The following is a 55,117-nucleotide window of genomic DNA, read 5'->3' as shown; positions in this document are numbered from 1 at the left end:
TTTTTTGTCTCGGTTGCATGCTTTGTAATGCAGATTTTTTTTTCTTTTTCTGTCTCTGAAAATGTGAGTTGAACATTACTTCTGGAAAGCTTTTGCCAGAGTTTTCAGAATTCTTAAATGCTGAGCTTTGAACTGTCCTATTAGTTTTGATTTTTACAAAATGTTAAAGTCCCAGTTTAACTTCTAAGCTGCCACTTCTGAATGCCTGAGCAGTTGGATGGGTATATCTACTTAACCACATAACTTGACACCTGATACATTGTGATTGTGTGAATAAATGAGAAACAAAACCAGAATCTTTGTAGTCTTGGCTGTTGAGATATCTTGTGTGTGAAGTGTGTGTTTATTTGTATGAATGATTTGCATGCAGGAGTTGTTAAAACATTTTCCACTTGTTGCCAGTGCATTAGGGGATGTTTATTGTCCCTTGAAGCTGCTGGTAATGTAACTGTGGTCTGATCTTTTAGGAAAACTTTTTTTGGGGACTGTAGTAATATTTACGTGGTCCCAACCCTGAATCTGGTATAATATTTATCTCCTGGTGCTTGATATTAATTTCATCTGCCTTTTTTCTTTTTTTTCTTTTACCATTGTAGGTAATTTTCAGGTGGTGGAAAATCTCCCTTAGGAATGAATTTCATAATTTAAAACCTAGAGAAATTATAGCATCCCAGGAGGATAATAATAATTACAAATGTTGGGTGGCAATATTGATCTGCAATAAATTTCATGAAATATGGGATTGCTTTGGCTAACATACTTCTTCCTCTGAATTAATTAATATAAATTAATGTATGAATAATGAAAAAACCAAAAAAGATGTGACAATAAACCTAAATATATGAAAAAGCCCAGCAGCATTCATAGTTTCATTGTAAGACAATGACAGAGATTTTAGCCACAAATATAGGCCAGAAAGCAATGTTCTTATGGCTGATAACTCATAATGCTCTGTGCCAGCACATTTGTTTCTATGGCCATGTTGTGAGCCATCCAGATTTGAATTCCCAGTCTAATTTGACACAACTGCTAATGCAACAGGTGACTGGGTCTATACAAGTGCAAAATTACTCCAGGAGCAGACAGCCAGGAAAAGAAGGGCAGTGGGGACACCACTAAATTAACCTCAGAGACAGGCTGGCCACTGATGCATTTTCCCAAAGTTCCATGGAACTGTGTCCCAGGTAGTTATTGCTCTGCATCTGATAATTTTGGTCCCCAGTAATGGATTAACTTAAGAGGTGGTCATGTTACAAGATGCAGTTGATCATGGTTCACAGAGAAAACAGTCTTCTGAAAATACTGATCCAGAGACATCTTTATTCAGTAACTGCTGGGGATGGCTGAGGTGAGCTATGCCTAGTCTGGAAATGGAGAATTTCTTAACTGCACCTGCAGTCTCTTTTGTAGCCCAAGACCTAATAGCACAAACCACCTCAGATTGGTGAGATCTTGACTTTTTTAAAAATAAACTGCTTTTGTATTCTCACTCTGTACAGGCATTAAAAAAATATTTACAATGTGACTTCATAATTATCCCATTTTTATTATGACCTTGAAAAGTGTCATTTTGAAATAAAGTTTTGTTTTTCTCATCAACAGCTTTGGTTGACATAATCTTATTGAATCACTATCTTATGTAATCATCATCTTATTTGAGTAAGTTCTCCAGGGAGGTGCTGGAGTCACTTTCTCTGGAAGTGTTCAAGAGGTGTCTGGATGTGACACTTGGAGAATGATTTAGGGGTGATTATGGTGGTGCTGGGCTGATGGTTGGACTGGATGATCTTTAAGGTCTTATCCAGCCTGGGTGATTCTGTGATTATTTGCACAGAGGTGGAGGAGATCTGCTTTCCCAAGAAGGATATGAATCTTGGGAAAGAGGTATGGGGGTAGGGGGAGGGTGCAACCATTTATCTCTTGTCAAGAATAAAATGGAGTGTATCCTCACTCAGAGTCTCAGATAAGACCAACACATTCTCTATGCTTTGCTTATTAAAATCTAACACATCCTACAGCACAACTGGGAGATTTTTAGCCCTGCTGAGTTCATATGGCCTGCACTTCTATGTTTAGGTTTGTGTTTGTTACATTTGTGTTTCTGATTTGCTGTTATAACTTTTGCAACTGGTCAGTTTCAAGTGAACGTGATAGAAATAATAACACCACCTTAGGCTGCTGGGTAGGGCTGTGAGCCCTGTTAGTGTTCCATGGATGGAAAGGCTTCACATTCTCAGCTCAAGGGACTGGATATATATACACAAGGCATGGAAAAAGTTTCAATCAGCACTCACAGTCCATGACAAAACCAATCTTTAATTCCAGTTATTACTGCTTGTTTTGACTAGGAGGGGAATGAATATGGCCTGAACCAACAGAAAATGGACTGCCTGTTGAACTTGGCTCAGGCTCAGACAGACTTTAAATATGCTGGAGTTTTGCAGATGTTCCTAATTGCTCCATTAGTTGAAGCAAAAAGTTGTACTGCATTTTAATTCATAGCAAAATTAAAATTTTATAAATTTGAGCTTTCAAAGAAATAGTCTTCTATACTCTTTTTGTTGACCTCTTTTTTTTAATTTACCTTATAAAAGTAGATTTGAGATGTGAATATATGCTGGTGAGAAGGCTTCTAGCTTTTTGGTTTTTACTCATTGCTTGTAGTGTAAGGTTTTTCTGCAGCATTTGATATTAATATGATGTCACAATGAAACATCTGTTTTATGTTACGTGGGTGCAATGATTTAGGTAATTAAATTATTGTTAGCAAGCAGCTTTCCACTGTTATTCTGTGGTTTTAGTAGGTTACAAATAATTCAGTAGGTTATAAATAAGATCTGCCTGCTTTTTCTTGAAAAGTCTTACTGGTGGTTCAGAGGTTTCCTTCCCTATAGGAAGTATTGAAAGCCACATTTGCCATTCTTTTCTAAGATGTAGTAATTTCTTTCTCCTGCTAAAATTATCTCTAAAACTGGAGGGTTCCCCTCTACTTTTTATTGAAATTATAATATAAAATAAGGATGTTTTCTTTTTAGAAAAATGCTAACACAAATAGAAGTATTACAAGTATAAATTACTATGTTTGTGAGTTGTATTGTCATACTGATATTATTTCTGTCCATAGTTCTTGCTGTTCCACACAATGAGATGTTTTTACACCTCCTCACCTCCTGTTAAGAGCTTTGCTGCTCCTAAATATTCACACACTATTATTTTTCTATTAATTCTCCACAAATATATAATATACATATATATTGACTGGAAAAAGAGATAGATAGATAGATAGATAGATAGATAGATAGATAGATAGATAGATACATACATACATACATACATACATACATACATACATATTCTGGAATAATATTCTAGTTATCCATACTGATTTATTTGCTGACTGAGAGTTCAAATAAATACTTCTCACCAGATCTGTGGTTTGCTGCTAAATATTTGGTACCCTCCTGCCACTAAAATGTTTTCCTGTTAAGTGTTGGTATTTCCTGTCATTATCTCCTGGTTTTCATTCCTGAGATTTTATCTCTCTTCATGTGATTGGGATTTTTAGAGAACTTTTTTTTCTTTTATAAAGTGCCTGAACTACTAACATTACCATTTTAATAAATTTATAAAAACAACCATACAGCTGTAAACATTCATGTTTGTTTTGAGATGTTTTCTGTTCTTTTTGGGCAGTGAAATAACATATCATTATGTTTCTTTTCATTATTTCATGAAGCCAAGAGGATAGAGCAAGATTTTGGATTTGGTTTTGCAATGATGGAAAATTAATTGATGATAGTGTTGAGCAACTTATATTTCTGGATGGGTGAACAATTAGTACAAGTCATCAAATATTCTCCAGCACTTTCAGAATGAAAATGTCATAGAAAACTTAAAATTCAATGGATTTTCACAGTTAATTCATTGTTAGCTTCACATACATTATTAAAAAAAAATTAAATACTAAATATATATTAGAATAGCTATATCAGATCACACTATTATTTCTAGAAATAAATAATTTCTAATAAAGAAAAAGTCAAATATGTGTGTGGTAGCCTGCTTGATCATTCAACATTAAATAGATGTGCAGTGAAAATATTTATCCCCATCATTCCCAGGATGAGAATATTTGAAGCATTCTTTCATATCAGCTTGAATTAGATCAGCCCGACCATTTTTAGTTGACTGTGTAGATCATTTTGTACTTGCATAAGAAATTTTAGGGAAATTACCAACTGTATAGAACTGAGATGCTTGCAATGCAAAAAAGCAAAGGAGAACTGACAGCGAACTGATTGTGCAGTGAGATACAGCATGGAAAAGAGAGCTGCAGAATATTGGGTCACCTAGCCGAATGCATGAAGGAAGATAAGGTGATAGCTTCCTCCCATCCTCCCCTGTGGTTGCCTCAGGAATATTGGGGGGCGGAAGAAGAAAAAAATCGTAACATCTTAAAATCGTGTCATTTTCAAAGCTCTTCGAAAGGTATCCACACAATGCTGAGTTTTTTAATTAATCTGACAAAATACTTAGGAAGGAAAACTGCAGCATAAAAATAGGCCTATAGACATTATAGTTTCAACTTCCATGAAAAATAAGTGGAAAAAATCCTGTACAAATCTGGATGGCTGCATTCATTTTGTTAGGAAACAACATGCAGCTTCAGAATGTACCACTGATTATTCATTAAAAGTGTAGCAAATTGAATTCAGGATTTCTATTGTAGTGAACCAGTAATTCTATTACAGGAATTTGATAAACTAGATACGTGATCTGAAGAAAACAGTGGTAAAGTCAACAGGCCAAGTTCCAAGTCGGGCACAGAAGCAGAAATAATCAGGTGACTGCGGGATGGGCAGTTCCTCCCTAGGTAGGAGACTTACAGAAGGACAGCTTGGTTTGGTACTGGATCACACAGGAATAAGTCAAAAAATGCCACATCCCCGTAGAAGGGAACTGCCTTCAATTTCATGTTGGTTTCACTGTACCTGTGTAAGATAAGCAGAACTACAGGGACTCATGATGTCAGAGCCATCATTATTTTCCCCAAAACATATGACTGAAGTATCTTTTTCAGTTGTTTTACCAACTTCCCTCTGAGTAAATAGCACATTCTTTACATAAAAATCTGTATGTACATGGGAAAGTTGATCCAAAAATGAATCTTAATATTCATGTTAGATAATATTTTCTCTAGAAAAACATAGGGGAAAAACATCTGACTTTTTGTTGGGCTGGTTTTGGTATTGTTTGTTTGGGTTTTTTTTAAGATGTACCTGCATAACCTGGAAAGAAATTTCAGGCTTTTACAAATCTGTTGTCTCTTGTATTTGGTTTCATTTTTTTCCCACTTCAGATTGCTGTAGTGTTTGGTGCCAGAGTTCTGGAACGTCCTCAATTTGTGCTGAGGTAACTATGACTTCCTGAAACAGCTTCCTGTCCCATTGCTCCTGTACATCATTTCCTTTCTGAGCTTGAAGATATTGCCAGACTTTCTCAAGTTTCACACAGATTTGAGACAGTAAAAATTTAAAACCCAAAACATTCAAATTGAAATAGTTATCTTTGCTGAGCAGACTGTTGGCTTTGATTCATGGTTTAACATAATCATCAATCTGTCTGCTTTCCTTAAGACAACAAGTAAATAAGGATTGTCATTTTTTTTGAGACAATAAATGAATCAAACTGAATGGCTGCAGTAAAAAACAGATCTTACAAAGGGTGTGTTTATCCTGCAAGCTTTTGTTTTATAATAAACTCAGTGATCCAGGTAATTCCATTGCAACCCATGGCTGGCTGTTGCACGCTACTTCCAGGATTAAGTATTGGAAATGTGAAACCTTTGCTTTGTTTTATGATTTGTATTATTTAGTGTCTAGAAACTTCACCCACAGACTGAGATTTCCTTATTCTGAACTCATCACCAAACAAAAATTCTTTATGTCTTTGACAAAAGACATGAGCACAAGGAAAGAGATTTTTTTAGATTTTGCAGCAAGAACTGTTAGAAACACAGGAGGAGAAAGAGGTGACTTTTGCTTGCTTGCTAGGAAGCTCTTCCCAGCCCTCAGGAAATGATGGGAAATAGTATGTACATGTTGAATTGAAACTTTAAAGAGTGAATAACAATAAGTTGCCATTATTGGAAAACTGGAGCTAAGGGTATCCTCTCCATGCTGAATGACAGGTAAGGGATTGGAAGGATAACCTGGAAGCTGCAGGAGAATGGGGAGCAATCTGTTGGTGCAAAAGAGAGAAAATGTATTGGAAAGGCCTTTGGGAGGGCAACTGTTCCAGCTTCCTGGTCAGTGCAGGGTCAGGAAATTGGGATGGAAAGCTAAAAAATGCAGAGCTATCATGTAAGAAGCTTATTTTTGTGGGTCTGAATACCTCAAAATTTTCTATCCCTGTCAGAGCCTGAAAAAAGGCTGCTGCAGTAATTCAGGTAGGAGAGAGAAATATTTTAGCTCATGGAAAATAGGAGGAGAAATGTTTTAAAGAGTAAAATAACTTTATTCTTATACCTAAGAGTGCTGTAGAGGCCTAGAATGAAGCCCATCAGTTTCTGGGTGGAGAAGTTAATGAGAACATAAGCACCAGTGAGACCTTATGAGGAATTGTAAAATGGGTTTAGTTCTCTTGATTCTGCTGTGACAACTAGATATGCTCTGAAAGACTTCAGAGAGGCAGATTAAACTTGTAGTATGGAGAGTGGGACATGTCTGGTGCAGAGCACATCCCAATCACAATGAGATTGCTCACAGGATTTCTATTATTTTGACACTATGTGGGACAAGATTTCAAGAAAAGTTCTGTGTCAGACTGGCAGTTCCAGAGGATGTGGATGTGCTGCTATTCCTGTTTTGTGGCTACCAAAGCATTACAGATGCTTTAGTGAGAGCGAGTTCAAGTGAGCACAAGAAAAAGGGAACAGGGCAAAGAAAGCACAGGAGGAAATGGCAAGACAGGAAAATAGAGCGTGTCATTAATTTAAATATGAAGGCCAGATGGGAGCAGATAAGCTTGCTAAAGTTCTGGGCTGTATTTCAGTTTGAAGATAAATCAGTTGATATTGTGACTGGGGAACAACTGAATGGAGAATAAGGGAGTAAAATAACTAAAGGAAGAGAATGGATTGAAGAGAGACCAAGAAATTATTTGTCAGTATATTTGGAATTCATCTGTCATTTGAAGAGTGTGAGTCAAGTAGGATAAGGTACTATGGAGGGCAGTAAACTTTTCATTAGTTTAACACAAAGCCTTGGATATTTTGGAATTTAAAGAAATCCTAGAAAGCATTAAGTTGCATACCAATAAAAATATGATTTTGGCTTAATGCAGTAAACTATGAGAACAAGTAAAGCCATGCTCCCTTTCTCTCATTTCAGCAGTATACCTAGGGAATTAAAAATTTGCCCAAATAATATGTTTTTATTTCCAGAGTAATTTATGTATACACTGGAATGCTGCTCTCTGTGGGATTATCGAGTAGCATATTTGGATTTCTGAACAGAGGAAATAGAACAGTCTCTCCACTCAGGACTGGAAAGTGGAGTGTGGGAGCTCTGTGTGTCCATGCCATGCAGTGCATCCTTGCAGGCTGAACTCAGCAGATATCTGCATTGTTACCCCAAGCATGGCATTTCTCTGACTGGAGTTCTGAGCATAAATCCTGCTCTCCAGGAGATCCAGATGCTTTCAATGTGTTTTAGACTGTTCACTAGGTGCTATTCTTACGTCCTGTAACACAGGTCCTGACGTGGACTCACCGTGTGAGCAGTGTGTGTGTTTTCCCGACGCTTTGGCAGCGAGCTGCTGTTGTGTGCAGCGTCCCGGCCCCAGTCCCGTCCGCGAGCGATCCCAGCCCGGAGTTCCGGACGAGCCCTCCTCAAACTCCGGGCGCTGCGGGGCGCGGCGGCCGCCAGAGGGCGCCCCGGGGCAGGGCCGCTGTCAGCGCGCATGGGGACAGCCCGGGAATGGCTGGGATAACCCAGGGCCAGGGGATGGCTGGGATAACCCAGGGCCAGGGAATGGCTGGGATAACCCAGAGCCAGGGAATGGCTGGGACAATCCACAGCCAGGGAATGGCCGGGATAACCCAGAGCCAGGAAATGGCTGGGATAACCCAGAGCCAGGGAATGGCTGGGATAACCCAGGGCCAGGGAATGGCTGGGATAACCCAGGGCCAGGGAATGGCCAGGATAACACAGAGCCAGGGAAAGGCCGGGATAACCCAGGGCCAGGGAATGGCTGGGATAACCCAGGGCCAGGGAATGGCTGGGACAATCCACAGCCAGGGAATGACCAGGATTATCCAGAGCCAGGGAAAGGCCGGGATAATCAGCTTTGCTTTTCTTCCTGTATTTTTTTATAGAGCACTGTGTTTGGAAATATAAATATGCAATAGGAAAAACTAATATATATTGTTTTTAACTTCATTAAAAACTTCGCCATTCATGGTATCCTTATTTCATGGGCAAACAAGATTGGCAAGAGCAGAGAATAAGCAGAAATGTAAAGAGAACTTTTAAGAGGCTCGCACATTTTCATTTCAGCACTTATACCCTTTTTTCCCCAATAATCTCTCCTTTTGCTCAGCTAGAATGTGCTAGGATGTTGTGTATGCCTGCATAAGAACAACCAGGACCACACGTACTCTGAGACAGCTTTGCTGTAGGCAGAGGGAAGCAGTTCCAGCTACATCTGCAGTGTGTAACACAAGGTACACGAGGATTTCTGCTTTTCTATTTCTGTTACCACTTGCATTGGAGTCATTGAGTAGAACTGCACTTAGGCTCCTGCAACTGCACCTGGAAAGAAAAGTGGAACATTTGTGGGAAAAATTAATGTTTCTGTGTTCTTGTATAATTTACGGGTAGATAATATATCACACAGGGTATCTTCCTAATTTTTTTTGTGATGGTTCTGTCATCTAACAGATTACATCTTTTTTTTTTTTTTCTTCCTTATATTGTTTCCACCTGATTCTGTTTATGGAGTCATTCTGAAAGCAGGCAGCATCTCCTGAGAAACAGGCTTAATCCTTACAGTACATCTCAAAGTTTTCTAAAATCGCATTTCTGTTCAAACCCCAAGGACTCTTTTACTTACCTTGAAAACAGATTTTATTTCTGAGGTGATTTTTACATCCTGACAAGGTTTTTGGCATCAGTTTACACTGCTTGGTTGATTTCAGAGCAGCTGTATGAATTACACACGAGGAAAATACGTGGCATTACAGCTGCTGCTGCTTTTTTTTTTTTTTTTTTTTTTTTTCCAGTGGTAGAAAGGCCTTGGATATTATACCAAAAATAGCTTCTCATATATTTCACAGAAAAACATGTGATATCTTGCACTGGCAACCCTGGACAAAACTTCTGATGTTCTGTGAGTTTAACTATCACTGCGTCTTTCAAAATGCGTGGGCAGCTTGCACTGCAAGTGACCTTCATACAAGGCCTCTGTGCTGTCTAAACACATTTTGTGGAGTAGAATAAGCAGCAATGAGTAAGCCAAATGATGATTTAAGCCTCTACTTTCTCTTACAAGCAGCTACGTGACAGTAATGTGCCCTGGGAAGCTCTTGCAGAGAGGCTGCGTGACACAGCCCCCCCTGAAATGGAAGAGCCCCCCAGGAATTGGGCTGGGAACCTTCACACACACAAATGTCAGCCACAGCTCCAGAGGGGGCAGGAGCAATGTACCAAGAACAAAACCTAACAGAATAAAGGTGTGTGTTCCATTGAAGTAATTGTTATAAGGCATGGCTGTTTATTGGGTCAGACACATGGACTTTTCTTCTTTACTACAGAAAACAGACTTTTTAAGGATTGAAAGAAGAAAAATAAAATATGTTTTACCAGGAGCAACATGTAAATATTACAATGTTTAATAGGTTGGGTATCGTGAAATTGTGTTTTATCAGCCTCATAGTAGTTACTGCAATAGAACAGGTTGTGGCTACTTTGTATTTCTCCATTCTGATTTCTCTGTTTTGTATCTATGCCACAGGTACTCCACGGCTTATAGGAGATGCTGTGGCATTGTCATTTATAGAGGGTAATTAATATATCATTTACAATTGACTAGATCTAGGACCCAAGTATTAAACCAGTGATTTCAGTATTTGGATATAATAGTTTCATATTTGAAGAGTGTAAGGAGTTTACAACTTTTTAACATGTCAAGTACTAAACTTGAATTTTAGAAATTGATTAAAAACTATGAATACAGGGTTCTTGTATAATTCTGTTTCTTTATAAACCAGTACTTTAATACTTAAATATTTGTTGATTTAGATTAAGGATTTTTTTCTTCTAGAACTATATACCAATATGCTGGAAACATTCAGTGACTGTTCACCTTTAGGTATAAGAAGCACTTCCATATATATTCTTTCATCTTTGTGATTACTTTGTTTTAGGATAATGAGAAATAAAAATTCCATTATGTGGCTAAAATACCATACTAACTTAATAAATGAACAGAAAGTGTGTTTTTGGGTAATGTAAGTTTATTCCCAACACGTGGCCCTGTAAGAACCTCTATTAAAAGATCTATTGCAGATACCACAAGTGAAGAACATATTTTTCATTACTGTATTATGCAAATACCATTGCTTTTGACAAAAGACAAAGTGAAGATCTATGTATGAAGGATACATATCTTTCAAAAACAAAAAAAGCTCAGATCAAATGAGCCATCAGCAGCATTCCCACCAAGAAGATATTTAACCTGTAACAAAGAACTGATGTGAAATTTTACGTGCACATTCTCTCCAATAACAAAAGCTGATTTTCAGAAGTTACTGACTGTGTGTTCACTCCATGTGTTGCAGTTCAGTGCCACCTCAGTTGTCTTATGTGAATTTTAAAGGCCATACATAACTACCCTACATGATTGTACTGATGTAAATCTTAAAATAATTCAGGGTTTCTTAAGGTTTTATTTTTAACTTGGCTCACTTCAGTGATCTTTAAGGAATACTTTAAAGTATGTCCCTGACAAGAGTTGTAGAAGTGCAACACTAAGAAGCTGGTGAATTGCAATATGGAACAATACACATTCAGAACTTTTTTTAACCAACCTTGCAGCTATAAAGAAGATAAGGATATTGATATTGTTGTGTACTGAGCTGTTTCCCAATAGTTCTTCAATATAATTGAACAGTTTCAATTGCTTTTTAAGGAATTCCAGCAACACGTAGAAATATTAACCTAAGAACCTGATTCGTCATGCAAAGAACTTTCATAAAGCTAAGAGGATGAAAACTTACAGTGGTTCTTATTTGATAGGAAAATTAGCATCAGACTCACTTCTCAAAGCTGAAAAAAATAAACCCTCAACCACCATACATCACCTTCTGCACTGGTTACCAGACCCTTAATGTTAAGAAAATTTATTTTAATATTTTAAATGCTCTTTAGCTATTCCATGCTCTGCAGTATCTCATTTTCTAGAGAATAAATTTCCCAAACATGATGAATCTTAGTCAGTTCATGGTACATTACAAGCAGCAACACGACTGCTCATATGTAACAAAGTTGGTGAACAATTAAATTAAATTATAACAAAATTTAGTGTGCAGTAGTAGTGTTCATTCCCATGGAAAGAGTCAGTGGCAATTTTATTAAATTCTAAAATAACTCCAATTAGGTAAAGGGGCCAAAGAACTCAAACTGTTTCTGGAAACATTTTCAATATGTTTCCTGTTTCTTCATTTATGGGTTTTTTACTTCAGGTGCATTAAATGTCACAGTGTTTAAACTGCAGCCTAGTTATTGAGGATAGCTACTTCAAATGCAGTTGATACTTTGAAAAAACAAAATTAAAAATCACTGAAGTAGAATCACAGAATATACTGGGTTGGGAGGGACCTATTGAGTCCAACTGAATAATTTCAGAAATATATGAGAACTTTTCTTCAGATTTGCATCACAGAAATAGTAATTTTAGTAAGCTGAATTAGTGGAATTGTTATAGTAGCATTTCAACAGTACTTAGGTAGCCAGGCAAGAGATACAATCATTATCTAATACCCAGTAACTAATCTTTCATCAGATTGAATACATAGTAGAAAGGACTTTTATAAATCATTCATGTCCTGACCAAATTCTCTCACAGGACTAGTGTAAATCAGAGTAACTGCACTGCAGTCAGTGGATTTTCACCAATGGTTAATGGTGAAATATCAAAAGAGAAGCAAGGGTAAGTATTCTTAGCATTGTTCTAATATTGACATACTAGCAGGGTGCTTTAATCACTGTATTTAGTAGTTCTAAAGTAAAAAATATCTTAACCAATTTTAAAAGCATATTTCCAATAATTTATAAGCCTTATGGAGTATATTTGCTTTTCACTTAAGTGCAGCGCAGCTAAATGTGGTTGGTTCTATAAGAAAAACATCTTCATATGCCACACAAGAGAAACACAAAACAAAAAAAAGTTCTGGAAAAAAGTTCTGGAATTTGTTCTATACTTGTGCTTCTTCTGTAGATTTTTCTCTTGACTGTTTCTTTTGAATACAAGGTTGTATAAGTAAAAATATTATTCCCACCATGTATAGCAATCCAGCTATGTAAAAAGAAAAATCGTATTTTTGTGTGATGTCATAGATCCAACCTGGAAAATAAGGACAGAACATGTTTATTACAAAGTTTGCCAAAAATGTACATTTCATGAGAAAATTCAAAAAATACTTCACATTTCTTTCATGACGTTTCTGTCAAATCCACAGATATTTTATGGAAAAACAAAATTTTTCAAATATGTTATCACAGGTTTGATTTTAAAATCGAGATTTTGTAATCCCAAACCAATTACTTCCTCCTCCCTATCACTGCCTCTGTAAAATGCCCAATACTGGGTATTTCAAATGCTATGCCTTGTGCAAGCAAACACATTTCCCATAGCTGTTCCCAAGCCTCACATACCAATAGAAGACTGTTCAAGAGATACAATCTCAATACTGCAATGACTCTCATTCCAGCCTCAATTCCTTTGCAAAAACACATTAAAGTTACTTCTTCATTAGAGTTACTTATTCATTACTTCAGGAAGGTTTGAGAACCCAACTAAGCCAAACTCCCTCACTCCACGCTGGCTGCATTGCGATGTACCCACAAGATCAGAAGCTCTCTTTACATCAGCTGCTTGCATCCAGTTTGCTTCTTAACCAAAGGCCAAATTCAGAGACAGGGTTAGCACACACTGGGAGGTGCTGAGGGAACGTGGCACAGTAAAACACTGCTGCTTTCAGGGGGCACTGAGAGGGCTTTCTTCTCGCTCGTGTCGCTCACCCAGGGGTGGGGAGAGAAGGGGCTCTCGCTTTCCTGGGCTGCTCATGCTGCTGCTGCCTTCCCTTCAGCCTAGAGCTGCCCTGGCTGACTAAGGCCATGACTCCCAGAATTTCTCACAGCTTTTTTCTCAGCAGCACCTCTGTAAAAGAGAGCTGGAGTCTGATATAATACTGACAATCAGTACCTGTATCTCTTCTGTATTCCCCCACCTCTTTCTATGAGGAAATGTGTAATGAATGTCTGTTTAAACCTAAATAACTCTAGGGACAGCATACATACACTTCTCCCTTCTGCTGGGGATGGCAGAGTTATGAGCTGTAAATCTGTACAATGTAAAGCTGGACGTTATGTCCATTCTGGAGCAGCTGTGATTTTGTTAACTACACATGCTCATAGCATAAGAATGTTTAATAATACAAAGAGTCATACAGTCATTACACAAACATCTGTTGGTTAGCAATTTGAACTTTTTACCTGCAAAAGGTGGTCCAAACAAAGCAGATATTCCATTGGCACAAATGATGATGCCATAGGCATTTGCAAGGTGTTTAGTTCCAACTAAATCTTCAGTCACAACAGGCATTAGAGAAAAATAGCCACTAGAAAATCCTATTAGAGCACAAACCACAGCCAGGCCAATGTATGTCTGCATTAGTGGCAAAGTAAGAATGCAGGTGACCAGGGTAAAGTTAGCCATGAGGAAGACATTCCAGGTGCTGATGCATGGCAGATCAGAGATGATTCCAAGGATCACTTTACCAAAAATATGAACAATGGCTATAATGGATGTCAAAGGAAATACATTGTCCTGCCTAGATAATTTGTACTGCTTGACTATTTCTGGAAGGTGAATAAAGGGAATGACAAAGCTGCTATAGGCAAACAAAGCCCAAATGATAAAGGCCACAAATACTCTATTGGTAAACAGTGATGCAGCTCCAAAGTAGCTGGAGTACCAGAGTGCAAAGCCCTTCCTGACTGTGACTGTCAGCTGGCTCACTGTCTTAAAGAGGCGCAGTCCATACATGCTCCTTTCACTTCCAGATTTACCTCCGATTTCTGTGTGCTGCACACTGCCAAGCACTTCTTCATTTGCTGCCTCTTCTTTTTTCTCTGGTTCTTCACCAAGGACTCCATTAGATTTTATAGTCTCTGTAGATTGGGACAGAGCTTTTGCCTGATTTTCTTCGCTATCATTTCCCACCACATATTTTTCACGGAGCTCTTTGGGAGAGAGTGGTCTCATGAGTGCCCCACAGACACAGAGGTTCAGGGAAATGGCCCCCTGGATGAACATTGCATTCCTCCACCCAAATTCAGTGCAGAGGTACTTCAGTAAGGCAGTCATTAAGAAAGCTCCAAACCCCGTTCCCGTGGTACTGAGCCCTTGTGCAAGTGCTCTTCTGTTCTGAAAATATTGCCCTACCATGACCACTGCAGGCAGATAAACCATGCCACTTCCAATACCTATAAAAAAAAATTAAATAAATCTGAACTGTTTGCCAACAACATAAAAAGCAGTGAAAAAAAATCTATTTTATTCCTCGCTTTTGTGTAAGCATAGTAGTAAAACCAATAATAGATTTTCAATTCTGATGTTAGCTTTCATTTCTGTTTCATAGTGTTTTCCAAAATCTACAATACTCATTCTAGAGAGAACACTGATATTTATTGCCAGAAAAACTAAACACATGGAATATAAAACCTTTTTCTCAGGTCAGCGTGACAACACTGAAAGTTACAAATGTCCCACAACCAATCAGTGACAGTTACTATGGGGACAAACACAGACACAGCCTGTTTTGAAATATCTGCAATTATAATACCCACATCTGATGGTATCAGTAACCAGAACTGCTTAGTGAGCACATCTTGTTGCTTTCACCCAAGTTCCCCAGCAATGAAGATTCACACTGAGATCCTGTCCTTGTTCAGTAACTGGAGCCACAGTGACCATGACATGTATTTGAGGAGTCAGCACACGGGGTTAGTGCACTGGTGGGACCTCAGGTGGCTTCCAGGCTGGTTCTCTTTGGGCAGTCCAGGGAGGGCCACACAGTAGCTGCTCAGTCTTACAAGGCAGATCTCTAATTCTGTTGAAAACCCCTCCCCTGTAGTTAAAAACCAGGCTGGGTATTCATGGCACATACTTCAAGCAGGAAGCGACGTATTGCACAAACACATCATTAGAGGTAACAGTTCACCATTTTTTCTCGCAGCAAATTCTTCACAGAGGGATTTGGATTGGAACAGGTGTATGCAGAAGATGCTTCCCAACTCACTGTGATAGTAATTCAGAAGTGTTTTGTGACTTAGAAGTTTGCCTAAAGAGGTGCTAACATAGCTGCATACAGCTACAGCATGATCTAGCTGCAGCTAGGCCAGAGAAAGCCGTGATTCCAAAAAAGCCCCAAAAAAAGCCCTTCACCATCACAGCAGTGACCCTGACCAGAGCTGACCCATTTTGCTTTTTAGAAATATTTCTTACTTTCCTAGGCAAATACACAATTGGGCTTTTATTTTTGGGCTTTTGTTTTGCACCAGTGTCCCTCCCCACATCCAACCACAGATTCGGGGAGGCCTCTCTGTCCCTCAGGAGAGCCGCTGCCCCTGGGGCTGCTGCCGTGAGGAGCCAGCCCCGGTGCCGCCAGGGGAGCCGGCTGCCAGGAGCAGCGGAGCCCTGAGGGAAGGGCCCTCGGCAATGTGCTGAGGGTGGCTGCGGATGGAGAGATGAGGTTGGGATCGGAGGGATGGACTGAAGGCAGCAGCCATGAGCAGGCCCACAGGCGCAGTGTGGAGGCCCAGAGGTGATGGCAGCAAGATGTGGCCACCGCAAGGGAAAAGCAGCTTTCCAGGAGCAGCCATGAGAACATGGAGAGACTTCTCTGGATGGGCCGCGACTGGGCATGGTGAGTGAGGGGATGGGAGTGAGCGGCAGGACTGAGGGTGAGTGAGCAGATCGTGAGGGAGGGACAGTGAGCAGAGGTCTCATGGAGCTGGAAGGAACCTCTCAGGTATCTCTACACCGTTTTATTGGACAGAATTACTCCTGCAACATCTCACTTCTCTATCTCACATAAAAGTTTGTCTCTGGCTTGGTTGTTTGGTTTTTTTTTCCCAGAAAATCTGTTTTTCACCCCTCTTTGAATTCTTTACTTAAACTCTGCCATTTTTTGTTTTGTGTGTGCTCTTTCTGAAAAGAGCACAGGAGCTGAAGAAGACCTGTGTAGATTCCTGCCTGCTTGATTATATTCAGTATATATGAAAACAGAAATTCTGAAAAAGGCAGGATCCTCTCTGTGATCATTGTTCTTTGTTCAGGAATTTACAATGTTACTGAAGTCTACGGTAAGGTGGTGTAAAGAGTCATCAGAGTGATCTTTGCTAAGCTCAGTATTTCTCCATCTGGAAAGCTAGATAAAAATTTATGTATAGAAATTCTGGAGAAAACATTTGTTATTCTTTCCTGTGGCAAGGAGAGGAGTTAGCTAGATATGAAATTCATCTTTAAATTTTACTTGTCAGAGTTTGGGTTACAGTAACTCCCCTAATTAAAAATGTCCTCTAATGTACTCACTTGGCTGAAACTGATAGAAGTTCCACCTTCACATGGCAAATTTAAACAACAACAGAAGTCACTGGGCCCAATCCACTGAATAAATAAGTTTTCTAAAAGGATAACAGGCTGTAAAAGTGTGAAAGCAGAGCTGGAATAACTTTACAGTCTACCTTCCCTATTTACTCACTCAAATAAGCTTCAAAGGAATCAGAAATAACTGAAAGAACCTTCAAACATTAGTGCAGCTCTCACCAGCTGTCACTCCAAAGGTGAGGAAGAGGTAGTGCACATTTGAGGCATAGGCACTCAGTATCCAACCCAGGGCATTCAGGATCCCTCCAATTATGGCTGTCGTGCGGCACCCACACATGCTGATGAACAAACCGATAAAAGGACCTGTTAAAAAACATGAAAGAAATGATAAATTATTTATTTAATTCTTTATGCTCTAATAATTTTTCACCTTAAGTTTCTTAATGTTTTAAATAAAATGTTAAAACATCAGGCAACTCGTGCAAGTCAGTTTATTTTTCATATTATTTCTTAAAATCATGGAAAGAGAAATACAACTAACTGATTAAATACTTAGCAAATACCTGCAATGCCTACAATCAAATTTGCCCCATGAAGAAGGGACAGTTTAAAGAGAGGAATCAGCTGAAACTCTTGCTCCTCATTCTGATGCTGTATAAGTGCAAGACTTGTTCACAAGTAACCAGAAGTTAAGCATTTTATCTTGTTTTCAGTAGAATAATTTAGGCAGATATAAACATAACTTTTTTCAGTTTTCATTTAGGGAGTCATACATGTGTGTATATATATATATATATATATATATATATATATATATATATATATATATACAAACATTTTCTCCAGATACTATTTTGGGTTGATCCAACTACAACTAAAAAAATACATTTTCATTCAGCTGCCAAACTGAAATACAAACTGTGTGAATTCAACATTTTCTCCTCACAGATGCAGCATGGGGAGGACTCCAAGCTTCACAGATCATGTTTTCTTAATTCTAGTCAGACCTGGAAGTCACAGCATTCCTTTCCTGCTCATGCAGTCTGCTGGGCTGTCTTCCCTGTCATCTTCCCTGTTATTCCCTTTCTCCATCTACATTGTAAAATTTCTCCTGGTGACTTTAAAAGGTCAGCTTGGGACAACCATAAGAAAATATTTTAGGGATGAATGGCAAACATATTCTAAAAATATATCTAGTTTTAAAATACGTGGTGCCGGCACATACCTACAATAAGCGTGATGCCCATGCTGAGGGAGCTAACCCAGGCTGTTAAGCCACGACTTTGATTAAACTCTTCAAGCCATTCCATGTTGAGTATTCCAAGGGCCATTTGGGAGCCCATGATGAGTATGTGCACAAGGAAAGAGGAAAATACAATCATCCAAGCCCATCCTCCATCGATGTTTGGATTAGGTTTAATTGGCTTACTTCCAACTTTGGAGGGATCTCCAAAATCATATCCAATGTCCTCTCGACTTGCATACATTTTCTCCACAGTATTCTGAAGCAAATGCAGTAAATACCTACAAATGCATACAAAATAATCAGCTTCTGTGGTTTGGTATGGTGAATACCATAAATCACTGTTGTATTTCACCACTGTAGTTAGTGCAGTTGTAGTGAATACCGTGACTTAATTGTTCAAATGTAAAATGCTTAGAAAATCGTGCAATTAATTTATTTCTTTGTGTAACTTGTTATCGTGGCTGTCTATGCAGGAGTATTTACAGGCTGACAGTAGGCTGCACTATTTCCATTACTATATATTTTACTTACTTTTAGGTGGCTGAAAGCCCTCACTCTTCATGGGTTGACTGTCGTCACAAAAAAGATTGGTCTCTCTCTGTATATTACTTCTCTGTGTCACCTTCTGCTGTCCCAGTAAGATGATGTGCCTTTGTGTTCCAGTTCATAAAGCTTGGAGTAAAGAAGCAGCAGGTAGATGAAGTTACCACATCTTTTCAGAGGAAACCAGTTTGGGGATGTATTTCTTCCTTAGCAGTGGAAGAACAAGAATGAAGACAGCAAAAGATAAGGAATTCAGATTCTTAATTTTCAAAATGTTTTACTTACATAAATTAAAACAAGGCAATTGTTACTGCCTCTCTTTTTAAAAGAGTCAATATGACAACAGTTTGCTATTATGTGTTCAGTTTCCATAGCATTAATCCTTATTATCCTACTATAAACAAAGAATTCTTCCAAATTAATGTCAATGCCTATCAGAATCAAACTGAGTGGCAGAGTTTCATGCATAGGTGTACATAGGATCAGGTCACACTAGCTTCATTTGATTATTTTGATTTATTCTGTTGTTACTCCAAGTAAAGATTACAACACAAGGTGAAAATAATTTCAAAACCTCTTTTAATTGATTAACAGTCAAGGTGCATAATCCAGTCTTCCCTCCATCTGATTTCTGCAGCAACAGATTCAAATCTTACCCAACTGTGGAGCACCACATAGGTTTCCATGGAGACTAGGAATGCAATGATACAAGTTACCAGAGATGGTAATTTTTTGTCTTCTTTTCTTCTCCGGAGAAATAAAAAAGAAACAGCAGCTTTACAACAGTGGAAAGGGAAAAAAGTTATCAAAAAATGATTTTAAAAGGTTCTTATGTCTTCTGTGAGCTCTCAGAATGTGTGCTTCTGGGCTGGCTCCTCACTGCTGCAAACCGGCAGTGAACAGACAAACCCAGATTCTGTACCAACTCAAAATTTGTCTTTAAATATGTGAGTACATTTTGCTTCTCAAGTCACTACCTTTCCAAACCATTTTACTTTTTTCCTATTGCTAGATAAACACACAGAGAAGGCGCTGGGCATTGCACAGTAAGCCACAGCTGGAATCAGAGCTGGCCAGTCCCAGCCAGCAGTGAACACCCATTGGTACGTGCAGCCTCTCCAGCCTGGCTGCTGCCCGAGGTCCCTCTGTACCCGAGTGCCACCTGCCCCTTCCTGGCAGTGCAGGGAATCAGGTGTAACTAAGGGCAGCTTGAGCCTGTAGGTTCTGAGAGCACACCGATCTGCCTCATAAGTGAGATGCAGCTTAAATATGTTGCACTCCTGGAGGCAAATCTTTCACAGATGGATGTTCTATAGTGACTAAGTTGTCATTTGCCCTAACTTGGCCATAGGAGGTATTGGTGACACAGTGAGGAAGAACAAGAACTGTGCACATTTAACACTTGCTGCACAGACAGATAAGCTGGGATCAATTGATGAGTTGCCAGTGGAAATGGATACTGAAATGCCTTCCAGGCTGTTCCTTTCCAAACTGGGAAACAGAGAATGGGGATTGTGCTTAGAGGTCCTTCTAGAGGTCCTGCAGGGTGTTTGAGGGAGGGCGAGCAGCACGGGAGCAAGTCAGAGCCATGCAGTGGTTACAGACTGGTTTTTTGACCATAAAAGGACAGCCTGGTCACAATTATTAAATTCTATTATTAATTAAATTAAAGAGGACAGCCTTAGTCATAATTACACCTCACCCTTCCTCTGCAAAAGATAGGTCTTAAAGATGACATCTCAACCCTTTCCTAATAACGTACTGCGAGCCAGATCCTCTGTTGCTGTAGGTTACAGGACTACTTACAGAGGATTCAGCCCACTCACAAGGCAGAGAGAGACTAGGTGCAAAAAGGTGATAAACACAGTGAATAATCATGCTAATGGGAAATAATGAGAAGAGGCAGAATGAAGGAAAATGGCAAGCTGTTGCACATGCTCTGCATAAGATTAATGAAAATGTATGAGGGATATTACAGTGCATCTTAGATAATGGAATACAAAATTATGTAACTGAAGATTCAGAGTCAAGATTAAATGTAAAGCCTCACCTTTCTCTCTTATACTTTTGACTGGTTTTGTGCACACCTGAATCCTGATATTGGATACAAAAAATTCTTCTTTGGACAGGAAATAGGCACATCTTTTACATATTTTAAATAATTTGAAGAAAAATAATTGATATTGAGCTGCAAAGTTATGACACTCCTCTTTGCAGTCTTGCTGACAGAACTGGCTCAGATTGAGTAGATGCAAGTTAATGTCATGCTTCTATCAACCCCCACAAATCTTCAGAAAATGCATATATTTTCCATTTGAACTGAATTCTTGCTTATTATTACTTTCATACTATTAACTTTTCACTAAGGTGACAAGTTCAGAGTGAATACACTCAAAAGCAGAGAAGGTCATCTCCAACAACTGCACAAACTCAGTCTCTGGATAAAGCAAGGACTGGATGCCTGGATCTCTTCCCCAGGACAGCCTGATCATCCCATGGCCTGTTGCACCCAGGAGAAAGGCACATACCTGTCTTCCACCTTCTTCCCACACAGCCCTGCCAAGCACAGGCTCATGAAAGGCAGAGGAGCCAAATGAACCCTTTGCAGTTGTGAAATCCTAGAGAAACTGTAGTGAAATTGCAGCTGCTGATGAAGCCAGCCAGTTTCCCCAACAAGCAAGGCAGGGAAGAGCCACTCACAGTAACAGTGTTTGAATACAGCCCCTCAGGAAGAATTTCATTTAAAGGCAGGGGAATCTGGATTCTTATTTGGTCACCTGTAAAAGAATGAGATTTTTTTTTTTCCCAGAAAAGCTTTTTAGACTAAATGCACACAAAGTATGCAGAGCTCTTAGAAAAATGGCCCAAGCATTCGTGCCTGTGAAGATGCTGAGCTTTTTTGAAAACCTGACTCATGAGATATTTTAGGGACAAATGCAGGTGCTGCAGTAAGACCTATGTTAGCAGCAAAACACCCAAGTTCTATGAACCATAATGGAGCTATGGCTCTCTTACTTGTAGTTCAACTAAATCACTGAAGAACATCTGCTCTTGCTATAAAAAGTCCATATGATGAATAATTTACATATATTTGGTCAACTACCTTCAGCATTTGACTGCCTCAGTCTTAAAAAAATATAGAATAAAACTGTACTTTAATGACAGTTCCAATGGATAACTCATATATGCATTATAACTAGTAATGAGGTTTACTTTGTAATATTCCCGGGAATCATGCCACATGTAATTATTTGGTTGCTGAAGGCATACAGAGGAAACATTGATAAAAACATGGTTTATTTTGGTTGTCATATGTTTCAGCAGTCTGACTTCACCTTGCTAACATGCCCAGCACTTAGCTGTCAGCAGCTTTGCGGAGATGTGGACACCGGCCACCTCTGCCAGTCAGAGCCCCAGTGCATAAAAATGCATGCCCAGAAGGGAGCAAAAAATCAGGGAAATTAGATGCTTAAAAGGCTAAACTAATTGCCAGGGTGACAAGTTTGCATAAAGTCTGCAGCAGTTCGGTTTCCAGACCGGGGTGCTGCCCTGCTGCCCCTCCCTGAGGGATGTTTCCAAGCCCTGCTCAAGCGGCCTCTCCGGAGACCCCTCGGTGCTGCTGTGCCCCGGTGTGACCCAGGCGTGGTGCCCCGTCCCTGCACACAGCAGAAATGGCTCAGATAGTGAATCGTTATCTTCCCTTGGTCCCAAGGTCGTGGGCACCTTGCATCAGGCGTGCACCTCTATTCTGTACAGGCTTACAGCCTGTTTCGGGAGCAGCCCGAAGGCAGGGGATGTACTTTTTTCTCCCAAGAGAACAGCTTTGGGAGCTTCACACGCGACTCCTTCCCGGCACTTCCCAGCGTAGGTTCGGTTCCCCTATGCGAAGCAGAGCTGGGGCGGGGACGGCCGCCACCGCCCGGGCCGCGGGGCTGCCACAGGGCCAGCTCAGCCGCGGCTGTCCCGCAGCCCGGGGCGGGGGCGCGGCTCGGCCCGCGGCGGCTGCGGCGGGGCCGGGCGGCGGGGGCGGCGTTCTGGAGGCGGCGCGGCCGCGGCACCGCCCGCCGAGCACAAAGGATGACCGCGAGTTACCCCGCTGCGGCAGCCGCACTCCTGCTCCGCCGCACCTCCGAGGGGCCGCCGCCCCCGGCCCCGGGAGCCCCGTGCCGGGACAGCCGGGACAGCCCGGGACTGCCCAGCCCCGCACAGCCCAGCCCAGCCCAGCCCAGCCCAGCGCCTCTGCCGCAGGCGGCGCGGCCGCTCCGCGTTCCCCTCCCGCTCCGGTGCCGCTGCCGTGTGGTGTCTCCCAGCTCCTCCCGAGGTACTCACCGCGTCGAGCTCCGCCAACGCCGCCGTCCCTGAGCGCCTCGGCACCGTGTCCCGCTGTCAGCCCAACCCGCGGCGCTGCTCCGCGCCCCGGCACCCCGGGGACTGCTGCGGGCTCCGGTGTCCACCTGCGCCCGGCTCCTTTCAGCCCCCGCGCCGGCTCAGCCTCGCCCCTGCTCACCACCCTGGGGCTTATTTTCCATAGGAGTGCGGCACCGGTCTGGGGCCTCCTGCTCCCCGGGCAGCTCGTCCTCTGCACCGCCTTGTCTCCATTCTCTGCAATTTCAAATCTCCACGCTCTTTCATTCCTGCGATACCGGCTAATTCTGGTTTGGCAGAGCAGATTTGCAATCCTCTCACATGCACACTCTTGTGGCTGAACGAAGTTTATTGCTGCACAGGTTATGGCCGGAAATTTACATCCCAGAGAGCTGGAGGATATGATCCAATAAAATCAGTCAGTATCGAGATTTTAACGGCCGTTGAATATGTTTATTTCAGAGTGGCTGGTTGAACTTATGTATCCAAACCACCCTGACAGTGCAGCTTGGGAAGTTTCACTGTATGGCACCTTATTTGCACTATAAATAAGTTTCAAAAATATTCCACTTTCGGGAGAAGAGCTGCAAAAATCCATCACTTTTTCAAACGAGTATCCACTCCTCATTGGGTCTTTCTAAGTAACCTGACTAATGAGGTTTACATTCTGCAATTCGTTGCTCTATTTGCAGTGAATATAGCCAGGCTAAGGTGACCACATGCCACCACACATAACTTTCATTCTCAGAGATTCTTGATGTCCTAGCAGTGCGCTGAGTAGTATAAATGAAGGCTGTTCAAGAAGACATAAGAAGTATCTTGCAAGGAGACAAAATGAGGAGAGACCAACAGGAACGTTCTGTGTTACCCATACTGCCTATGTGCAAAATGTGGCACAGAATCTGTTAGAGAAGAAATGGTCAGAAGAGGGTTAAAAATATTAATTTGGGGCTTTTAAATATTTTTTCTGCATTTTTGCTTGACGCTCCTCCATCTACTGATAAATGCAAGTCTGATCTGTTTTTTCATTTAAAAATGTGCTGATGCTAGTTATGGATCTAATTTATCAAATATATCAATATGAAACGCTTCTATCTAGGTTCCGTTCAAATGTGTGGCAGATTATGAACTATTGCTAGGGCTTCTGTTTTTACTGAATAAAATACTACTTTGCATTGTAGTCTTCAAAAAGAAGTCCTTTTGCAGAATAAATAACTAGATTCATGTCAGAGACTTGTGATTAGGTTTATTTATGTCTCCTTCATGAACAAAACTAGATTTCCATTTTAAAAGACTGTGATAGTTCATTGCAAATATGTGTCATTCTACAGTACACGTGTTCCCTGATGATTTAATCTTTTACAATACCTTGCACAACAGTGTATGGGCACTTGTACCCCAGAATTTAATTTATAACTTGGCATTAGCTTTTTGACTGGAGTCTGCTTTCTTAAAAGGCTTAATGCTAGGGGCTTGGCACTTGAAATTAGCTGCTTATTGACTACTGTTATTACTCAAGTTTGAGACACATACACTTGGATTTATGAATTATCCAACATGCTAACATCCTTTAAGTCTGCTGCAGAAACAGATTTGACTGGCTGTTAACCCCGTGCCTCCAGCACCTGAATGCCACCTATGTGCCTAAATCCTTGTGCCAACAGAGATTTGATCTGATGGAGAATTTCCTCAGCTGTGTCATACTGCTTCAGTAGTTTTGGGTTATATACTACAGGGGTTCTGGGCTATTGTTTTGGATTTATGTTGTCCCTTGGGAAGATGAGTATGTGTGGGTCTATTTGAATTGTAACCACTAAACTGTGCAGGTCTAACAGCAAGAATATGAATTGTGTTCAGTAAGGTAAAAAGTCCATTTTGTAAGAATGGAGAGGACAATCCTATAGTATCAGAAAAAGTCTGCCAGGTAAGAAGAATAAGGCGCCTGATCCAGTAAAATAAGAGGTAAACAAAGTGTGACAGACTCTGGTACCTTAGAAATCTTTAATCTAAAAGGTACCTTTCTAAGGTACCTTTTACTGGTACCTTAGAAATCTTCACTGTGTAAAATGCTTGGATGGCAAGCAGAGTAACCCCAAATGAAAAGGAAGGATGTTTTACTAGTCCCTTAAACATAAAGGTAATTAGATGGCATAATATACTGTCTGGGGGTCACTGTGCAGCATAGTCCTAGAAGCGGTGGTTGGAAGGGATCTCTGGGATCCACCCTGTCCAGCCCTCCACGTGGAGCAGGACTGTGAAAGCCTTCAAGGATAGAGACTGGCCTGCCTTTCTGGGCAGTATGTTCCTGAGTAGCACCAGCCATGCTCAATCACATGCATCCAGACACAACTCCAAGGACTCAGCTTGTGACTTTTCCTTCTGGTTTTGCCATTTGCTACTACTGAGAAGAGTCCAGCTCAATAATCTTTCCCACTTTTCTTTGAGTAGTTTTAGTTTGTTGTCAGATATCCCCTTATTTTCTTCTCTGCCAGGCAAACCAAGCCCAACTTATTCTAAACTCTTCACAAGTTGTATGCTGTAGGCCATTTGCCATCTCATCAGCCCTCTGTGAGTCCCTCTCCTGTTTCTTGACATCCTTCTTGAACCGGGGAACACCAAACAGGACACATTATCCCAGGTGTGGACTCACTATCACTAAATAAGGAGGGATAATAATCTCCATTCATCTGCTGTCTGGGCTCCCTTCCTAATGTAGCTCAGAGGGTGGTTCACTTTATTCACAATGAAAACTCCCTGTTGGCTCCTGTTCAGCTTAGTGTCCACTGTGACCCCACATTCTCTTCAGCTGCTGCTCTGGCAGCTTGCACTGGAGCCTGGCACTATTCAACCGCAATGTTCCCTTTGCACTCTTCATCACCCTTTGTAAGGTTTCTGTTGCCTCAGTTTTTAAGTTTCCCAAAGGCTTCTCAACTGGATCTCCACTGTTTGACTTGGAAATCATCCCTTCTAAGTTAATATTGTCTGAAAATCTCTTGCAGGTGCATCCTATATAATTATTCAAACTAAAGTCAAAGTAAAGAACAATTCTGGCACCAATTTTTGACCCTTGAGTGTTCTACTTGTACTGGTTACCAACTAAACACCCTGTTGATTCCTATTTTTCAAGCCCAGGATTCCATGCAGTTTTAACCCATCTCGCAGTTCATTCATTCAGACTATACTCTTCAGCTTCAACCAGTTGCTTAATCCTCCTTGCTTAAAAGGGCAGCTGTGCTGTAGATCTCACAGACCATTCAGCTCACTGGAAATGCATACTGATAAAAAAATAAAGTGCTATTTATCTTCCCAGCACTTTTCCTCTACTATTGCTGTAGTGCTGATCCCTCTCCTCCCTAAAGCTCTCATTAAGCTGCCACCCTGCTTCCCATGAAGTCGTGGTGCTGTAGTGATTGATGAGGAAGGAAAGGTTTGAAATAGGAGCTTGGCTGCTGCAGCACCAAGATACAGAACAGAAAAAAAAATCCTTCTCCCTGTTTTGTTGAACCACTGAACTTTTAACCAGTACGAAGTACCACCAAATTACCTGGCCAATTCTTCATTACACAAGTTACTGTTAAAAGGAAAGATAATTTATGGTATTTATAGATTTTGCCTTCTCTTTCTTCCATGAGCCTCTTTGGGTGACTGAAGAATTCTGTATATTTGCAAGGGCATGTTACATTGGTGCTAGGTAAAAAGGCAAAAAGGAAAATAACCCAATATTATCATTTGGCATAGAGACTCCACAGTAGTACAGCTACCTTACAACACCCTAAAAGTTTGTGCCCTCTATTTTGGTAACTTCAGACTACCAAACAGAAATAATGCATATTTTCTTCTTTTCCCACTGCCTGTCTGCAGAGAATCCTTGGTATCTTTGGTGGATTCAACCACAAAACAACATTACCAAACAATACTCTGAGCAAGTATGAACATTTTCAGCAATTCCCCTGCCTACTCCCATGATAGCTGCAGGGTCTTACTCAAATGGGAAAGAATGAACTAATTTGCTATCTTCAAGTTCACTCAATACTGAGGATAGGCCATGGGAATGGAATTCAAAAGTAGAGGGAAAAGCAATATTTTTATCATTGCTGGCATGGAGATTTCCTTTTGGAGAGTAACTTCTTTTCTGTCTTCTCTCTTGTCTCTCCAAGAGCTGATGAATCACAGTAGCTACAGATAGAGAAGGTCCTGTTCAATTTCCTTAGATCCTTCAGGAGGACAGTGCAGAATCATAGAATGGTTTGTGTTGGAAGGGACCTTAGAGATCCTGGAGTTTCAAGCCCCCTCCTGTGGTTAGGAACACCATCCACTAGACCGAGTAGCTCAAAGCCCTGTCCAGCCTGGTCTTGAGCATTTCCAGGGATGGTGCAGCCACAACCTCTCTGGGCAACCTCTGCCAGTGCCTCACCACCCTCAGGGAAGAATTTCTTTGTACCATTTCATCTAAGGCTACCCTCTTTCAATTAAATTGTGTAAAAACACACCGTGTATGTGGTGAGAAATGTGAAAGTTTCCTGGAGTGTATTGAACCAAAGAATGTTTCTCAGCAGCTGCAGAGGTTAACAGTCCTGCCTCAGAGTGGAGAGGCTATTTTATCAGTGACTTGTCAAGATTCATATTAGAATTCTCCCAGCAAAACTGAGCATTGACTCACATGAGAAGTTGGAGGTTCAGCCTGCCACAAGAAGTGCAGCAAGAATGAAAGGAGAAAGTGAGCAGGAACAGGACACTGAGTTGCAGAAGAAGTCTAAAGAGCTGGCAGGGTACATTGTATGGGTAGGAGTATGTATGGTGGCTGCTTCTGAACTGAACTGCTGCCACCCACACACTTAAGTTCTTCAGTGGCAGCAGCAACAGCAAACCTACATTTCCATGTTATAGATAAAGACGTCCACAGGAAAATGTGTGTTCTGCAACTCATTATAGTTATTTCCCTAATTCAGAAAGTCACAGCTCAGGAGGAATGACACTTGCTAACAAAACAAAAGAAGAGGTGACAAAACAGTCCTTTTTTGCAGCATTATTTAACTTCAGCTTTCTTCGTTAGTAATCAAAGTTGTATATTGAGAAGGGAAGAAAAGCTGTCTTATCAGGAAAAATCCAATGAGTCCCAAGTGCAATTGGAACACTAACATGTTTTGCACACGGTGATATCTCGCTTTTCTGGTTTAAAACCTGCGAGTATAAGGGTGTGGCTGCAGCTGGCTGAACATCTGAAGTACTGCGTGAAGAGAGAGAACTTGGGGCCTCCCACATGACTCACACTGGCACTGCAGTCACTCCCTCCGGGTCAGACTTCAGCATGTAAGAGATCTCAGAGCATGCAGTACATGACTTGGTTGTGGGTTGCACCTGTTGCAAATATACCAAATTAACTGCAAATTAATGCAAGGTCAAATTAGCACTAGCTAATATAAATTCATGTATTTACTTTAGTAGTACCAAGGCTATGTCTGATTTTATGGCACTCAAATCACAGTATTAATCTGTGTGCAGTAGCTTTCTAAATTTTTGCTCTTGAAATGTTTTATTCCAGTGGGTATGAAGTGAATGTTTTGCATGTGTCTAGTGCAAACCAATAAATTTGGATTTGCTGGAGATTACACATAAAGTTTAAAATATATACCTAGCTTTGTTCTGTAGTTTTCTTCATGCTTATCTTGACAGACATTTTGGTCAAAAGACTCTTCTGATATCTAAACATTTTGAAAACATAATATAAAACAGCATTTGTGCTTGTAAACATTGAGATTTTCTGAGATTGATTTGAACTGTGTGATTTTCCTTTCTGTTTCCCTTTTTATTTGCTGTATCACCACTGCCAAAGTATTACATTCTTTATAAACAGTTTGTGAAATATCAAAACTTTCATTAAATCCTAACACAACATTTCAATAACTTGTTTTGGGTAAAGTCCCAAAGCTATATATTTTCAGGAAAGGTCTTTTTTAAACACTGGAACAGCAGTGGTGTTATGATTTATGAGAACAGAGCAGGTAAACAATGCATAGAGACAGAAAGAGACATATACACTGTCCTCCACTGAATTGAGAGCTGTAAATATTTCAGCCAAGTTACAGCACGTGACTTCCTCAGCTCACAACTAAACTGCAGTGTGCCATTAGTGGCTCGTATCTCATAAGGTCATCCTCAGCAGTTCTGCAGGTACCTGAACCAGGGATTTTCACATTGTGTGAAGCTGCCAAGGTGTGCTCAGTGTTCTGCTGCTGTCGTGCTCTCCACAGCTGCACAGGCTGTTTTGGAGAGCTGGAGTGGGACTGATCTCCATTAGGCCAAAAAAGCCCAGAAGTCCTGCAACAGAGATCTCTGTGACAGCTCAGCCAGAACTGTTTGTACAAAAGCTGCCTTTATGTGTCTAAGATAGAGCCATTCCTTCCTTCTCAGTAACTGTTCCGATATCATTTGATTGTTTCACTGGAGTTTTTTCAATCTCTGCATAGCGTTCATACTGTCAATAACTACAGTTTTCCCTAAACAGAGATAAAGGAAAGGAATGTATTATTAAACTGCCTCCAGTTCCTTAGAAAACTTAAATAAACATAATCAGGACTGCAGAACAGAAATATATTTAATGGGATTTTTTATTTGTGAGCATTTTATAAACTTCAGAATTAAATTCAAACATTGTATTAAGGCCTGGTTTGTGTTTCCTTGTTGAGTTTTTGTTCTTGAACCATAAACAGAGGGCTTCCTTTGAAATCTATATGAGCACAAACCGAACAGTTGTTGCCTTGTGCTTAGTTTGTCCATGTCACAGTATATAAAGAAATATTTACTTTTCAAGGTCACTTAAACTTCCAGTGCTAAATTATTGCTTTGACAGTTGACATATTAAGCCCTCTTCGCCTTTCTTCTTTACTCTTTCTGCAGTGGGTTTTAAATGAAAGTAACATTTCAGCTTTTGATTATGTTCCATCCATGGCTGTCCTTTAGGTACTGAGCATCCTGTGCTCACTGTTCCAAATGACCTTATAAATGCATCAGAAACTTGGTCCTGCTCAGTGCTCTGAGCTAAACCAAGTGTCTCGTGTTTCTGTGGGCTGGGGCACTTCCTACACCTTCTGTGGGCACACAGACACCAGCTCTTGTTTTCTTACCCTACCACAACCTGCAAACCAGCATGACCACGAGTCCAGAGGACTGAAAGGGACAGATACTTGTGTGGATATCATGGACTGGATCATCAGGTAATTTAGGTGAAATGGAAACATCGACACTCTGAACAGCTGCTGTCACATTGTCTCTGGAGAGGTGAGACTTCTCTGAGCTTCTGAGATAGAGGGTGACCTGCTGGGTGGAAGAAATCATGCTCTGATTTCTAAGGAAGCAGTGAAAAAATGCAGTACCTGTAGGAATATTCCACATTCAATACAGAATAGAAAGTACAATATGGGTAACTTTGTTTTGTTATCAAATTAGTGACTATTGCAATTTCTGTTACTTTTGCTATTTATTTCAGATGTTTTAATAATTATGTTAACATGGATGTCTAAAGAAATCAACTTGGTGTAGTATTGATTCCACAAAGTAACCTGGCAGCAACGAAATTTTAGATTTCATGACTTCAGTATTTTAGGAGTTACTTCGTATTTGATAATATAATGAACAAAATTGCTCAGGGTTTTTTTCCCCAAAACTTGACATCATTGCTTTAAATGGTGCAGAATGAAAGTGCAGAATCTGCCCAGCAACAAGAGCTGCTCTCTCTCCCTCTAGCGGAGGATAATAAAATAATTTTCTTTCCATTTTTCCATATGTAAACTGCCAAATAATGTTGTCAGAGCTTGAAAGCTTTTCTGACCAAAATTATACAATATTTTGTTTTTCATGTATAACATAAATATTATATGAATATCATTTTAATATATGTTTTCATATTAATACTTTTCTGCAAGTGCAGAATAAAATTATTCTATAGATTGTAAAATATTTATGTATGTAAATATTTACATACACCTATGCACTTTTTAAAACAACAATAAAGCAGTAAAGATTATAAATAGCTTAATCTCAAAAGTACAATACAGCATGCTTAGGTTGAACAGGAGCAGTTTTGCTTGTTGGCATTTGCCAGATTGATCCTCAGTTTAAAAAACACGTACCTAAATTATAAGCTTTTTATTTCAATCCAAATGTTTTTAGCATTTGTAGTGCTCACCTTAAAAGAAGAAGGAGAGTGCCAAAATACTTGGATGTGATGTGTATCCTCTTTTTCATAATTAAATGCTACAATCTACTGCTTTGTTTCAGTCTCCTAATAAACAAATTTTTAAAGAACAGCATAAACATCTTCTAAGTATTTACTATTCATTGCAAGCACAAACTTCTTATGCAAGATTTACAGGACTAAATCCATAATTAGGATTCTAGAAAATACTTCTTATGTATTACTGATTAAATAAGATGTGCCTCTAATTATTCTACTTTTAGTTTCCAAAGTATACTAAGGCCATTTTTTCTTGGCTATATTCCTGTTGCTGTTTTCAGGGGAAAGTTGGATTTCTAACTCTGCTGCTGAGCTTTTTTTTAGCATATTTTTCTATTTTGTGTTTTTGTTATCTCACTTTCTCTATTAGTAATTTTCTTTCTCTTCATTGTTGCCATATAAAACTTCACACAGGTAGGTGGGGGAGCTGTCAGCTCAAGGGAGTCTGAAAGACAATGCACATGTAGGTAACTTCAGAGTCTTCATCTTTCAGGGAGAGGCACTTTCTCACCTGCAAGTCCCTGTCTTGCACTGTGTGTCACTGGGAGCATTCCAGTTCCATTCCATTTGAGTTTGTGTATTTGTTGTTCCTACCAAGTCACTAAGGGGTAAAAAGCTACTTGAGAAGAAGCGTTGGATGACAGTTCTGTCTGGGTTGCCACCATCTCACTCAAATACCAGCAGAAAGTAGATCTCATAGAAAAGAGGGAGAGCTTTTCTTGTATGGGAGAGTGACTCCAAGACTTGTGGTGTCATGAGTCACTCGAGTTGTAATTGCTTTAAGAAGCACAGAAGCTTAGAGAGGGGGATGGAACAGAGTGCAGACAGATGACACAGGAGAGGTGGCAGAGATGTCAGTATGGACTCCTGTCGATAGCTGTATTTCTCCTCCAGCATGAGAGGAGTCACAGGGATGTATGGGACCTCTTGTGCTTCTGTAGCTGCTGCAGCAGCTCTGCACTTCTGTCCAGATAGAAATGGGCTGATGAAAATGCATTCCAGACTCTGGAATTACGGGCTCAGTTTGTGTTGTTTTAGGGAGAGTGAAGAACAAAAAGCAGAAGAGCAAAGTATGAGAGGGACATTGGTTCAGTCATTGTCTTTATTATCAAATGGAGAGAGAGAAGTAAGAGATTGCTGGATGGGATAACATCATAATGTCCTCCCACACACCAGCCTGTAGATGTTGCTTTCCCAAATGCTTATTGCTTTCTTTTCAGTGCAACAAGAATGCAATAAACATTGTTATTTGAGGGAGAGCCAGGGTGTGGGCTCCCAGGCGTTCATTCGAGCCAGCTGTTCACTTCGCCCTGGTTTCAAAATGGACTCGAGCTCCAGGGGCTGGTGCTGCCGGTGGCCCAGGCAGATTTTGGGGGTGCTGGTCCTGCTGTTGTGGCGGCTGCAATGCAAGAAACAAACTAGTAAATGTTCTTTAGTCCAAATCAGCTGGTCATCTGTGGAACTGCTTTAATAGGGAATGCAAATATTATTTTAATACAACTTTATTATATGTTAAGGAAGGAAATGATTGCTAACCTCTATGAACATAATTTTAGAAGCACTTTTTGTTTGTACTCTGAAAGGTTAATGTGCTCCTGACACTGGGATGATGATGATTTCTGCCAACCAGGTGCACTGTCTTTTAGGTTAAATATTGCAGACCCTCTTCTCAAGGTTTTATTAATAAATGGAAGGTTTATTCAGCTTATACTATTACTGGCCTGACTTTTCTGCCACTTTGTATCTTTTAATGTACTTCTTAACAAAATTGTCTTGCGGCTCTAATGAGGAGCAACAATTAGTTTTAATAAGGCTTCCTGCAAGGGGCAGTGACCACAACGTTTTAGTGTCCCTAATAATAATAATAAAAATAATGTTCCAGCGCCTCCGGTAGGCCCTTTCCCCGCCATCCCGGTGTGAGGCCGGTGCTCCCAGCGGGGCGGCTGTGGGGCCATTGCGGGGCCGCTGTGGGGCCACGTTCCCCGCCCTCCCAGTGTGAGGCCGGTGCTCCCAGCGGGGCCGCTGTGGGGCCGCTGTGGGGCCCTTTCCCCGCCCTCCCGGTGTGAGGCCGGTGCTCCCTCAGGGCGCGGGGCCAGCGGGGCCGCCATGGCGGGCCCGCCTCGCCAGGGGGCGCCGTGGCGCAGCGGCCGGGCCGCCTCAGGCGGGGCTGCTCCGGGAGCGCCCGGGCCGTGCGGCAGCTGCAAGCGGGAACAGCCTCGGCCGCGGCTCGGCCCGGCCTGGAGCAGCAGCTCCGCAGGGCACGCCAGGTGCTGATGTGGCGGGACACACCGGGCAGGCGCTCCTGGCGGGGAGCGGCGGGAATGACGCCGGTAACACCCGCGCAGTGAGCGGGTCACGCTGGGGTCAGACACCTTATGGGTTCTCAAAGTTTAATTATTTGGCAAGTATACACTGGAAGGTTTTAATATTTATTTTATGTACTTAACTAAGATCCATCTGAAAATATTGCTACGTCAGATGTAGCACATTAGATTAAAAATATTTTTAAATCCTATATCAATTTCTCTCATGCTATTGCCAAATTATTGATGTCTTGATGGGCTATTTAAGTAAGCCCACTATGATGGGGGCTTATTGTTCAACACATAATTAGTCTATATTCTTGAATTTTTATAAAACTTTGCTGCACTAAATAGCAGCTGTTAATGCTTTCTGAGTATCTTTAATATGCACGATTCACAGTACTTTGCAAATCATTAAAACATGACATTGTTTCACAAACAATGCCACGTTCGTCACAGAGGAGCCAAGAAACACTGGGAGCAGACTGCTGAGAAGACAGGAAATAATGAGCTCGTCCTCTGACCCCATTTTGATGCCTCTTTGACCCAAAAAGCGAGTAGTGCTTGCCAGGCAGGCAAGGCTGATCATCGGGGCCTCTAAGGAGCTTAGAAACTGCATGCAGGAAACCTTAGAATCTGTTTTCACATCAGGTTTAGAAAGCTATCCATGGTTTCGATATTTACTGAAATACACCTGACATCTGTTAGAAAGGAGGGATTCTAGCTGTCAGCTGCACTATTCTGAGACCAGAGAATACTGTACAGCAAGTACAAACAAAGTCTGACCTCTGTGTCAAATTACCCTGATCTTTCTCCCTGCAGTTCTTCTGGAGAGGTGGGGAAGATTCTGGGTCTCACCACTGACCTTATCCTCACCTTTTAAGAAAAAATGTTGTGGACTAACTCGGAACACTACTAAAGGATGAGGTCTTCATTTTCTGGAGTTACAGCCTTACAGAACCAAATCTAATCTTACTCTGCCAATAGCCAACTGCAAATCCTGATTACTTTTTGCAGGGTTAGCATCAAGGCCCTTGGCCTGATTCTGCCAGAGCTCCAGGCAGTTTTAGATAACTGCTCTCACAATATCATTTGTCAGACCAAGGTTTTGGCTTATATAAGATCAGAAGGGAAAACAGTTATCAAATGCATTGCCAAGTAGTGGTTCCAGGGGGAGCACACAGGGAAATAAAACTGTTACTAAATCTTTCAAATGTTACATTATTTTAAGTCATTTCACCCTCAGTGGTCTTCACAAATTACTAAAGTTAATTTATAAACAGAAGGAAAAATCCTTATACCCATTAGTAAAAGATGTTTTTTTAAATACTTTAATTATACTAAGTAATTAAATAAATTGGAAAGAAGCCTGTATTCTGTAAATGTGTATGCTGACCATGAAAAGTGCCAGGGTGCATATATAAAGTCTCATGAAAGAGAGAGGTTTCAGTATTGCCCGTTGCCCAGGACCAAGGTCATGCCAAGTTAACACAGGACACTGATCCTGTGGTGTTAGACAAGCATGTGCTGAGGCAGTGAGCAGGACTTTTCACAGCACAGTGCATTTGGGACATGCAGTAATTTGGAACATCTGAGGCCAAAACCATACAGGCCATTTTTCTAGGGCTTTTTTTCTTATGTTTAGAGAGCTAGATTTTGCATTTAAAGTTGCTGCCTATTTTAAGTTTCTTGTTTTTTAATATGTTAGATTATTATGCCCATCTGCTTTGTTCTTTCTGAACTTGTGGCCTCTTTCAGATGTTTCAAATTTGGCACCGAAGAATTGAGATGATAATGACTTCTGATGCAGTGTGTTGTACTGTTAAATGTACCTTGATTTGTGTGTTTCTTAGTGTAGGTAATAATTTTGTTCTTAGGTAGCTGGAGTGGCCTGCAGCTGCTCCCCTGAAATCTGTGGGAGTCTTTTAGCTTTGACGCCAGCATGAGCTGGCTCTAACCTAGAGGCCATGCAGCTGGCTTTTACCATACTTAGCTGGGTATGAAATCATTGTATTAGTCAGAACAATGAGGAGGCAGCAGCAAAGCTGAAATTGAAGCTTCAAGGATCTGACTCATTCCGTTTGTGGCGCAAAGAGGTGCAAATTGCACTTCCTGAATTTGCTGCACACCTACCAAACCCCAATTACAGCATGCCCCAAACGGGCTGTGCTGTGAAAAGCCCTGCTCACTGCCTCAGCACAGAGCCATCACCTAATTTGCTGTTGGCAGCTGCTGTTAGTAGGATGTTAGCTGAAAGTTATCTGTGTGTTGCTGCAACTCTCCTTACCAGTTCTGCAGTCTTAGCTCACTGTCACCCAGAGAGCCTGGCTTGTTGTAATGGTACCCTGAGAATCTTCATTTGGACAACAACATAACAGAGCAGGGCCCTCCTCCTCTCTGCTGGGCATAAACAGCATATTGTCTACTTGTTATTTTCCCTCAGAACTAGCAATAATATAACTTCTCCGATGTGTTCTATCTATCTCTATGTGTTCTATGGAACTAGAATAATTTTATTACTTCTAGTTCATAAAATTATATTAATAAAACCCACCCCAAAGCCTGCAAGCCCACTGTGGTCTTGCTGAAAGCATGTTGCAGTCCTTTTTAAGTCACAAGCCCTGTCTGAGAAGTATCAACAAAATGCAGTGGGTTGTAGCTATGTCAGTCTGATGCAGCAGGTACTTGTGCATGGAGACAGCCACAAGGTACACTCAGCATGAAGAACCAAAGGAAATTCTGCCTGCTGATCTTTGGTGGTTGGAGCAAAGGAGGAGCTTTCAAGGACAAGTCAGACAAGATGGGAGACATGTTTTTCCCAGTGCCTGTGTCATTGTACAAAATGTACTGGTGCAGATACCCCTGGTTGCTGCTGTTCTCTACCCAGGATACCAGCTTGCAGATACTTACTTAGGACTGTTTTTGACAGCTAGTTTGGGGGAAAGGCTGTTACCATTTTAAGGCTTGGGACCAAAATTTGCGTGAATATATGTGCAATTTGTCTTAGGCTATTAACAGGTATTCTCTTTACCACAGCTAATCAATTAGGAGAATTACATTCTAAGTAAGGGGAGCTGAGATTTGTTACTTTTTCTGTTTCTGTAAAATTTTAGGCCGCAGTAAATCTATGGTAGCTGTGAACTTATTGTATTTATTACAATATTTATATCTCTTGCTATTACTTTTTGAGTCTTTGATGGCATAAAAAACTGTAAATGCCTCTAGAAGGAATCACATTCTAAGTATGTAATGACATTATAGACATTTTGGTTTCCAAGTAACTTCTCTATTTTTGTTTCTCTTTAATTTCTCTTGCTTCTTCTTTTACAATGAACAACGTTTTAGCAACACAGAGGAGGAAGCATGCAAAAAGTACTCCAGTTTGAACAGAGACAAAATACAAGGTAAGTTAACTTTCTTTGAAGATACAGTCAAGTTACATCATATTCCTTTAATTATCATTGAGATAGTTGAGAGGCATGAGTGTACAACTGAAATTGATGTTTTATCTGTTTTTAAAATTTATCTTTTCCAAATAAAAGTCTGGGTATCCCCTACATGAAACTCTTATCAGTAAAGGGATGAATTTATGATGACAGTTTGTGTTACACTCAAAGAATAAAACTATATCGAGTAGCTAAACATCAAAAGCATGGGGATACACCAGACTATTCTTCTTAGTAGTAAGAAAAACTGTTTCTGGAAAATATACTTTGATATTTAAAGTCCACAAGATATATCTGAAAATTATTCTTGATATTATTCATCGAATCTGCATCCTAAGATTTGAGTCATATGTCTTTAAATATTGCCTCAGTAGGCTCAAACTTATAAAATTTTCCTACTTCTGAGTTATTTTTAGTTCATCATTCTTGTCCTTTAAGTTCCCCATGTTCCTATACTCTTTTTGTATTGTATACTCTTTTTGTATTTTTGTATTGTGAAACTTCTCCAAATTATATTAAATTTGGGAATAGGTTATTGGTACAAAATCAAAATACTTTTGTTATCTTCTTAACATTTTACCTATACCTAACAACATTCTTGCTCGTGAGTCTGAATAAAACTGTAACAGACTAGAAAGCATTCATCATCAATTCCCACACATCCATCTTAAACCAGTCCTGTCCAATTGAAACCAGCAGTACCCTTTGGCTTCAGTGGAAGAGAGCCCATTATTTTAGCTACAATTGCACATAATTTTCTGTCATCATGTAGATATTTTTTTCAGAATAGATCCAGTCAGCTTTGTGGTATTACAGACAGTTTAGAAATACCTTATCTGAACATCAGTCTGACCTGTTAACAAGTGGTGCCTTCCTAGCATCTCACACTGTAATCCACATTTTTCCTTGTTTTAAGTCTCTCCCATATCAGGATTACAGTTAGAAGCAGGCCAGAATCAGAGCAGCAGGCTGCTCATGCAGTGTTATTTGGGATGAAATTCAGTTTCCTAAATGGAGGCTTCCAGTGCCTTTTAAAGCACCCTGAGTTAGCCAAGACAGGCATAGGGGGCTGTTGGATGTGATGGGGCTGTCAGAATAAGGACCCTCATTCTCCTGGAGCCAGAGGGGCTGAAGCGTGTGACGCCCTGGAGTGCCGTGTTTCAGGCACTGCCAGCAGACAGGGCAGTCAGTACTGTCCCAGCTACACCTGCTGAAGGGGCAGCTCCTTCTCCTGCCACACTGCAGCAGCCCTGGCTGCAGCATGGGCCAGCCAGGCTCCTGAGACAGGGACACTTCAGGACACAGCCCTGGCAGCTGGTGAACACGAGGTCCTGGATGCCAGATCAAACTGCCCCTCTGGAGCAGGGAGAGTTCACTTCTGCTGGGTGTATATTCTCTTTGATTTACATTACCAGATCACTTCAGCCACTAAATATTTAAGTATTAAAAATCCTTTTGTTTCCACAGTGATGAAATATTGCTTTCAGATTATTAAATATTTCTATATATATTTAGTCAAAATTAGTTTGGAGTTTTAAAAGTCAATGAATGTAGTAATGATAGAAGATAGTTTAAGACACATTACAGCGGCAATCTGATTTTGATTTCCTTTAAACATCTCCTAATTTATTTATCAATATATTGTCATTCTAATGTCCATGGGCAGTGCCCATGTGAAATAATACAACTGATATATTGAGGGGTTTTTAGTTTGTGTAAATGCTAAAATGCTAAAATGAAATAATTTTACTTTCATGTAGTCTAAATAAAAACTCCAAATTAAATCTGTGATGCTTTTAAAATGAAGCTTTAGCTCCATGTAGAAACATTGCTGATGTTCAAACAGGCTTCACTTCCTATCAAACTCTGTGTTAACATTCTTTAAGCTTTTGCAATATGGAAAATCTGCAAGATGAAGACTTCCATGTGTTGTGGGTAAAGACTTGAGTGAACAGGCCCCATGACTCTGTTACAAGAACTGTAAAAATTCATAAATTGAAATTTTACCACATGCCTTGCAGACTGATCTTAATCAGCATACAGATCTAAACTGCAGAGAAGACCCTTTAACCACTGTTATCTTTTGCCCATACATAGGAAAAGACCAACTGATAGATGAATGACTAAGCAAAGCTTTCCTTATTTATGCACATATAAAATTGACTTTCTAGAGCCCCTGACAACCACAGGACTCAGTGGTTTCATTCTACAAAAGCAGTTTTCTGCTTATTTAATGCACCCTTTCAATGAGCTCATCATCCTGCACAATGAATGGAAGACTGAGTGCCTACCATGCATATATATATATATATATATATATATATATATATATATATATATATATATACATACACACACACACACACACACACACACACACACATATATAAAAAGTGGCTGAAGTAGCTAAATGCACCATTTGCTTAACAGATTACAGTAGGAGACCAGAAGGCTGATTCATGACAATGCAGTGCACTTTAAAAATAGCCCCAGACACCAGTATTGACACTGCTGAAGTGCAGCTCAGTGACTGCACTGTACAAACAGAAGCTGGCCTGTGTGGAGCAGTTTGAAGCTTTGGAGCTGTAGCTCTGAAGTGATGTGTTAGTGCTGACAAGTTGACAGGAAGTGGTGATTCAGCTCCTTGGAGGGAAGCTGCAGTCACTGGCCCCTTTTGCTTTAACAAAAGAAAAATACTAATATTTCTGTTTCTATGTAAACCTGTCCCTGACACTTGCATCAAAGTAAACTTCATATACTCTGTATTTTTCCACTGACTTTTTGCAGCCCATGCAATAATTTTAAATGCTTATTTCTTCTCCATGTGCCCAAAGGCCACACATGTCTATGGAGGTTCTATGTCACCTTCTTGAACCATGCAGAGTCAGTAAGAGATACTGATTCTCCCACATCCATATGCTGTTTGTATTCAGAAGTATTCTGGAAGAAGATGACTGTAGGTGAACTATGGAAAATCTGCTCTAGGGTTTTGTTAAGACAGAAATGATATGTAGTACCTGTGTTGTGGCTTGCTGTTACCCAACAGCCCAGCACAGGCTGGTCTTCGTTGTAATAAAAATGAGGTCACCAGGCTGTCCAAAGCAGCCTGGAAAATTTGTCAGGAGGAATCCTATGGCTGACAGCTGAGTGACAGCTGGCCATGAGCAAAGTGAAAGCTTCCACCAAGGTTGTTGTGGTTGTGGGAAGAAATAGCATCAAGCCAACTGTACAAATTATGATACTTTGGTGTTTTTTTTTTTTTTTACAGGACCTAGGAGCTGCCTTTAAAGATCATGAACATGTTTAGTAATTCATCTGAGAGGAAATGCTCAGTATCAGTGCATATAGAAAATGTACTAAAAACATTCCTTTAAAGAGATTATTACATTGTTATTATTTCACTTAGGTTGCTAATACCAGAGATAGTCTGAAAATGCTTCAAATGAGGAAATAAGTGCAGTATTTTCTCCTGCACCATTACCTGCTCTGTTTTTCCCTCCTCTGTGACCTTGGTGCAATCTGTTAAACACTACAAGTACTTAATGTGATAACTCCACGATTTGTAATAGGGACAATGTTTGGAATACAAGGAGCAAGTGGCAGGATGGCACTTCACTTTGATGGCACTTCACCGGTATCTCGCCGCATACGCTGATCTCTGCAGTGTTTACCACCAGTGTGCTCAGTGAAACACCAAGTCATCATTTGTGCTTGGATTATAGCAAAGCTTAAAGCTATTTGCCTATTACTTACAGAAGGCAGAAAAGAAACACCTCAAGGTATGCTCAAAACAGAACTTCACGGCCAACTCTGCCTGGAGCTACTTTTGTCAGAGCAGCTGGAATTGTTTTAGTTATAGTTCCTATAATCATCATTGTAATTGACTACTGTCTCTTCTGCAGAGAAGAAAAACATGATGGGCATTCAAATATCTAAAATAAAAAGCCCAGAAAAACTATCATTATTCATGGGCTGCAACTGAGTTTGCACCTTCTGCTACTTCTGATAACAGCTGTTGGAAGACACCATGAAAGCACTGTTTTACAACCCTTCTTACTTTGTTATTTGCACTATGTTCAGCTGTTGGAAGACACCATGAAAGCACTGTTTTACAACCCTTCTTACTTTGTTATTTGCACTATGTTCAGCTGTTGGAAGACACCATGAAAGCACTGTTTTACAACCCTTCTTACTTTGTTATTTGCGCTATGTTTTAACCCTGTGGTTTATGGTCAGTGAAACAAAGAGCTGCAAACCAAGCTATTCAAGGGGTGAAGACTTGGTGCAATTACTCAATACATGGCAAACATTAATGACACAGCAGCTATTTAGTTTTGCTGAGTTAGGTGAGTGATCTTACATGTAAAAGTCTAACTTTCCACTTTCTAAGAAATTATGATCATCAGGACTGTAAAATAAAGGAGAAAGCCTTAGATACTCCTGCACAAAGTGTTTTTATGACACTGACTAGAACTTAAGGGAAGTTGAACTGCTTCGTTCCTTTAACAATTTTCATATTCTTGTTATTATGACTCTACTACTATGAAGCTGCTATGAAACAAGATCAAGCAGAAGACAGAGTATGACTTGGCATGTGAGAATGCTGCAGGTTTGCCAAATGAAATCTAAAACAGGATTTATTTTAAAAGAAATGAAAACCTACTTTCACTGGCAGTGAAAGTTATGACTACAAAGAATACGATGGAGTCTATCTGAAGGTAACTGTTATTAGATAGGCAAGTAACAGCAGTAAGTTCCACTTAACAATCTTTCCAAATGCAAAATCAACTTGCAGAATCAAGTTTCAGAATAGTTTTTAATATATGAAAAGATGTACACTATTTTTCCTTTACTCATTACATTCAGACTAGTGAAGTTTCATTACTATTTTAGTGAACTACCTTTTTTGATGAATTTATCCTTTTTACTATTGAATTCTGTAATACTTCAAAAAATAGGAGCACAAATTCTTTTGGTTTATGTTATTTAAAACAATGAGTTCTTGATCTAACAATGCTGATTCATTGTTCTTGTAGGACCACTAAAATTGCTGTACTTGAGGAAAAGACGTGTATTTACACCTCTGGCTTCCTTACATTCACTGTATGCTCTGGAAAGTCTAGAGGTTGCCTTTTGAAGTAAGGTAAGGCTAATTAAATCCTTGGGGATTTATTTTGAGAGAGGCTACCTAAACATAGAAATCTGAAAAAGTAGAATAATTTTTAATTGAAAAATTTTCCAGCATTGTCAACTCCAAGAGATCATTCATAAGTACATACACCAGAAAATGAATTGTCAGCTTTTAAATTATTATAAAACTAAAGGAAAGCAAATCTGATGTTCGCTTGCCTTTTAATGTTTAACTTTACAGGGTATATTTGCTTTCAGCTTTGATAGAGATCTGTAAAGCTAGAAGTTATTTTTAAATAAATGCTAATACACTTCCTTTTAATAGGATCCCCAAATCCTATCCCATAATGCTGTGATGAGGGGAAAAGTTACATTGTACTTCAGGGTGAATTTCAGTAACTGCTGCATTACTGTACCATTCACTACACATTGACATGCACAACATGTGACACTTAAATTTGAAAGCAGGGGCCTTGTCCACATGGTCTTACTTATGCAGATCTGACAAGCAGATGAAAAAGGAGTTAAAACCTGCTTATGTGGCAGTGGGTTTAGATGAGCCAATGAGATCCCTCTTTGTAACCTGAAGTACGAAAAGAAAAAAAAAAAAAAAAGAGGAAGTATGAGCCTAACCACAGCCCACAGCTTGGTCTTTATTTTAGCCTATTACCGTCGTCATAAGTACAGCACAGTTTGCACAGAGACTGAAAACTAAAGTCAGCTGATAATGAGTTCCACTTTGGAATGAGCCCTGAGTTTTAGGTATGATGGGGAGAAAAGTTTCTTGCGTCGCAGTACAGCAGAGAGAATGGTATGCAGGTAATGACCTGGGAAACAGAAGCAGCCCGAGGTCCGTGTGTGAGCTGGGCCCTGCTGCTGCCTGCAGCCGCCCAGCCCTGCCCCTGCCGCCCTGCGCAGCCATCGCGGGCCGGGGCTGCGCTGCTCGGCCGGGCCTTTCCGGGGCCGCCTTCTCCAGCGCTTGTTCAAACCAAGAGCTCAGTGAAGAAAACGTCACAGGATGTCAAAAACAACACAGGATGTCTGATCTGTACAGTCACAACTCCTGAACAGGTCTTTTAGAAATGCACGCATTTCTACATCACTGAATTGCTATGTAAAAAGATGAAAACAATCTATATAATGCCATAGCTCCATATTAGCAACGGAACCTAAAAATTACTCCTGGCAAATATTAGAAAATAAAACAATTGGAATTATTAATATTTTTTCCCCGTAAGTAATTTGAAATCTTGCTGCTTTTCTTATTTTACCCTGTTATTCCCAGTGTTGAATCAGAGCAGGAGAGACAAGAAGAGTCCTGCTACAGGGAGGTGGGGGAAAGTCCAAGCTGACAGGTGGAAAAAAGTACTGTCTGCATGAAGACTGGAGTAAGATGGCCTGTTCTGAGTATCACTTAACTGCATTGCAAGTACAGGACCAGAATTAGAATAACTGCAAACTGAAACCTGAATAGTGGTGGAAACAGTCATCTCTACAGAATTCTGGTAACACAAGCTGTGTGATCGATGGGGTCTCTCTTCTGAGTGTCTTGTTCACAAGCACTTGTCCTGGCAAGGAGCCCTAGGTCCTGGATATCAGGAAGCAGTTCACAGTTTTTCCTTTCTGTGGCTTCTTTGGGGTTACAGCCCCAGGACTGACTTAAGGTCAGTCACTAATGCAGATTTATGGTGGCTGTTACAACAATAGTAATTTTGGTATCTTTTAAAGGCAGAGTTTGCAGTTAAAGTAAATTCCAGTTGATAAAACTTTAGATAATATCAGATTTTATGCAGTTTAATCATAGTGAGATGATTGTAGACCACAAGCTAAGGCAATCACAGACTTTCTCAAACAAGTATGCTCAGCGTGTTATATTTGTCAAGACACTAAACATTCCAGGATCATCAAATACTTTTCTCCCATAGAGCTCTTCCTTATAAAAGTAAGAGGTAATGCCAGTAGAATCTATGTCAGGTAGGCAAAAGCTAATAAGGGATGTAGCTAATTTCTGACTTTCTCCTTATCCCTTATGAGAACTCTAAAAAGCTCTCTTAAGCTACTTTTGCTTTGTTGTGTTTTTATGCTTTAAATGCATAATGCAAAATACACTATTTTGTCTCTGCTCTTCCTCTGCATTTGTAAAACAGACATTGGTCCACTATTCTCTGGTTATAGTGGCAGAGAACCTCAGAGCAGCAGCGACCAGCCTGCTCACCCACAGTGAGTAACCACAGGCTAAAAATGACTGAGAACTGCATGCTATGTAGAAAAGACACACAGAAACCAATTGTCCTTGTGGTGGTCCTTCTCCCTTCAGTGGATTATGATGGTTTATTTGTATATTCTCCACTGTAAATGGAGAGGATGTCTTCTGATGGTTTACACAGAGGATTTCAGAGTAGTGACAGTTGTTGGTGGTCTCATTTCTCATTTCAGAGAATATAGACAGAAACACCTTGGAGTGTATCTTCAAGGTTGCCTTCTGTGGTGGTGCATCCTTCCCCACTCCCTGGGCTGCACTATCATCTCAGAAACACCCATTGATGAACAGCACCTGGACTAAGCTCCTCTTGAACTTGTCAGAAACTCTGTCAGGTCCTGTTTTTCAAAAAATAGCCTTGGAAAATTAGTGCTCAAGCCTGAATAGCAACCTTGAGTAGAACAACATTTTTATTATCAAACTTTCAAAGAAAGTCACTGACTCTAATTGTGGCCAGGATGGAAAATTACTATGACTAAAGCCAAGTCTTCTGCAACCCTATAAACAGTTGTCCTAAGTGAGACCCTTTGAGCTGTCCTGGACCAGAGCAGGCTGTGCCCAGCCTCCCCCCTTGAGCAGGACACACTTGGAGCAGGTGAACTCTCATGTTGGCTCTACTTGGGGTACCTCTGCCAAACACTGCCAGTGTACCAGTGGACCAGTCATTTGTGACACTTTCATGACAGATGTTCTACAGTCCTGCAGAGCTTTTCAACAATTTCCAGGAAGGTCTCTCAGGCCATGTGGTTCTGCCCACATGTAAAGATAGGTTGGGATATTTTACAGATGTGGGTTGAAATCAGTGATTGGGCCTAAATAGAGATTACACAGCAGTTTAATAGGGCAGCAGATAAATTCTTTTCCACAGGAGCTGACATCTACCAGCAGTAACTGCAATCGTGATTAGTTTTCCAAACTTTAAATTTTTTCAGGAGAAAGTATGCTTTTACATGTATTTTTACCTTTTAGTGTTCCTACTCAGAAGTAAAGCTGGCATCAAGTATCATGAATATTTTCTCTCAGTGCCTTCCACTCAAAAGGCAATAGGTTTAGGTGATACATTCTGTTTTCTGTATTTGCAAGCACAGTGAGTGGTCAGGTCTCTGACAGTGAAACACTGTGCTTTTCAGTGCATTTTTCATTGATAACAAAAATCCTGAAAATCGAGTTATGCCCTTGCTTATGTCTGCTCAGCCTGGCTGCCTAGACCTAGAGCCCAGGACCATACTGACTTCATGGAATTTGCAGTGATGTAGCAGTTTGAAATTTAGCTTGAGAAAAAAATTAAATACATTCTCCACTGAGTAAAGGGAAGTTGGACTTCCAACTTCTCTTTATTACTTCTCTTTATTATTACTTTCCAAAACAGATTCCCTTGCAGTTAGATGTTTCCAACAAAACTGGTTAGCACATTGCTGGAAAAAGATTTTGTGATTGTGTTTTTTTTGTATTGTTCTGTTTTGTCAGTGTGGTTCAGAACACAAAGGCTATTGTTTAAAAAACCATGAATGTTAATTTGCATTCCATTGCTGGGTTGTTACACAGAGTGTGGAAAGAAAAAAGCTCTGATTTAAAAAAAAAAGGACATTGTTTCCTTTTCCCTTTCTTCTTCCTTGTGACTGGTTCTCCTTTATTTTAATGTTTCTAGCCCAGACAATGCTCTGAGAGACACTGACTGTCTTCTAGTACTTGAAGGAAATATAAGTATATCCACAACTGTGTCTATAGAATACAATATTTCAGCTGGGAAGGGCCCACAACAACCATCTAGTCCAGCTGCATACAGATCACCAAGTAGAGCTATATAAATTAAAAAATTAATTCTATAATGATATTTGTGAGCAGTGACATTTGCAATACACTTGCTCTTATATTAGAAGGTAATTGCAATCTGAAAATTCGTATCTGTACTATTTCAGAGGACTCTGAGTGTAGTTTCACAAGTGGCAGAGACCCCACTTAGACCACACTGCCACATCTACCACTGTCTATTGATTTTCAGCCCTGAGCCACACGTTCAGCCAACTCCACAACACCAGTTCTGGTGTTCACACTGCAGTGTGGGGAAATAACCTTACCAAGAGGATTGGTTTCCTCCTGAGCTGCTCTGACTCCACATGCAGCCTTACAAGCACTAAGCTGGAATGAGGAGGGTGGGAGGAACAGGACACAAGGAAGAGGAATGAGTAGAACTGTCAGGACCCTGATGACTCTAATAACCCTTTACTGGCCTCCCCCACAGCCCTACCCATGGGCCCAAAGTCTCTGTTTACATTCAATATCTATGTGTACCACAGCCATACCTGTGCCTGTATCTGTGCCTGTTGATCTGGGCATTGTGACTGTTCTGGCCTCAGACCTATGGACTGACTTCCCAGCCTCACCTTGGCTCTCTCCTCTCACTGTTGTCCTGACTGGAGATCACAAGGCTGGACCACTCCTGGCTTGACCTCAGCTCTGCTCTGGCATGACAGACCTGCCTGTCAGTCACAGGCAGTGTCTGACCCTCACTTGCAGACTGACTTCTCAGCCTGACCTTGGACCTGCCTCATGGTCATGAACTTGCTTGATGACCTGTTTTGACCCTGGCTCCCACCCCTAGCTCCCACCCCTCCCTTACTTCAGGACAGGAGGAGGGTATCTGGTGAGCCAGCTGTTCTGCTTGCTGCCTCTATCTCCCCGTCCCCAGGCAGCAGCCAGCCTTGAGAAGGACCAGGCATTGGGAGCAGTGTGGTCTCTGCCTGGCTCCTACCAGTTTAAACAATTAGAAGGCTGTGTTAAGAGGTGGCAGGCACAGAAGTGGTGCCAGCTCTTCCAGGAGCTGCTTCCCAAAAGAGGCAGGCACACCCCCTTCCCCAGGCACAGGTATTTGTTCCTACCCCTTTCCCCTGGGCCAGCACAAGTGTTTGCACAGCAAGGCAGTGAACCAGGACAAACAAAAGTGAGGCAGTTGGTTCTTGAAGGAATGGATTTAACCCTTTACCTGGATCAAGAACAAACACCTTATGTTGAGAAGAGTGACCCAGATTCAGCCTCAAGTGTTTGTGGAAACCTGGAAGATCACCAAGATTAGGGATTTTGCTGTGATTCCACCAGGTCTGGGATCCCAGGAATTTGTGTGACTGGCCTAGGCTGAAGTGAGCAATTGTGTATTTTCCTTTCTGTCACTACCCAAACTAACTCAGGTGTTAAGGTGCTGCTGCAATTACATCCTGCAACTGACAATGTAGATGGATCTGTGGTTGTTTAGACCTTTCTTATATAAGTAAACAAAACAACAAAAATATTCATCTAGACCCAAAGGTCCTGGGCTCAGGGTTTACTTTCAGTTCATATTGAACAAGGAGAGGGTCAGAAGTGTTCTGTGCCTGACTCTGCCTGTTCAATTGTGTGAGGTCGAGCCCCTTTAGTCCTGATTGACTTTTTGGGCTCTTCTACTGCTCAGCATTTTGACTGTTCTTTCCAAATGTCAACTTCGGTCAGAATCAGCATGGAAGTAATGTCATGACTGGTATATCTGAACCAGCAGCGTTCAGAAGATGTTAATTTATGGAATCCTCAAGGCACTAAGTGAAATCTCCTGGATAAAGCTCCCCCCATTGACCATACTGCTGGCAGGGAAGCTTGTGGTTAGCTGGAAATGGAGACTAAGCTGTTGCTGCAGTTGATTTGCTTATATCTGTAGTGTTCAGCTCCTATGTTACACTAATTTAATTTTTATGAAATGAGAAAGACTGATAGAGCCAGAACTGCCCAGCAAATAAAAGGCATATTCAGCATAAGCAGGTAAGAAACTTTTAAGAGGATTAATGAAAAGAGAAAATGGTAATCACCAATAATTTCTTCAGTATGTTGTAGAGGAAAATACCTTTCATTAATTACTAGTTACTCCCTGTTGGATATTCATAAGAGAACATTTTCTTTCTTCTGCTATTAACAATGACAAGTCTGTTAAGGATTTAATTAAAATAATTTTTTGGGGACTAACAAGATACATTTGCATAAAGATTGTGATATTCTAGAAACTGATGTTGTTTAAAAATGTATCAAATATAATGGAAATTAGGAATCATTGAAAAGGCAGTCTAAAAGTAGTAAACCAAGCAGGCACATGAAACAAACTACCAGTGTCAAATAAGTAGCAAATGATGAATGGTACAAAGGGTGGAAAAAAGGCAAAGGATGATTTTTGTCTGAAATAGAGTCTCTGATGCTTGGCAAAGATGCAACTTTGTTGTAGCTCTCATTGTGAGATACATTAAATTAGACTAAGATTAACGAGTGACAGATTAAGTGTTTTCCAGGACATTCAATAAGGAGAGGAAGCCAAAACAGCTCTTAAAGGTTTGGTTGTTATTGTTTGGTTTTTTTCTTCCCAAGAGCTGAAATTATTGGAGGAACCTGGACTGGTACTTGGAGAGATATTTTATTATTTTAACTGTTTTGTCCTCCTTTCTATATCCAGCACGATACTTTAAAAAAAGTGGATACAGTTATGCTGTCCTCTTCTTTGAAGTCATAATGTGATGTGAATAACATAGATGACTGCTTCAGGCTCATGACCATTATTTAAAATATTCTTCTACTTTTAGATATGTATCTGAGTAAACCAATATAACCAGTAAGAAATTCTTGGTGTTTATGAATGATCTTGCAATGGTCCAGTGAGAGTTTCAAAGTAAAGGAGCAAGTGAAAGAAATTTACCTGCTGTATGTCCACAGCAACACTATTTCCTTGCTGGTGAGAACTTCCTCAGAGCAACTACATCATGGTTTTGGGAGTGCTTTATAATATTTGTATCTGACATCCCACTTGGATTAATCTGTCATCAGTTCTTGGTTGGGATAACCCCCTTGTGCACGTGGTGCTGGGTTCTATTCCTGAGTGAATCACTTAACCTCTCTGTCTTTTTCTCTTTCCATCCATAAAATTAGCATAATAATGCTAATTCATCACAAGCTATAGTTAGGCTCAATTAATGTTTGTAATGATCTCTGAGATTGTTGGATAAAACATGCTGTAAAAGTGTATTATTATTGTTAATAGAGCCTTTTGTACTTCAGCACTCTAACAAAGCACTACCATTGCTCACCAGCTCCTAAAATTTCATTGAAACTCTGAAGGACTTAATGGGATACAGCTTTCCGTTAGTGTGTCCATTTATCTTCCCGACTTATTCAAACCATCAGAACAGTGTCAGTTCTGCAAATGGAAGAGCTGTGGAATTTGTGTACAGGGAAATTATGTAATTTATTTTGTAAGTGATCTAGGACTGAAAGCTTTTTAAACAGGCCCTCATTTACACTGACCTCAGTTCTGGCTGAACTAGTTCAGACTGCAGAGAGCTGTGATTTGTAGAAAAACTTTTTTTAAAATGAGGGACCTGTCTGGTCAGGACAATAAATAGTCATAGCTGTGGAAATGATGGCAGTGGAAGAGAGTGGGAGTAGACAAATCTCACTCTGATGTTGGAGGAAATGATCTGGGGTTCATTTTTAATGCTTTTGGGTCGTGGTTACACATACCAGGTTAAAAGTTGGAAGACAAACACTTAGAACTCCCCTCCCATTTGTCAGAAGCAGAGGAAGAAATGAAGGAACAAGCTTCACAACTGAACTAATTGGGAGAAATGGTTTGAGATTTGCTGGCCTCAAAGAGCAGCCCACATTTAGCAGCATTTTGGACAGCTAAGCTTGAGCATGTGAGCCTGAAATGGATTTGTTGGTTGAATTGGTTCTACATTTGTAAGATTATTTGGAGCTGTGAGGCAGTCATCTCTACCCATGGGTTTTAAGCAGTCAGATTGCTCTGTCCTGTTATGTGACATTTTATCAAATGTGGGACTTCAAGTATTTTCTCTTCTGCTGACATACGTCAGCTTCCTACCCCTGCTTGTTCCAGTACCTGCATTATTCACAAGTGATTTCTTACTATTTTGGATAATGAGAAATGTGTGTTATTCTCATCTTGTTTGTTCTTGAAAATAGGTGGACAGTCCCTACTAAAGCTTTATGGAAAAAGTAAAACAATAATTGAGGTCATATTCACAGACTGGTTCTTCTGAAAGTCTTATGTTCCAGAAATATCTTTAATCATGTGTTTTCAACAGAAAGTTTTTGATGATTTGAAAATGTAAAATGGCTGAATAGATTTTATGTTGGCTACTTTGAGAAACCTCCTTTTTTTCCAACCTATTTTTTATTGCCATTCTTGTCTACTGTATAGTATTACCAAGGATGACTCAGATAAAATGACTGTAATCTCTCTGCAGGATTTTATGTGACTCAGTGAAGCCTCTTTCCATATCAAATCTCTGAGTCTGTTACTCTCTAAAAGAAAAGTTTGCTCCTTGAAACTGGAACAAATATGTGATGTGAACATGGATGAGCTGATCAACACAAGCAAGTTTTGACAAGTGCTGTTTTGTACAGAGAAAAATAAAAGTGGTAAGGACTTAGTAAGTTTGATAAAAATACAATACCTGCATTCACTAATCATGTGAATTAATCAGGACTGATAAGAGACAGAAATTTGAAAGTGTCTGGCAGCAGTTTAGAAAGCAAGTAGGGCCTTAGATGGAGAGACCACGCTCATCAGTCATTAAAGCACTATTCAGAGAAAAACCAAGACAAAGCCACTTGTTATTGCTAATTACTTTGAGTGTTACATTACACAGAAATACAATCTATAAAGGTGAGTGCAAATATCTGTAAAGGTATCATTTTCTTGAGATTCCATGGATGGTTCTACAGTGTTTTAAGACATTCTCTTTGCCATTTGTTTACAGCAAATGTCAGGTGTTCTATCCCTAAAAAATTTATGTTTTATAGAGTACTAGACTGTAAGTGGCTCTTAGAAGCATTTCACAAAAAACTATCCAGTATCTCAGTGTATCTTAATACATGACTTGTTTGGGAGCCTTCAGTGTAGGAAAGCCTATGCTTTTTCCTAATGCATATTCATAACACATTGATACAATGGAGTATCTGAATACATTTCATAATATTCAGATACTTGCTATTTTTCTAGATTCTCAGTACTTGCATTTTATAAAAGGAATTGCCTTTAAATGCTGCTCTTTTAAATCAGCTGGAAAAGTCCCCATCTAACAGGAACAGCAAGAGTCCAAACTTGCATCTTAGATCACTTAGATATTATTTTTGATGGCCTGTTCACATGAGTGTGACAATTAAAAATGAAGTTGTGTAAATCATTCATAGGAATAACAAAAAACAACTGTTTCCTGTCTCAGCAAATAATGGAAGACTTCATAGCCATACAGAGACATAGAAGGAATTGTGGGAAAGTCTGGGAAAACTGTCAGCACTCAACTGAGTCTGTATCCTTGGGGCAATTTAAGCTAGATGTGTACACAAAAGGAAGTCCAGGCCATGTTGGCCGGATCAGGCATAAATGTGCTTTACTTTGGCTCTGGCAAGGCAAACTCTGGAGGTTTTACCATCAGTCCTTTTTTTTCCTCCCCCTGCCTTGTTTTCTACATCCTAACAACAACTAGTGCAGGTTGCAGTACTGAAGAAGGCAGCTTCTTCATGGAGGATGTAGCAGTAGGAGTTTGGATGGAAGGCATTTGAGCAGCAGGTTAATTACTAGACCCAGTGTCTGGGTATATGGATACTTTCCCGAGTGTGTTAGGTCAGAGAATTTTAGTTCATGGCAAAGGGTGTGGTTTTTGTTTTCCAAAATAACTCTGAATTTCAAACTGAGTGTTCATCAATAATGTGTTTTATGCAATGGCACTAGTGGAATGAAGAGACAAACATAATTAATGCAGCTAAATTCAGAGGCTGAAGGAATCGTTCCAAGAGCAGGTTTGCTGATAGGCTGTAGCCAGTTCTGGAATGCTCTTTTAGAAACACCCACCCTGGATTCCCAGCTGTGCTTCATGTCCCCTTGTCATTACTTTGCAGGGATGATATGACCCAACAGTTGACTACAGTTTCTTGAGGGTTGGAGCTCTGTCCCTTGATTATTTTGTTACTCCTATGAATGATTTACACAACTTCACTTCTGTCCCTTGATTGCTGTATGCTGCTCATTTATTTGACAAACAATTTTAAAAACAAAAGAAACAAAACTGTAAGTACTAAGGTGGGACAATCCAAGTGTGTGTATGTTTGTTCATTCACTTATTAAACATGTTCACTGCTATTAAGTGAACATAATAAAAAGTCCCACACTCCAGCTATATAGAAAACATGCAGCATGTCTTTTATATAGCTGGAGGCACAGTTTAGTCCCTTGGTCCAGCTTGGGCCACTGTCAAACAAAGACAGAAGTGAGCTGATCCATATCAAATTAAAAGTGTTTGTTACTTTTTTCTCAAAATTCTCCAGTCTTCCTCCAGATATTTACTACTACAAGGTTAGTGCTTGGCAGAGTTCCCAGACTATCAGGCTGCCCTTAGAATTTCCTTCTTAGGAAGACAAGGTGTGGCAATACTTTGAGACAAAAATCAGAACAGTTTTAGGGACTTCAAGTGAGTCTTTCTTTCCACACTCTACCTCCTTTTGCCAAATGATCAATGTGGAGGACTAGGGCATTTCCTCTAAAAAGCCATATACCATGAGGAGGATGCTCAATATAAAGTAATGTTGGAATTCTTCATTCTTCACCAGTTTTGATAAGCTATAGTATGTGAGGAGAGATAAGATGTTACTGTGCTGGAGTGGTGATAAATAAAGGAAGAGGAAGCATGTTTACAAGTAGGATGCTTGAAAGTGGGAAAGGCTGCAACACAAATAGCCTGTGAGATCCAGTGTGGATACTTGAAATAGGCTCACTTTAAGCTGATTGAATCCAGAACCAACACAAGCTTATAGCATGGACAGAGGTAGCCCTGACCCTGCAGACACAGGCAATTTTGAAGTATGGAATCAAGTGAGACAGTGCCTTGGGACTATAACAGTTTTTGCACAGACTTAAATCCAAGTTGGAGACTGAGAAATAACGTACAGTATTAATAGATGTAAACCTTGAAAAAATGAACTTACTTTGTGCAACATACAAGTGCAATTTAAAAAATTTATTTATTTACTATGGCATGTATTGAGCAATTGTAGAAGGACTTAGAGACTGATTTCTGAGCTGAAATGATGTTGAATCTGAAGCAAAATCATTGCAAATCTAAGCCTGCAAAACTATTACTAAGCACTGAAAATGGCCCATTAAAGCAAGAGATACGCATAAAGATTTGGACAAGCTCACTTCCCTGTTCACTGTGAGATGTTTATTCCTCTGCTCTGTTTACTTCCAGCAGATTTTAATGTTTCCAAAATCGCACAACCCAAACCACCTTGTTGTGTCTGTCCCAGAGCACTGCTCATCTGGGTGAATGAGAATGCTGACTTCAAGAATGCAGGAACAGATATATTTATTGTGAGAGTCCACTGAAATCAGTCTTTTGCTGGAAATAATTGTCTTTAAATAAAACTACCACTTGCTTCTGAAATAAAAATAATATACTTTAACAAAGTGCTCCATATAGCCCAAGTCTTCTGTTCTTGAAATCTATGGGAACTTTGCCATGGTTTTAAACTAACATGACAATATACATTTGACTAAGAGATGAACATAAAAATACCTCAAAATTAATCCATATTTAACATTCCTAAATTTGATATTTGGTGGCATCTATATAATCAGACAGCTCAAAATCTGAAAACCTCAAAACAAACAAAAAATCTAAATAAAGGCTTGCTAAAATCCAAACTTATTTTGTAATCATGCATTGGAATAGCAGTTGTTTTTGCTGGTCTGATCTGCCTTTCTGTTGGCTGGATTCCCTTTCTGTGACAGATGTGCTATTTATGGAAGGGGATTCTGAATATTTTAAAGCACTGACTGTTAGGAACATCTCATTCCCAGCCTTTAAAATGAAAGAGAGTGAAATGCCAAATGATTTCCCAAAGAAAAACCTCCAAATTAAACAGATATCTATTTAATCATTAAAAAAATAACAAAACAGCAGAAAAAAGCAAAATAAGATTGTCTATTTTTTGAAAAGAAGTGAATACATATGTACAGCAGCCTAGTTTTTGCTGTGCAACATTTTCTGATTTAGACAATACTTGGCATTAGTCTTCCCTTTTAAAAAGAGGTTCTTTTATTGAAAAAAATATAATCATGTACACAGGTTTCTAGGGAAAAAATATGTATTTGAAAATTTGGCTGCTTTCTTCCTCAGCCATACTGGCAGGTCAAATTAAAGCTAGCGCTTCTCTGGACAAATCTGACCTCACAAGGAGCTGTTTATTTCTGCAATTGGTCAGAAGCCATCTAGATTTACTTATACATATGGTAAACAGTGGCTACCTAAAGAAATCTTTCAGTGGAATATTTTTAGAGCTAACACAATAATCTTCACAGTTCTGTTCTTGTGCTGGATATCATCTTGTGGTATTTGCAGGTAGAGAGATAAAGAGCTGAGAGAAGTCACCGACATAGTGGGGGGGATTTTGCTCTCTAAACAGGTGTATCTTATGGTTTGTTTTACCTCACCTGATGGTTTAGCCTTCTGGGAAGGTAACTCAGGTTACAGTAAACTGCAGCATGGTTCCCTCATTCTCCTTCTGGAGACAGAGTGATAATGAAAATAGCACCAGTTTTGCTTATTAGGCATTTTAAAAAAAAATCAGATTGGCAGTTTTTGATGCCTTTCTCTTTGCATATTTTTCATT

At 40.1% G+C, this 55,117-nt stretch overlaps 1 protein-coding gene across 1 annotated transcript; it reads right to left on the bottom strand.

Moving 5' to 3' along the window:
- Nucleotides 1-10,498: 10,498 nt before the first annotated feature.
- SLC16A14 (solute carrier family 16 member 14) lies at nucleotides 10,499-23,170 on the bottom strand. The gene is made up of 6 exons (XM_059479759.1): nucleotides 23,012-23,170; nucleotides 18,671-18,888; nucleotides 18,119-18,417; nucleotides 17,113-17,256; nucleotides 13,776-14,768; nucleotides 10,499-12,624 (listed from the first exon to the last, which is right to left on the bottom strand). Exons 3-6 carry the CDS (start codon nucleotides 18,378-18,380, stop codon nucleotides 12,476-12,478), a joined length of 1,548 nt encoding a protein of 515 aa, XP_059335742.1. The 5' UTR covers nucleotides 18,381-18,417; nucleotides 18,671-18,888; nucleotides 23,012-23,170; the 3' UTR covers nucleotides 10,499-12,475.
- Between the last annotated feature and the right edge of the window lie 31,947 nt (nucleotides 23,171-55,117).

This window comes from Ammospiza nelsoni, chromosome 10, assembly GCF_027579445.1.
Source record: "Ammospiza nelsoni isolate bAmmNel1 chromosome 10, bAmmNel1.pri, whole genome shotgun sequence".
NCBI lineage: Eukaryota > Metazoa > Chordata > Aves > Passeriformes > Passerellidae > Ammospiza > Ammospiza nelsoni.
Note: the sequence above shows the minus strand (reverse complement) of the source record. Positions and strands in the feature narration are given on the sequence as shown.

Coding starts and splice junctions, on each gene's coding strand:
- SLC16A14 (XM_059479759.1), bottom strand. CDS start 18,380: ATGTATGCAAGTCGAGAGGACATTGGATATGATTTTGGAGATCCCTCC. Junction 14,769..17,112: donor CACCTTTGGAGTGACAGCTG/GTGAGAGCTGCA, acceptor TTTTTTTTATAG/GTATTGGAAGTGGCATGGTT. Junction 12,625..13,775: donor GTTTGGACCACCTTTTGCAG/GTAAAAAGTTCA, acceptor CTTATTTTCCAG/GTTGGATCTATGACATCACA.